At 41.4% G+C, this 72,089-nt stretch overlaps 1 protein-coding gene across 1 annotated transcript; it reads left to right on the forward strand.

Annotated features, from left to right (window-relative positions):
- Window positions 1-5,093: 5,093 nt before the first annotated feature.
- ITIH6 (inter-alpha-trypsin inhibitor heavy chain family member 6) lies at window positions 5,094-37,609 on the forward strand. Its single transcript, XM_070291183.1, is given in 24 exon segments — window positions 5,094-5,195; window positions 7,520-7,602; window positions 7,604-7,687; window positions 14,486-14,552; window positions 14,555-14,598; window positions 14,700-14,742; window positions 15,416-15,530; window positions 17,983-18,175; window positions 20,694-20,704; window positions 23,998-24,113; window positions 28,790-28,961; window positions 29,688-29,752; window positions 29,754-30,201; window positions 30,204-30,866; window positions 30,869-31,152; window positions 31,154-31,238; window positions 31,241-31,328; window positions 31,330-31,510; window positions 32,043-32,115; window positions 34,307-34,397; window positions 35,269-35,310; window positions 35,496-35,598; window positions 36,389-36,467; window positions 37,398-37,609. Coding segments are annotated over 24 exon segments (3,444 nt in total).
- The last annotated feature ends 34,480 nt before the right edge of the window (window positions 37,610-72,089 follow it).

Below are 72,089 nucleotides of genomic sequence, written 5' to 3' on the forward strand. Positions count from 1 at the left end.
CTTGCATCTTCACCATTTGACTAGAGAGATTTCCCACCATCTTCTCTCCTTGTGAACTTTTGAAATCTTTTGATCTTCAGCCTCTGCTCAGAAACTCTGAACAAACCTAGGTCACTGGGTCCCAGATGGGTTTCCAGCATTCACGGATCAGCAGGCAAATACCTGCAATCACATAGATCCTACATATTTACTTGGAACAAAGATGAAAAGCTGAGTTATCACCAGGTAGCTTTGTTCAGGAGATAAGGAAAGGCAAGCTAAAGACTGCTTAATACAGAATGTCAAAGAATGAAACTGCCAAATACTGGAGCAGTCAAGGTTTCAGACCCCTAAAGTTTACGTGGAAAGCCCAGAATATCCTCACCACCAGTCCTCTCCTAACACATTTCCCTTCCCCCAAACTATATAAAATCAGTACCTCTGAATGTTGGAAAATTCTCAAAGCTGGGAGCAAGTGGCAAAGATTTCCTTCCAAGGCTACCTACTACTTCTTTAGTCATCTAAGTTGTACAGCACAGCATAGCAATCAAGTTAATATTGACCATCAGACTTTCTTGCTCTTCACATTTCCTAAGCTGTTCGCATCACTGGGACAGGCTTCCTAACCAACCCTTCTCCTGGACCCCAATCCATATCTCTGTTGGACTCTTTCTGTTCCCAACACACAGAGAGAGCAGCTACCCTCCTTTCCATTTCCAGGCTCATGTGCCCTCTCCTTTGAGCTGCTAGTGAACTCTCATTGTTTTCTCCCTTTTATGTACAGGGCAATTTAATTCAATTTGTATCACTTTAAGCCCTGAGAGCTATTGTTTCCACAACCAAAATGACTACATTTTGTTAAACAAAAGGCAAATTTCCCTTAGACAAGGAAACTAGCTACCCACTTTTGGACTAACCCTTCTCCTCTTTTCTTTGCACACACCTGTGAGGCAGGTTCAGGCCTCACATGCAAACACTGAACACCAACTATATATTAGGCACCTCTACAGAGGTGGCTTTTTCTCTTCAGGGGCTTACATTTCTACTGTATGAGCACTAGCCTCACTTTACAAAGGACAAATCGGGGGTAAGGGAGGTAACTTGCCCATGACAGATCAACTAGTGAATGGAAGAAAAAAAACTTGAACCCAGGTCATTGTGATGCCAAATACCAGAGACTTTACCACTATATGGGATATTAAGTCCCATAATATCCTTTCCAACCCTCTTCATGAACATATGCAAGGCACATTACAATATGATTTTCCTTTCCAGAGGGCAAGTCTAATTGGATATCCACATACCCTTTCTGATATTGTCATAAAGTATCATAGGATATATAATTATTTTGTTGTAAAATCATTATAAACTTTTAGGATCTTATTTTTATTAGAATAATGCACATACAAGGCAAAAATCAAACAGTATGGAAGAAGAATATGCTAAAAATGAATAGTTCCCTGCCTTGACCCTCCTCATCCCACCCCTTCAAAGCAAACTTTTAACAGTTCTTGCACTTAGTTCTGTTGGTGGTTGCCTTACAACTCTAGATAACACCTATATACTTTATCTTTTGGTTTATAAAATTCAGACAATATCCTATTGACTCCCAAGTATGACAATGAGGGCTTTGCTTATGTGCACTGCCTCACTTTTCCCTTGACTCCCGTGCAATGTTTAACATTGATATTCCTCTTTTGTTCCTAGTTGACTTTGTAACTTGAAAAGACTATATACTTAAACTTTATTCCATTTATTTTTGACAGATAATTTTGGCCACCCACTTTTTTTTTTCTTTATTTTACTTTACAATACTGTATTGGTTTTGCCATACATTAACATGAATCTGCCACGGATGTACATGAATTCCCAATCCTGAACCCTCCTCCCACCTCCCTCCCCATACCATCTCTCTGGGTCATCCCAGTGCACCAGCCCCAAGCATCCTGTATCCTTTTTAAGACAAGGATATTAGAATTACCACCCTCCCTCTACCATTCAATGATCCACATTGTCAGTCTCATCTTTCCTTTGCATTGTCTAGGTTATTAACATTTACATTCTACATTCTGTTCTGCATCCACATCCAGGTCTTCCCTGCTTTGTCCCCAGATTGACTATAAAACTTGAAAACCAATAAACAGCATCTACACTATCATGACTATTTTTCAAAACCAAGCTAAGTGGTGAGCCTGGAATACAGTTCCTTCTCTACAAGTCCAACATCACAATATCTGGGCATCTTAAAAGAGAATGTTTCTACTATTAAGTCCAGAAGGAGTCCCTCTCGTATTCCATCAGCTGCTTATAATCATGTTGCATTTCATTTAGCTTTGTAGTTAGCCCATGATTTTCTTGAACAGTTACACACACACACAAACACATACACATAAATTTTCTAATAGCCTTTCTTTTTTCTTTGAATTGTTTGCCTTTGTTGTATTCATTCTTTCAGCAAATATTTATTGAGTATCTACTATGTGCCAGGCACTGTTCTAGAATCTGAAGATACAGCAGTGAAATAGACAGACATCCTTGTCCCCATGGAGTAATATTCTAGTGAGGAAGAAAGAAAATAATCAGCTAAATAAGTGTAATATATAACAAGTTTAAGTTTGATTAGTGCCATGGAGAAAAAAAATCAGGGAAAAAAGGACAGGGAATGCCAGTGAGAGTGGGAGGTTATGGCAATTTTAAATAGGTTGGTCAGGGAAAGATTCACTGAAAAGGTAGCACATGAACAAAAACTTGCATGAAGTGAGAGAGCTAGCCAAGTGGATACTGGTGGAAAGAACATTCCAAATAGAAAGAACAGTCAATGCAAAGGCCCTAGAGCAGGACTGTGCCTAGCATTGCCTGCTGCTTGTCATTTTTTGAAGAATATAAAAGTCAGTGTTGCTAGACAGGTGGAGGAAGGCAAAGAGGGAAGTAACAGAAAATGAGGCCAGATAGGCAATGAGTGCTTACTCTTATAGCAACCCCCCCCCAACCCCTGGTCCATGAAAGGCACAGTGGGATCTACAGGAGTGTTTTGAGCAGAGATGGGAGAATATCTGACTTGAGTTTTTAAAGGTTCCCTCTGTTGTGCAGATATACTGGTGAAGTGGGTGGGGCAGGGGGTGGGGAATGACAAAATAGGAAACTTGAAGACCTGTAAGGAGGCTGTAGCAGTAACTGCTTGGGTTGGATCCACTGTTTCCTGGGTTCATTTTTCTGGGGACCTATTCTGGAGATCCTTCTTCAACTTTGGAAAATTAACTTCTAATATGTTTTTGACAAATTGTCCTTCATTTTTTCTGTTCCCTCTGGCTAAAACTCCTGGTATTCAGATGCTGAACCTGCTGGATTAATCTTCATCTCTTAAACTTTCTCTTGTGCGTTGTGTTTCTTTGTGTCTTTTTGCCCTAAATCCTGGGAAATTTTCTCAATTTTATTTCCCAGTCCTTCTGTTGCTTTTCTTTTAATTTCAGCAACTTATTTCCACTCCTGAGTCTTTCTTTTCTCTGATTGTTCCTGTTCTGTGGCATTTTGTTCTTGTTTTATTTCTGTTTTATCCTCTTGAATTTTGCTGAAGATCATTTCTTTTATGAAATTCTCTTTTCTTTCAAAAATTTCCAAATTTCTCTGGGGTCAGTTGCTCCATTTGATTACTTCAGTCTTTTGCTTTCATACTGCAGGTTCCCTTAATTTGCCTGAGGACCCCTGGTTATCCATCCCAGTTAAGGGAAAAGGACTGGTAGCTAGTTATTATATAAGCAAGACTGTATTCTAGCTAGGGCTCTCTCCCATGAGGGAATTCTGACAGGAAACCTCTTGTGGACTTGGGAGAGGTGGCAATTAACAAGTCATGGATCACCCAAATACAAGAATGAGGAGGCTTTGTTCTGTGGTACCAAAAGCCATAGTAGAAGTCTGAATGTTCCCTATGCAGTTTGTAAAATGTCATTAGAGATTTTGCCTGAAGGTAAGTGCTGGAGCTATATGTTTTCTATGTGAGTGGAAAGGGCAGAGAGATAGGGGTTCTGATTGATGCTGATGTCTTGTGTGCAAATCTTCAAGTAATTTTCTTTCTAGGCTCCACTTCTCACTCTTGCCCTCCACAATTCCTACAGACACAGTCCAGAGCACCTCTGGGTTCCCACAGACAGACTGATGCCAATCAATTCAGCATCTCCACACCCCTCCCCAACCTAGGTCTCTGGAAGGAGTTTCCCATACTTTTGAGCTCAATCAGGCCTCATCCCTCTCTAGTCCTAGAAGCTAATGTTCATTGAACACTTACTGTGTGTCAAGCATTCTGAAAGTACAAACTTAGTTAATCTTCATGACAACTTTATGAAGTAGGTGCTATTATTATTCTCATTATATAGGTAAGGAAACAGAGTACAGAGCAATTAATTAAGTTTCTCAATATTACACTGTCAGTAAGTGGCAGAATCAAGACAAACCCAGATGGTCTGAGTCCAGCAGTTCTATTTTGAACCATTATCTTATTTTCTCAGTCCTGCTCTAGACTGTCTGGGCCTCTGACTATTCTGCACATTGTAAGTTTCATGTCTATGAGAGTCTTAATTTTTATGGGACCATAAGTCCTTCCTGTCTCAAGGCTAAAATCTGTGTCAGAAAGGACCAGGACTGGGGCCTTGCCCCACCAACCCCTTTCTCATATCTGCTGTTGCTGCTGCTGCTAAGTCACGTCAGTCGTGTCTGACTCTGCTGCTACTTTTTAAAGATGATCTGTGCTAAGTGACCTTTCTCTGGCCTCAGTTATTGGGCTCCTGTGGATGTTTATAGGAAAGAAAAACCCCACCCTGAGCCAACCCAGCAAACAGCCCCAGAACTCTAGTATGTTTAGTTTCCATTCATCTTACGGCTAGATGACGGGAATAAGGGAGACATGGAACTGGCCCCTCTCCAGGCAAGATGCCAGCCGCAGCTCTTGGACAATCCTGGCTTATGTGTATTCAATGCCACATTCAGAGCCTTCCTCACCCTCCAGGATAGTCCCTTCCTCTCAAGAGAAAGGATACCTGGAGACTTAAAAGAGCGCAAGTTTGGAGATTGGGCTCAGACCTTCTGGACATGAACAACAGCACCAGGCCAGAGGCATCATCATGTCTAAGTGGAGATGCTTCATCCACATCAGCTTTTTGTTGACCGTTCTCCTGGAACTGATATACTAGGGTCCTTCTGGGCCCTCTTCATCAAGCACAAAGGTTGGTTCTGGGTTGATGGAACAGAGATCTTGGATTTGCAAGGAAATTAACTCCTTGAGGGCAAGAGGGGATGGTTATTTAGCCTGCTTTCTCAGTCCTAGGAATCTAAGGCCAGAGGGAAGAGTTAACTATTTTCTGAGCACATGTCAGTTGCTGCACCAGGGATTTTAGAGTTATTATTTAAATGAGTCCTTACAGCTTCCCTGTGAGCTAATTTCTACTATTATCCCTGTCACATAGAGAGGAAACTGAGGCTCAGTTTCTGAGATTAAGTACAGGAAGTGGTAAAACCTGAATTTGATTCTAGGTCCATCTGGTCACAAATGCCCTCACTTCCCACTGCCCCACATTGAGAATGAACTAGATATGTGGGTAGATGGAGGGATCATAGCTTCAGAAAAGGTGAGGAAGGAGATTGATATGTTACTTGCTGTGTGGATTTGGGTGCTGGGCCCAGTTAACACATCCGTACAATATGAACAAAAATATTATGTAGACCATACAGCCAAGATGAGGATTAAGTAAGATCATGGGTGCCAAATGCTTATCTTGCTTTCAGTGCCTGATTGCACTTATCAGGTGTAACTCTCTTTTTTTCTGTCTGTATCTTTTGGCCATGCCTTGCTACAGGCTTATTTGCAGATTGAACTTCTATGCAGAGTACATCATGCAAAATGCCAGGCTAGATGAAGCACAAGCTGGAATCAAGATTGCTGGAGAAATATCAGCAACCTCAGATATGTAGATGACATCTTAATGGCAGAAAGTGAAGAGGAACAAAAGAACCTCCTGATGAAGGTATACAAGGAGAGTGAAAATGCTGGCTTAAAGTTCAACATTCAAAAAACTAAGATCATGCATCTGGCCCCATCATTTCATAGCAAATAGATGGGGGTGGGGAATGGAAACAGTGAGAGACTTTATTTTCTTGGGCTCCAAAATCACTGTGGACAGCGACTGCAGCTATGATATTAAAAGATGCTTCCTCCTTGGAAGAAAAGTTATGACAAACCTAGACAGCATATTAAAAAGCAGAGACATCACTTTACCAATAAAAGTCCATCTAGTCAAAGCTATGGTTTTTCCAGTAATGTACAGATGTGAGAGTTGGACCATAAAGAAGACTGAGAATCAAAGAATTGATGCTTTCAAACTGTGGTGCTGAAGAAGACTTGAGATTCCCTTGGACAGCAAGGAGATGAAAAGAGTCAATCCTAAAGGAAATCAACCCTGAATGTTCATTAGAAGAACTGATGCTGAAGCTGAAGCTCCAATACTTTAGCCACCCGAGGTGAAGAGCTGACTCATTTGGAAAAGACCCTGATGTTGGGAAAGATTGAAGGTAGGAGGAGAAGGGGGTGACAGAGGATGAGATGGTTGGATGATATCATCAACTCAATGGACATGAGTTTGAGCAATATCTGGGAGATAGTGAAGGACATGGAAGCCTGGTGTGCTGCAGTCCATTGAGTAGCAAAAATTCGGACACAACTGAGTGACTGAACAACAACAATGCAACATGCAGGATACTAGTTTTCTAACCAGGAATAGAACCTGCACCCCTGCAGTGGAAGCACAGAGTCTTAACTACTGGACAGCCAGGGAAGTACTCAGGTACAATTCTTTACACTTGAGTTCCTATAAAGGGAACTGAGAAAGGAACTGTTAGTTTCTCAGTTGTGTCTGACTCTTTGCTACCCTGTAAACAGTAGCTTGCCAAGCTCCTCTGTCCATGGGATTTCCCAGACAAGAATTCTGAAATAGGTTGCCATTTCCTTCTCCAGGGGATCTCCCCAAGCCAGGGATTGAGGGTCTTCTGCATTGCAGGCAGATTCTTTACCATCTGAGCCACCAGGGAAGGCTTTTTAAAAAGGGGAATAGATATGGTGATATAGAGATAGACACATATATCACAGTGTCTTATATGGAGTAGAGCTCAAAGAATGACAGCCACTCTGTTATATTCTAAAGCCTTGCTACTCAAAGTAAAATTCACAGAGAAGGAGCATCAGCATCACATGGGAGTTTGTTACAAAGTCAAAATCTCAGTCTCCACCCTAGACTGGCTAAATCAGAATCTGCATTTTAAAAAGATACAAGAAATTCATGTGCACATTACAGTTGGAGAAGGACTTGTCCCTTGATTTGTGATCTTCTGTGAGTCTTCTGTTCTGAGACTTTGCAAAGCTCAGTCAAATATTAGGCAGATTCACAAAATGAATGAGAGAGTGTGTTTTCTCTCTTCTCTGGGCCTCAGTTTCTAAACCTGTACTTTCAGGCTTGTCCAGGAGCCCTGGGCCAAGGATAGAGTCTACCTAACCCAGCTTCCTGTTTTCCCTCCACTGTTGATGAAAAGCTATTCCATGCATTTTATCATCGTTTCCCACTATGCCCACAGCTTGGTCACCTCTGTTCAGGCCCCATGCCAAGGCCCATGAAGCCATCTTGGACCTGGATCTGCCTCACTTTGCTTTTATCTCCAATCTTACCATGTAAATCTGCTTCCAAAATCACTGTTTTATTCATATGTGCAAACATTTATTCATTCTTTTGTTCATTCTTTCACCAAGCATAGTGATAAAGAGAATACACTCTCGAGTTTGAATCCTGGTTCTGCCAGCTATGGGACTCAGGACAAGTCATGTCATTTATCAGCATCTAATTTTACATATCTGTAAAATGGGGATAAGATTGAACCTACTTGTGAGGATTAAATGAACTAATATATGTGAAAATATATGCTAAAATTAGTGGCAGGCAGATAATATGTCCTTGATAATATTTGTTTGATTATTTTTTAACCAAACACTTCTTGAGGCTGACTTTGTGACTTAAACTGGGCTTGGTATTATGGAAAGAGGAAGATTAATTGCAGTGGTCCTGCTTCCAAAGAGTTCAAAATCTAACGGGGGAAATAAAAATGAAAACAGATAATTTTAATGAAGTATGCTGGGAAGAAAGAGAAGCAAGAATGTGAAATAGTAGGAATGGTGAGGCCAACCAGGAGACAATGGTCAGTTTCCCTGCCCCATACCAATGACAAAAATGACACCTAAACTGAGTTTTGAAGTATGAGCTGTCATCAGGAAAACAGGGTGAGGGCAGGGCTGGGGAATCCAGGCAAAAGGAGCACGGGAACAAATATTTCCTCATTAGGGGACTGGAAGGCCTTGAGTGTCACTGGAGTGTACAGCACAAGCAGTGGTAGAGAGTGGTCAAAAGTGAGACTGGAGAGGTAAGGAAGAACTATGTGGTAGAGGGCAGCTGAGTACCTGGCACTTACTTGATGGTCTCCAAACCATCTTATCTGTTTGTACATCCATTAGAAAAAACTTGATCATGTACTTCCTAAGTATATATTATTTATTAATTTATATCATCTATAAATATACTACTCAGCAAATAGGTTTATCGTGAAGCAAACAAAAATATAAGGAGCTCGGAACAACAACCACATAAGAGCTGCTGAGCACTAGAGCAGTGCAGTGGGCTGGGATTTGAGAAACCATAAGGAGGGAGAAACAACCTGGTGCATACATGTGGGGAGTAAGTAAACATAGAAGGTGCCACCTGATTTCAGCTTGTCTGACCTTGTAGATGACAGTGCCTTCTTTGAGATGGTAAATGTAAGAGGAGGGGCAAATAAGAAGAAGCTTACTGGGGCTTCACTGGCTTATAGAATACCTTAATATGAATTAGAAAATGGCTCCTGGCTTGTAACTCAGATTTAGCAGATGAGTGAGTTCAGCACGGGCAGAGATTTTGCCTTTGCTCAGATCCCTCACGAGAGGTGGGCTTTGTGCTATAAAGAATCTATAAGCCTCTATTAACAGCAGCCCTAGGGCTTGAGCTCTGTCATCAGGAACCTCCTGGCCTTGGTGGACAGATGGCACTCCCCTAAAGAGAGGAAAGGTTGGAGGAGGTAGGCAGTGTGCCCCTGCCTAGGGAGTTTATGGGAAAAGTGCTAAGGTATTAAAGAGGGCTTCCTGGAAGCATGATTTCCAAATAGGTAAGATTGGAAGGAACCAGGATCACTGTACATGGATAATTCAGGAAAATCAAAGGCAAAATGATGGCATGGGTTTGGCATATGAGGACTAACCAGGGAGGTTGCTGATCAAATGATGCAAGAGCTAAGCAGTCAGACAGAATGTGGAGTTTTGCTCTACTAGAAAAAAAAAAATCCAAAATAGTTTTTTTTTTTTTTAAATTAAGCAAAGTAGGCTGGAGGAAATGCTCTTGGACAGACTCCATAGAAAGTATGCTTGCTGGAGGCAGCACACACAAAGAGGTCCAAGTGTGCTGCTGCCTGACTAGCTCCACCCTACACCCCCACAATCCACCAGGAGACCTTAGGGCAATGCCAGCTCAGCCCACCCCCGCATGAGCCTAGCCACAGCAATAGTCTGTTTCAGCTGCCTAGAAACACTTCCTGCCTGAATGGTCTCTTCTGCAGGTTGCAAATGCTCCTCAAGTGTTCCTAGAAACTGCTGCTTTGGGCAAATAAGTTCATTCCATCCCAACCACTTCCTGGTATGTGTGCATTAGTTTATCCATTTGTAAAATAGAAACTGTTGTTCCTGCTTCTTACAGAATTACAGTAATATTTTTTAAGACATTGAACTATCTATCACTCCTCAAAAACCAGGTCTGACCCATCCCCACTTCAAGATTTATCTAGGACTCCCATTCTCCATATGAAGTTGTCAGTGCCATATGAGCTCATTGATTCTGGTGTTCAAAGCTCTCTATTGTCTAGGCCTACCCAACCACTCCAGAGTACTCTCCATAACTCCTTTCCCTACCTCTCTGCTCCATCCAAATCTAACTTTTTTATTCCCTAAAACATGGTCCTTGTGTTTTCTTGCTGTCTGTGGGGAATGCCCATTCCAGAAATAATTGTTGAATGCCTGTTATGTGCCAGGCAGCATTCCAGGCACTTGGGATACAGCAGCAATTAAGACAGACAAAATCCCTGTCCTCAAGGAGCTTACAGCCCAGTAGAGAAAATAGAAAAGGGAAAAATAAACAAAAAAGTATATGTCAGTTTGTGAATGAGAAGTGCTACGAAGAAATAGAAAGTAGAGCAAGGGAGATAAAGAGTAGAAAGATGCTGATTTAGTGATCAAGGAGGTCTCTCTGAGGAAATGACATTTGAACAAAGACATAAAAGAAGAAAGAAAATAAGATTTGTGAATATCTAGAGGAAGAGTGTTCCAAGCAAAGGCTTTTAAACAGGAGTATGCTGAAAAAATTTTCAAGAAACAGCAAGTAGGTCTTTGTGGCTGGAGAAGAATGAATGATGGGAAGAGAAGGAAGAGATAGAGTTAAGGAGGTGACAGTAAGCCAGAAAGCATAGGGCCATAGAGGTCCTGGGAGGACTTTGGCTTTTACTCTGAGTTGAGACAAGAACCACAGAGAGTTTTGAGCAAAGAAGGGACATGGCCTGACTTAGGATTTAATAGGATCTGTCTAACTGCTGTGAAGAGAACAGATAATAAGGCAGCAAGACTTAGAGAGGGAAGCCAGTTAGTATAAATACTGCATTTATCCAAGCAAGAAAGAGATTCCCTGGTGGCTCAGTGAAAAAGAATCCACCTGCACTGCAGGAGACGTGGATTCAATCTCTGGGTCTAGATGATCCCTGGAAGAGGAAATGGCAACCCACTCAAGTATTAGTGACTGAGCACACAGGCAAGTATTCTTGCCTGGGAAATCTTATGGACAGAGGAGCCTGGCAGGCTACAGACCATGGGGTCTCAAAACATTTGGATACGACTTAGCAAATAACAACAACAAAACAAGAAATGTTGGTAGTTTAGACTAGAGTAGTAACTGTGGGAGTAGTGAGAAGTAGATTGTTGTTGTATCTAAAGATAGGGTCAAAATTTCTTGATGGATTAGGAGTAGAGCATGAGAGGAAGAAGGGAGTCAAACATGACTCTAAGATTTTCAGTGGAACAACTCTTTCCTGAGATAAGGAAAACAGGGGAGGAGTGGAATTGGGAGGCAGGGGAGATACAAGGAACTCAGTTTGGGATACCTTAAGCTTTAGGTGCTTAGTGGAAATGCTAGTGAAATGTAAAATAAACAACATATAGGTCTGGATATCAGAAGACATGTCCATACTAGAGATACAGATTTGGGAGTCAACTGTGTACAAATGATATTTAAAGTCATGGAACTAGATAACGTCACCTACAGAGTGACTGTAGAAAGAACAGAGGAGAGGAAGGGGAGGTCTAGAATAGAACCTCCGAGTGTCCCAAAGATTTAGACTCAAGAAGAGAAGGAGCCAATAAAGGGGACTGAAAAGTTATGGCCAGAAATGATCATCTGTCCAAATCTTCCTTGATTTAACCTCCCACCCAACCAAGGCTGTCTCCTCTAGGACCTTTTCTGGAAGACTTGAGCAAAGGTGCTCCCTTCTTTGAACTCCATTATATTTCACTACCTTTCTTAGAGCACCAGGAAAAATGAAGGTGAAACAAGCCTGAGTATCTCATCGGTCTCTGAGCCCCCTAAGGTCAAGGTCAAGCCCCCTAAGGTGAAGATCAAACTTAGATGCCTTTCCAGTAATTTGCATTCTGCTTTAACAATTTTTACTGCCTGTGCTACCACTGTATTATTTACTTAATACAGTTTCTTTAAATAGATACACTTTTTAATATTACTTGTTCAGTTCAATTCAGTCGCTCAGTCATGTCTGACTCTTTGCAACCCCATGAATTGCATCAGGCCAGGCCTCCCTGTCCATCACCAACTCCCAGAGTTCACCTAAACTCATGTCCATTGAGTCAGTGATGCCACCCAGCCATCTCATCCTCTGTCGTCCCCTTCTCCTCCTGCCCCCAATCCCTCCCAGCATTCAGAGTCTTTTCCAATGAGTTAAATCTTCGGATGAGGTAGCCAAAGTATTAGGCTTTTAGCTTTAGCATCAGTCCTTCGAAAGAACACCCAGGACTGATCTCCTTTAGGATGGACTGGTTGGATCTCCTCACAGTCCAAGGGACTCTCAAGAGTCTTCTCCAACACCACAGTTCAAAAGCATCAATTCTTCAGCACTTAGCTTTTTACACAGTCCAACTTTCACATCCATACATGACCACTGGAAAGACCATAGCCTTGACTAGATGGACCTTTGTTAGCAAAGTAATGTCTCTGCTTTTGAATATGCTATCTAGGTTCATCATAACTTTCCCTCCAAGGAGTAAGCATCTTTTAATTTCATGGCTGCAGTCACCATCTGCAGTGATTTTGGAGCCCAAAAAAATTAAGTCTGACACTGTTTCCCATCTATTTCCTGGGAACTGATGGGACCAGATGCCCTGATCTTAGTTTTCTGAATGTTGAGCTTTAGGCCAACTTTTTCACTCTCCTCTTTCACATTCATCAAGAGGTTTTTAAGTTCCTCTTCACTTTCTGCCATAAGGGTGGTGTCATCTGCATATCTGAGGTTATTGATATTTCTCCCGGCAATCTTGATTTCAGCTTGTGCTTCCTCCAGCCCAGCGTTTCTCATGATGTACACTGCATATAAGTTAAATAAGCAGGGTGACAATATACAGCCTTGACATACTCCTTTTCCTATTTGGAACCAGTCTGTTGTTCCATGTCCAGTTCTAACTGTTGCTTCCTGACCTGCATATAGGTTTCTCAAGAGGCAGGTCAGGTGGTCTGGTATTTTTATCTCTTTCAGCATTTTCCACAGTTTATTGTGATCCACACAGTCAAAGGCTTTGGCATAGTCAATAAGGCAGAAATAGATGTTTTTCTGGAACTCTCTTGCTTTTCCCATGATCCAGGGGATGTTGTCAATTTGATCTCTGGTTCCTCTGCCTTTTCTAAAACCAGCTTGAACATCTGGAAGTTGACAGTTCACGTATTGCTGAAGCCTGGCTTGGAGAATTTTGAGCATTACTTTAGTAGCGTGTGAGATGAGTGCCCTTGTGTGGTAGTTTGAGCATTCTTTGGCATTGCCTTTCTTTGGGATTGGAATGACAACTGACCTTTTCCAGTCCTGTGGCCACTGCTGAGTTTTCCAAATTTGCTGAGTTATTGAGTGCAGCACTTTCACAGCATCATCTTTCAGGATTTGAAATAGCTCCACTGGAATCCCATCACCTCCACTAGCTTTGTTCGTAGTGATGCTTCCTAAGGCCCACTTGACTTCACATACCAGGATGTCTGGCTCTAGGTGAGTGATCACACAATTCTGATTATCTTGGTTGTGAAGCTCTTTTTTGTACAGTTCTTCTGTGTATTCTTGCCACCTCTTCTTAATACCTTCTGCTTCTGTTAGGTCCATACCATTTCTGTCCTTTATTGACTCCATCTTTGCATGAAATATTCCCTTGGTATCTCTAATTTTCTTGAAGAGATCTCTAGTCTTTCCCATTCTGTTGTTTTCCTCTATTCCTTTGCATTGATCACTGAGGAAGGCTTTCTTATCTCTCCTTGCTCTTCTTTGGAACTCTGAATTCAGATGCTTATGTCTTTCCTTTTCTCCTTTGCTTTTCACTTTTCTTCTTTTCACAGCTATTTGTAAGGCCTCCCCAGACAGCCATTTTGCTTTTTTTGCATTTCTTTTCCACGGGGATGATCTTGATCCCTGTCTCCTGTACAATGTCACGAACCTCTGTCCATAGTTCATCAGGCACTCTATCTATCAGATCTAGTCCCTTAAATCTATTTCTCACTTCTACTATATAATCATAAGGAATTTGATTTAGGTCATACCTGAATGGTCTAGTGGTTTTCCCTACTTTTGTCAATTTAAGTCTGAATTTGGCAATAAGGAGTTGAGGATCTGAGCCACAGTCAGCTCCCAGTCTTGTTACTTGTTAGGCTTATTCTGAGCAACAATATCTATGATCTCATGTTTTCAACATGCTAGTTATATTTTTCATACACATTATAGTAAATATATGGCAACTAAAATAAAAATGTTAAGTTGTATCCCTCCTAAAATTATTTTATGTGCCAAAACAGCAAAATTCATTCAACACTTTGGAAAACATAAAGTCCTAAAACCATTCCACCACATACCAACTGTGTGGTCTCTATTTCCCCACCTGACAAATGGAGATAATGATAACTGCTTCACCTGGTTTTATCTCCCTGGCCTCTCCTGGCCTCTCCTACTCTGGCTTCATGGTTCTATTTTGCCCTTTTTCTCTCCCCACTCCCCATCTTCCTCCTCTGTCTTCTTTGTATATCTCTCTTTATGTCTCTGACCATCTCTTTTTTCTTCAGTTTCCGTCTGTCCTTCCTCTTTTCTGCTCCGTTAGGACCATCAGCAATAAAGTCTACATTGCAGAAGTTGAAAAGAAGGACCAGGCAAAGAAAATCTATGAAGAGAAGCCCATCAGCAAGGAAAAATAGCTGCTCATGTAGGCATCAGGTAGGGCTCCATTCAGTCTGAAACATGACAAGTTCATCTTAGATGTGTGATCAGGGGCTTACAAATGGTCTCACTTGGCCTCAATCTCTGCCTCTGTAAAGTGGGGACAATGATCTCCACTTCGTAGGATTACATGAAGTTGATGTGAGTTAATGAATATCAAAGCCTATAAGACAGGAAGTATTCAATAAATGGGCATTTATTCCTCATTTCCACCTTCCTCCCGCCAGCAGGATGTGGCTTATTTAAGAATTGGCATCTTCCAGTAAAGTTATGTTCAAGGGAGATTTCTCTAAATCGAATCCTGTTCTCTAACTGAGTTTTATTCTGCTGGCAGAAATGTATTGTCTTCCTTCAGGGTTTCCTCTTAGCCTCCAAAAGAGCTTCATCAAGGACAGAATAGGTTTGGCTACTGAATACTGAGGAATTAATGCCATATAAATAAGTTTAATCTAAAGCATGGGGGAGGGGTGAGTGTGAGGAGTTATTTGAAGAGCAAGAGGTATTGTGTATAAATTAAAACTTCATTTTGTAAAACAAATCATTTGCCTTTTATTGTTTTATTGTAGATTCAGATTTTCAATAACGTAGTTTTGTTATGGGTAAATTGCCTTTAATAAAATTTGTTAGGCAGAATATTTAAAGGGGTGAATGAGGGAGAAAGACAGTTTTAAAAGTAGGTAAATACTCACTGTGGGTGAGGGGCTTAGTTGAACTAGAAGTCTGGTCAGTGCTGCTGGGGCCAGAGAGGGGGGCAGGCAAATCTAGATCATCTAACAGCTCCCCTCACCTTCATGAGATCCATTCTCTGGACCAGTACCAGCTGGTGGTGAGCTTGAGGCCTGGCCAATTGGTGAAAAGGCTGAGTGCAGAGGTTACAGTGCTGGAAAAGACAAGCATTGGATATGTTCATGTGCCATCTCTGAGGAAAACTTGCTGGTGCACCAATACCACACAAGTGTGGGGGAAGCACTATGGATCAACCATAAGAGAGGCCTTTCCTGATAAGGAACCTGCCCCTTTTCCATCTGCTTACCTCTGATACCACTTCTATCCTACCTTTTTTTTTTTTTTCCATTCAAGGAGTAGAGGGCATGTTTGAAGTTGAAGATAGCTTGGTTACAAACTTGGTCTCATCTGAACCAGCTGTGTGAAATCATTAACTGTCATATTTCCCACACTGGTGATTTCCCTCCAAAATTGTAAAAAGTGGGGAAGGGGTTCCTGGCTTGGCTCCATAAAATAATGTATTAATAAGGCTAGGGGATTCAGAACCCACACTTGCTTTCCTCTGGAATTACGACTGAAAATGGCAGGCAATGAGATGACAATGTGAAGGATAGGCTGCCCCAGAGGATATCTCAGGCCCTATAGGTCAGAGAAACATCAAGGCTGCCAGCCTTGCTTCAAACTTCATCTCGAGGCATTTGAAGGCCACACTGGCTACAGCAGAATCACTATATGAGCTGTCCAAATATGGGTTCCTGGGCCTCACCCTCCTGGAATCTGCATGAGTAGGTTGTGGAGGGGCCCAGGAATCTATATAATCCATTTATGAGTGAGCTTGATGTCCAGTCATATTGGAGAACCAGTGATCTGGGCTAGAGGCCTCCTCTGAGGGACAAGTGAACAGGCACAGAGAAATCACCTGTGTTATGTGGCCACTCTCACTAAACTGTTTATCTTCGAAGGTCCTACCTAATTTGACCCTGCTCACCCAGAGAGACAGCATGGAATGTGGAGGTGGGGAGACACAGACACAGACCTGGGTTCAAATCCCAGCTTTGACCTTCTGTGAAGGTGAGGCAGCAGGCAAATCACTCACTGGCTCTCCTTCACTTTTCCCATCTGCACAATGAGCATGCACAATCTACAGCCCAGGACCACTGTGAGAATTTGAGAAAATTCCTCCCCTCAAATCACTGGTACCCAGTAATGAAGACCTGATGATAATTGTAATCCTTAGCATTATCAAGAGGTGATTATCAGAGAAGGCAATGGCACCCCACTCCAGTACCCTTGCCTGGAAAATCCCATAGATGGAGGAACCTGGTAGGCTGCAGTCCATGGGGTTGCTAAGAGTTGGACACCACTGAGCGACTTCACTTTCACTTTTCACTTTCATGCATTGGAGAAGGAAATGCATGGCAACCCACTCCAGTGTTCTTGCCTGGAGAATTCCAGGGACGGGGGAGCCTGGTGGGCTGCTGTCTATGGGGTCGCACAGAGTCGGACACGACTGAAGTGACTTAGCAGCAGCAGCATTATCAAACACTTACGAAGATCCAAGTATGGTTCCAAATGATTTACATAAGTGATCTCACGGAATTTGCACTAACTTTATCTATGAAAGAGGAGGTATTATCCTTCCCATGCTACAGATGAGGAGCCTGAGGTGTAGAGAGTGTGAATAACTTGTCCAGGGGCCCACAGGCAGCAACTGAGTCCTTGGAGCCTGCACTCTTAAACGCTAAGCCATAAATGGCAGCTCCCTCTCCCCACCCCTTCTCCTTAAGGGTTAAAACAGAGGGGAGAGCCAATCCTGTGGAGATCAAACAGAACAAAGACCTCTGAAAGGAAGGAAGCCAAGGGAATGTATGTAAGCAGGCGCCTCAGAGAGTATGGGGGCTCAGTTTGCCCCTAAGCTTCCTGACAGCTGTAGCAGGAAAGGGGGTGGGGAGCAGAATTCCCTAGTTTCCATGTTCTGGGCTGGGGGGGGGTCGGGGGCGGGGGGAAGGAGGCACAGACATTTGGACATTTGTCTAAATGGACATTTGTCTTGGACTGAAATTCCAGAGGAGTTGATCTTGTGGCCAGCTCAGCAAACATCCGGGACCAGAAATTCGTCTGTGATTTCACAAGGCGCTAAAAGGCTTATTCACACATCTGATTCTCTGAGAGTCAAAAGGCAGATGGAGGGGAAAAACACATGAAATTCTATCTAGAAGAGAACCTTGCTAGACTGTAAGTTCCCACAGCAGTAAGGGGTGTTGGGGGAGACCGAGTCCCTGTCTGTGTATCTGTCTCTCTCTGCAACACGCACCACAGTCTCTCCGGGAGGAAATCCAGGCTCATGAGGACATGACACTCCTCCAGAGCCTGGGCTCCAGGATGGATGGCAAATGAGCCAGAATGAAGTCGTGAGTGATAGCCAGACTGCCAGAGCCTGGGAGCTGAGTGGGGGCTGGGTCTGTCAGGCTGGGCTTGCTTGGAAGAGGCAGAGTAGGGGCAGCTGATTGTAGGTTTGGGAGAAGCATGTGGTATTTGGGCAGGTGGGGTGGGGGTGTTGCCAGCAAATGGAGCAGCAGGTGGTGCAGAGCTCACATCTCATCCTCCCCAGATATTGCCCCTTTTGATGTCCCTTTACTTGGCTTTCTGCCTGGTGAACTCTTCATACCACCACCCATGCAGGTGAGGCTGACTCGCCCCCATCCACCAGGATTGAGAGGGGAGAGACCTGTGTCCGAATTACCTTCTGTCCATCACTGCAAGACCAGTCTGCCTTCTCCAGCTCAGGGATCATGGCCAACTTTGTGGTCCAGTATATTGTAGAATTGGAGGACATCATAGGAGACAGGCAAATGAGAGGGCCGGCAGAATGGAAAGTGGGCTCAGGAGTCAGACAGTCCTGGGAAACAAGGCGCTGGCCTCCACGAGGTACTTGTTTGTTTCTCCCTGGGGATCAGCGAGGATTAGTGCACACAGACAAGATGGTGTGTAGCAACACATGACTTCACAGCGGGGAAGCCCGTGTACCCCAAAGGCTTAGAGACCTGGAGCTTGAATTCAATAAATTGAACTGAACTCCAGGTAAACACACTCCTAAGTGAAGCAAGCCATAGCCCACTCCTAACCAGTCCTTTTAGGAAGGGAAATATTGGCCAGTGATTAGACTCTCACAGTTTCTGCAGCTCTGATACTCTCATGTTCTCTTGGGTTTTCTGGATGTCTCTACCTTTCAAAAAGCCTTTTAGCCTCTTTTGAGCCATTTGCCTAAACTGGGAGCCCTTAAATTCTGAGCTCACACACTCACAAAGAACATGCCAAGGTCCCGTCCTCTTCCAGAGGAACAGAGGCTGATCCGGGACGCTTGTCTTGACAACAATCGTGTGGCAGCCTGAGATGTCTGGTCCCAGCCTGCTTGTTCCACAGCACCTCTCACTGCCTCCAGCACACAAACCATCCTCCAGCTGCCCCCACACCATGACACATCACACACCATTGTCCCAAAGCACCCGAACCTGCCAAACATCTGTGTCTGAGTATGTGCTCCAACTATCTGCCACCTTGGGAATGTCTTCTTCCTTTGTCCACTGGTGCATGTCCTCCTCATCCTGAAGACCATGCTTCAGTGCTGCAAGCTGCCCGTGGCTCAGATCATGAATTCCTTCTTGCCTAATTCAGACATAAATTGAAAAAAGTAGGGAAAATCACTAGACCATTCAGGTATGACTTAAATCAAATCCCTTCAGATTATACAGTGGAAGTGACAAACAGATTCAAGGGACTAGATCTGATAGACAGAGTGCCTGAAGAACGATGGGCAGAAGTTCATGACATTTACAGGAGGCAGTGATCAAGGCCATCCCCAAGGAAAAGAAATGTGAAAAGGCAAAGTGGCTGTCTGAGGAAACCTTGAAAATAGCTGAGAAAAGAAGAGAAGCTAAAGGCAAAGGAGAACAGGAAAGATATAAGCATCTGAATGCAGAGTTCCAAAGATGAGAAAGGAGATATAAGAAAGCCTTCCTCAGCGATCAATGCAAAGAAATAGAGGAAAACCACAGAATGGGAAAGACTGGAGATCTCTTCAAGAAAATTAGAGATACCAAGGGAACATTTCATGCAAAGATGGGCTCGATAAAGGACAGAAATGGTACGTACCTAACAGAAGCAGAAGGTATTAAGAAGAGGTGGCAAGAATACAGAGAAGAACTGTACAAAAAAGAGCTTCACGACCCAGATAATCACGATGGTGTGATCACTCACCTAGAGCCAGACATCCTGGAATGTGAAGTCAAGTGGGCCTTAGGAAGCATCACTACGAACAAAGCTAGTGGAGGTGATGGGATTCCAGTGGAGCTATTTCAAATCCTAAAAGATGATGCTGTGAAAGTGCTGCACTCAATATGCAGGCAAATTTGGAAAACGCAACAGCAGCCACAGGACTGGCAAAGGTCAGTTTTCATTCCAATCCCAAAGAAAGGCAATGCCAAAGAATGCGCAAACTACCGCACAATTGCACTCATCTCACACGCTAGCAATATAACACTCAAAATTCTCCAAGCGAGGCTTCAACAGCATGTGAACCGAGAACTTCCAAATGTTCAAGCTGGAAAGGTGTTCAAACTTCCATATGTAAATCTGCCTTTAGAAAAGGCAGAGGAACCGGAGATCAAATTACCAACATCCCCTGGATCATAGAAGAAGCAAGGGACCTCCAGAAAAACGTCTACTTTTGCTTTACTGACTCCTCCAAAACCTTTGACTGTGTGGATCACAACAAACTGTGAAAAATCCTTAAAGAGATGGGAATACGAGACTGCCTTAGCTGCCTCCTGAGAAATCTGAAAGCAGGTCAAGGAGCAACAGTTACAACTATACATGGAACAACAGACTGGTTCCAAATGGGGAAAGGAGTATGCAAAGGCTGTACATTGTCACCCTGTTTCCCTTACTTATATACAGAGTACATCATGTGAAATGCCGGGCTGGATGAAGCACAAGCTGGAATCAAGATTGCCAGGAGAAATATCAATAACCTCAGATACACAGATGACACCACCCTTATGGCAGAAAGTGAAGAGGAACTAAAGAGCCTCTTGATGAAAGTGAAGGAGGAGAGTGAAAAAGCTGGCTTAAAACTCAACATTCAGAAAACTAAGATCATGGAATCCAGTCCCATCATTTCATGGCAAATAGATGGGGAAACAATGGAAACCCTGACAGACTTATTTTCTTGGCCTCCAAAATCACTGCAGATGGTGACTGCAGCCATGAAAGTAAAAGACACTTGCTTCTTGGAAGAAAAGGTATCACCAACCTAAATGGCATATTAAAAAGCAGAGATATTACTTTGCCAACAAAGGTCCGTCTAGTCAAAGCTATGGTTTTTCCAGTAGTCATGTATGGGTGTGAGAGTTGGACCATAAAGAAAGCTGAGTGCTGAAGAATCGATGCTTTTGAACTGTGGTGTTGGAGAAAACCCTTGAGAGTCCCTTCAACTGCAAGGACATCAAATCAGTCAATCATAAAGGAAATCAGTCCTGAATAATATTCGTGCTGAAGCTCCAATACTTTGGCCACCTGATGTGAAGAACTGACTCATTGTAAAATACCCTGATGCTGGGAAAGATTGAAGGCAGGAGGAGAAGGGGATGACAGAGGATGAGATGGTTGAATGGCATCACTGACTTGACAGACATGAGTTTGAGCAAGCTCTAGGAGTTGGTGTTGGAGAGGTAAGCCTGGCACATTGCAGTCCATGGGGTCGCAAAGAGTCGGACATGACTGAGTGGCTGAATGGAACTGATACTCCCATCCAGTGTGTGCTCTGATTCCTGCATCCCCAAAACAAGAACCCTTCAATCCACCTACCTACCATTTTATTTGAGCATGCCTGCCTTTCAAAGCCCAACACCCTCACTCCATGAACAGCTAATCCGTTATGGCCTCTACTGCCTGTGTTGGGAACCCTGAAGTGAATCACACACAGGTCTTATTCACTCTCCAGGTGAAATAGAGACATGCAAGAATGACACAAGATGAGAAGTGCTTTGTCAATGACAGCTTAAGTATGATGGATGGAAGCCATTGTGAGGGGTGAGGAGGTCAGAGAGTGCTCCCTGGAGGAAGTAAAGACGTACTGTGGCCTTAAAGAATTCAAAGACATGTGCCAGGTTGGGAAGCACGCTCTCAGAGGCAAAGGCAATCTAGTAAACTGAGGGTTGCATGATACAAAGAATGGAGGTTGGAAAAATCCAGGGTTGTGAAGGGAACTACAAGACGACTGGCGCTCCTGAAGCGTTGATTTGAGGCTCAAGATATGTTCAGAGGTGAGCCTGAGGGCCATGCGTGCTGCAGGGGCTTGATAAGGAATATAAAGTTTATGTTGAGAGGCTTCAGCCATCCAAGGGAATGGGTCCAGTGGTGAGTGGGTATGAATTTGTGGAGGGGGACGAGTGAAGAGCATTGGACTGGAGAAGGACTTGTGGGGTCAGCAATGGAGATTCATGGGTTGAATCCAAGAGAGCTAGAGAGGTGACCCAAGCAGAACGTCTAGAGTCAGAAGAGCAGATCTAGGATGGCAGTTGCTAAAGCAGAGCTTCCCAGTCTAGCAGCTATTGACCTCCACAACCCTTGGGGTATCCAGCCCCACCAACTGACATTGGGCTGTTCAGGGTTCTCAATGCCCACCACTTCCCCCATCGTGCTACACAAATGTAATCATTTTCTTTGCATGCCACGACTGACAAATATTAGGCAACACTGCTTATGGAACACGAGGAGAACATGGAGCTGAAGAAAGAGACTGAACCCCATGGGCCTGAGAGCCTGTAGGAGAATAAGGAGCTTTCGTCATCTCTGAATCCCAGGGGACAAGATTCTTCTAAGGACCAGAAGTGATTGTCAATTGTGAGCAGCATCAGAGAGGTGCAGTCTGAGGAGAACTGAGGTACACCCAGTGAGTTTTCAAACCAACTAGTCATTGCTGCCTTTGGTGAGAGAAGGATCAGTGGTGAGGGTGGGAGCTAGGCTCCAGTAGGCAGCGGAGTAAACTGGAGGTGAGAAGACCATTACAGCTGTGAGTTGGTTACCTTGGCATGCTACCGGGAAGAAAGGAGCTGGTTTGAAGTTTGGGTGGGGTCGGGATGAATGGAGGCGGTCTTAGTGGATGGAAAAGACAGCAACATGTTTAAATTCTAAAGAAGACCCAGTCGGGTGCATGGGTGGGGTTGGAGAGTAGGAGTCTGGCTGGTGGAAGAGGTCCTGGAGGCTGGGCATGCATGGGGTCAGGGAAGGATTGTTTTGTCTTTCAGTAGAGGGATGAGGCATATAGGCATGTGGACCTTGTGCAAGAGTGGAGTGGGCAGTCCAAGGGACATGGCCTGGTGCCCTTACTGTTCTCCTGTGGAGGGAAGGGAGACGGTTCCTGAGAACAGTGTGGCATGATAGCTGAAGGGAGCGTGAGAGGTAATGCCGCTGGTTTATAAGATGTGAGGTGTGGCACCACCAGTGAACCTGGGTGCATGGAGAGGTAGGGATGTGATTTTCCCAGAAGCTCTCACCCGCACAGGTATGGGAAGAACATGGAAAGAGAGCTGGACTCTGCCTGTTGCTTGGGCAGTTGCAGGATGTTTGACTCAGGCCTTTGCCTGTTGGTTGGGCAGTTGCAGGATGTTTGACTCAGGCCTTGGGGGACTGCTGTAGTGTGCAAGGGAAAAGTGCAGACAGAGCCTAAACTTGTGCTTGTGAATTAATCAAAAGGCTGGCATGGAGGAGAAGAGCAAGATGTCCTCCCACCTTCCTTCCTTCTCTCCACTCCCAGCTCCCGCCCTCCAAGAGGGGAGGAGATAGTGTGTCCAGCTTTGTGATCAGAGAATGCCTGAATGTCTGAGAGGAGAATAAGCTGGTTATCCTGGGGCAGAGCCTGCTGCAGGCTTCTGGGCAGCACAGACCCTCTGCAAGCCTATACTTCCTTAGGCTGAGCTGCCACTGGTCCTGGGGGCCCTCCCAACTTCCCTCTCCCTTTCCCCCAGCTGTCCCAGGCGCCAGGCTCTGCAGAAAGAGAGATGGAGTGGGGGAAGGGGGTCAGCAGCCAATCGCAGACCTGATAGCCCAAGGCATCTGCACCTGGTCTAACCAATCCCTTCTGAACAAACTGCTCACTCAGGCTCTGCTCCCTCCTCCCCTCCCTGCTCTGCCCAGCAACAGCAGAAAGCAGGCTGAAGGAGGAGAGGGAGGCCCTGCAAACTCCCAGCCCCTGGCAGCAATGGAGCTGGGCCTCAGACTCACTCTACAGAGAGAGGTTGAAACAGTACTTACAGTTCCTGGAGCCCAGGCAAACTGTCCCTAGGGGCCCTCAAGACTGTGCAAGCCCAGCTCTCACAGACAGGAACTCACATATTATAGAGATCCTGATCCTTGGAGCCTTTGGCCTCAAGCCAGTCTCATTCTCTCCACACTCAGGGGCAGGCCCTGGGCTGGCAGTCTGATCAGCAGAGATACATAGTTCCGGTGGAGGAGATGGATATTGAGCAAGCAATCCCACAAATGCCTGTTTAATGGCAACAGTGGTAAGGCCTAGGAAGGAAAAGCATAGAGTTTTATGTAGCAAAATAGGAGAGGACTTGATTTAGACCCTTTCACAGTCTTTGTTGATTTCATTTCCATTTTCCTCAGATTTACAATGGCTATTTTATTTATGGTTTGCACCCAGAGGCCTTCCACCTGTTGGTAAAAATGTGGAGTTTGTTTTTGACATGAGTGGCTCTATGTGTGGTACCAAGATGAAGCAGGTAACAGGGACCCTGGGGGTCTTTTGTAGCTTTTGATTTAGAAAGCTCAGAAAGCAGAGTGCTCGAACAGTGGTTCCCTGAGACCGGACTCACTGCCATCCCATCACCCTTTGACCTTATAGACCTAGGCCTACCTTAGTGTCTTGTTTCCTTATCAATTAGGACCACCATAAACATGGAGCCAAGTATGACTAATATGCTTAGGATTCTAATGGGAAAAGTGGACAACATTTAAGAACAGATGGGAAATTTAACCAGAGAGGTATACTCTAAGAAAATTTATAAGAATGCTAGAAATATAAAACACTGTAGCGATAATGAAAAATGCTTTTTATGGCTCATCAGAGGACTGAACATGGCCAAAGAAAGAATCAGTGAACTTGAAGATATGAGAATAGAACTTCCCAAACCGAAAAGCAAAGAGAAGAGAGAATTAAAAAAAAAAAAAAGAAAACCAACAGAATATCCAAGAACTATGTACTTGTACAAAAGTGTAACATGTTTAATGGGAATACCATAAGGAGAAGAAAGAAAGTTGCAGAAGAAATATTTGAAGGAATAACAGGCACAGATTTTCCAAATAACAAATGACATCTATCAAATCAGAGGTCCTGGAAGCTCACAGCACACTAAGCAGGATAAATACTAAAAGATGTGCATGGAGGCATATGCAGAAAATCAAAGACAAAGAGAAAATCCTGAAAAAGCCCACAGAAAATAAAATCTTTCTTACAGAGGAACAAGGATAAGAATTACATTGAATTTCTCTTGAGAAACCATGCAAGATAAAAGAGAGTACAGTGAAATGTTTAAAGTGTCGAAAGAGAAAACCACCCAATTTGACAACAAAATTGCCTTTCCAAAATGAAAAATAAAGACTTTATCAGCCAAACCAATATTGAGATAATTGTCACCAGTAGACCTGTCTTGCACAGCTAAAAGTTAAAAGAAGTTCTTCAGAGAGAAGGGAAATGAGATGGCTCAGATACTTGGATCTATGTAAAGAAAGGAAGATTGTTAGAGAAATAATAAATAAAGATAAAATAATATATTTTATTTTTAAACTAATTGATCTAACAGATAACAATTTACTCAGAATAATTAGAGCAACTATGTATTCAGTGATTATAGCTTATTGATAAGTGAAATTAATGACAGCAGTGCTATAAGGGACAGGAGAAAGGAATTGGACTACTCTGTCACAAGGTACGTGAACTATGCATGAAGTCATAAAATGTTATTTGAATGTAGACTTGGATTAACTGTAAAGGCATATTTTAAACTCTAGGGCAACCACTAATAAATTTTCTTAACATAATGGATATGCTAAGAAATGAGAGAAAACAGGACCATATAAAACACTCAATTAAAATCAAAGTCAGAAAAAAGAATAGGAGACAAAGCAAAAAAGGAAAATGAAGAGAAAGCAATTTTAAAATATAGCAAATATTAATCTAGCTATAACAGTAATCATTTTAATGATGACTTGTCTAATTATACCAGTTAAAAGATAGAAGCTGTCAGTGTCAATTAAAAGAAAACAAAAGAACCAACTATATGTTTTCTAGAAGCCCATTTTGTTTTTTAATTTTTTAATATAAATTCATTTATTTTAATTGGAGGTTAATTACTTTACAATATTGTATTGGTTTTGCCATACATCAACATGAATCCGCCACAGGTATACACGTGTTCCCCATCCTGAACCCCCCTCCCTCCTCCCTCCCCATACCATCCCTCTGGGTCGTCCCAGTGCACCACCCTCAAGCATCCAGTATCATGCATCGAACCTGGCCTGGTGATTCATTTCATATATGATATTATACATGTTTCAATGCCATTCTCCCAAATCATCCTACCCTCTCCCTCTTCTATAGAAGCCCATTTTAAATATAAAGACACAGATAGATTAAAAATAACGGGATAGAACCATATGCTATGCTAACACTAACCCTAAGAAAGCTGAACAGCTATATTAATTTCAGACCAAGTACACTTCAGAGCAAGACAATTGTTAAGATTAAGAAGTGCATTATATTATGGAAACAGATTGAGTCTCCAAGAAGACATAATAATCCTTACTGTGTATCCAATTGAAATTACAGTGTCAAAACATATGTGGCAAAAATTAATAGAACTGCAAGAAGAAATAGAAAACTCATTAATATAGTTGGAGACTTCAATTTCTTTATATTAGAAATGGACATATCCAGCAGACAGAAAACACATAAGGACACTGCTGAACTGAATAGCACCATCAATTAATTGGATCTAACTGACATCTATACAATGATTCATCCAACAATACACATTTGCCCTAAGCTCACATAGAACATTTGCCAAAATAGTCTACATTGTGGGTCATAAAATACACTTTAACAAATTTAAAATAATACAAACCATACAAAGTATGCTCTCAGACTAAATGGAATAAAACTGGAAATCAGCAACAGAAAGACAGCTGGAAAATCTCCAAATAGTAGGAGATTAAGCAACATACTTCTAAAAATATAATCTGTCCCTGGATAGAAGATTCTTAGGAAAATCCATCCTTTATGTGTCAGTCCTCTCAATGGAAATAAGAATAAGATGCTCAGCTTCTGATCCCAGAATGTGTGACCTATCCCATCTTATGGCAGGAAAACTTGTGACGGAGCATTCAAGGCATCTTCTATCAGTTTAAGATGTAGAGAGAAAAGGGAAGCCACAAATGTTCTTCGTGTGGTTTCTAGAATCCACACCTATATAAAAGATTATGCTTTAAATCACTGGATTTAACACCTCCAAAATACACATTTGAGTCCTTGGTCCATCAATGACTAGCCACTTCACTCTCTGAGCCTCAGTGTCATCACTTGTAAAATGAAGATACTGTTTGCACCTTGTTCATTGTGTTGCTGTAAAGATAAAATGAGCTCATGCATCTAAACTACAGTGCCAGGACCATAGCAAGTATCCTATAAATGGAACCTAATACTAGAACCTACATACTATATTCCTTGAGTCTAGCCCTATACTAAATACATCATGGAGAAGGGAGCCAAGGGGAAATAGCGTTCTAAGCCCTGGCCTCAGAGGACACAATATATGTATGGAGGATGAAAATATTCCACATAAGATAATCAGCAAATAGTTTGGGACAGAGAATGTCTGGGTGTGAAAGGCAGGGATCAGAGTAGGCAATCAAGGAAGGGCTGCCCAGAGAAAGAGCAACTGAAGTAACTGTGAAGATACAAATAAATAGAGAGCAAAATTGTGGAGATGAAATGGAATCTAGGTTATCTGGGGGCTGGTGAGAAGACCAGCCTGGAAGAAACAGATGGTAAGGTAGAAGAACAGATTACAGAGAACTGCAACCAAAGCATGCAAAATCATTGACGTGTTAGTCGTCAGTCGTGTCTGACTTTCTGCAACCACTGTAGCCCACCAGGCCTCTCTATCCATGGAATTCTCCAGGCAAGAATAATGGAGTGGATAGTCATTCCCTTCTCCAGGGGATCCAACACTCTTAAACTTTAGGGCAGCCCTGGAATCATCGAATTCTGGGTCATGGGGTTCAGAAACCATAGGAACACATGAATCCTAGTGCTCTGAAAGCACAGAGCTTGAACCTTCTAGACCACCACAGTCCAGCAGAAATTTTTTGATGATGGAAATGTTCTAAAAGTATGTACTTTTAGATGTACTAATTTACTGTCCAATGCAGTAGCTGCTGTCTACATGTAGTTATTGAACCCTTGAAATGTGGCTACTGAAAGTGAAGAAACAGAATTTTGACTTTTTGTTCAATTTTAGTTAATGTACATTTCATCAGTTAAATATACTGCAAAGGTAAACATTAGTTAAATGCTGACAAATATCAGTCTAGTCAAAGCTATGGTTTTTCCAGTAGTCATGTGTGGATGTGAGAGTTGGACCATAAAGAAGGCAGAGAAGAATTGATGCTTTTGAACTGTGGTGTTGGAGAAGACTCTTGAGAGTCCCTTGGACTGCAAAGAGATCAAACCAGTCAATCCTAAGGGAAATTAACCCTGAATATTCACTTGAAAACTGGTGCTGAAGCTCCAATACTTTGGCCACCTGATGCGAAGAGCCAACTCATTAGAAAAGACCCTGATTCTGGGAGAGACTGAGAGCAAAAGGAGAAGGGGATGACAGAGGACAAGATGGTTGGATGGCATCACCGACTCAATGGACATAAGTTTGAGCAATCTCAGGGAAATGGTGATGGACAGGGAAGCCTGGCATGCTGCAGTCCATGGGGTCGCAAAGAGTCTGACATTACTAAGTGACTGAACAACAGCAACATATGTTTACATTTAAATAACTACATGTGGCTAGCAGTTACCATTGGACAGTGCAGTTCTAGGCTTTGAGCCATTAGAGCCTATAGAGCATTTTGACTTAGGTCTTAGGACTTCTAGATTTACAGAGTGCTAGAATCAGAAAATGTTAAAACCGTACAACACTTAGACCTCAGTACTTTGTATAGAAAGTGCCTTTCAGTCTTTTTTTTTTTTTTTTTGAGCCTTGAAAAGATCTTTATTTTTTTTTTCTTCAAATACAATTTTTTTTTTAATTTTTAGTTTTTTATTTTTTAAATTTTAAAATCTTTAATTCTTACATGCAGACCTCGAGTCTTGGTCCATCTCCTTTATTTCATCTATATCCTACAGACTAAAAAGGCAAAGAATGTTATCCTTGGTAACCTGTGGGCCAGTGACTACTTCAACATCATCTCCTTTTCTTACACAGTTAGTGTCTAGAAAGCTGGAGGCTCCATCCAGGCCACCGTCCAGTATGTCCACAGTGCTAAGGACTACCTGGGCCATATGGAAGATGCTGGTTGTAAGTGTTAGACCTACTACCCAAATTGGCAGACTCTGGTGACATGGGAAATTCTCCCATCATTCACCCATCGACTTTACCTCTCATTATGTCTGAAATATCACTTTTAAATTTTACACAAATATCTTCCTTCATCCTTCTGTGCTTCTTTGCCTAACAGAAAGAGCACAGCTAATTCTCCATGTATTTTAGGGCACATTCCTCTTTGGGGCTGAGTTTCCTCCTCCTTAAAGCATATACTCAAAATAATTTGCTAAAACTTTCGTTTTATATTTTATCAATAATCTAGATATTTATTTCTAAGTATTTTGAGTAAGCTTCTGCCCTGATTTTGGCTTTTGATTAATCCTCTCTCAGCCAGCTACTGAAGAATCCCCCTCCTACCACCTCCTGACCATGCAGCCCCTTCTTCCTCTGTAGCATAGATGTGGGGATGCTATCCTTGAGGAGCTGCCAATCTGACTAAAGAATGAGACATCCCCCCAGGAGACAGGCAAAGCAATCTGAGAGAGGGAGTGATAAAAGCCAAGGACATGTGGGACCCACTGTCAGATCTCAGGGAGTTTGTGTGGGAGTGGGGAATTGGGAAGGATAAGCAGCTGAAACAGTCTGAGCAAAGATAAGGAGATGTGACTGAGCCTGGGAGGTTGACAAGGTGCTCAGTGTGTCTGGAATGGAGGTAGAAATTACTAGAAAAAGTGGTCTCACAGTCTGCTCTACAATTAGAGACTGACATCAACATGGCTCTGCTGGCAGCTGCTTCAATGCTAAAGCAAAGCAACCAGGAGCTTTGGAGGATCCCCATTGTTGGGGAGGATCCCTCTCTTCATCTTCCTGACAGATGGGGAGCCCACAACTGGAGTGACAACTTCCAGTGTGATCCTCTCTAACATCCATCAGGCACTGGGCAACAAAGTGGCCCTTTTCAGCTTGGCCTTTGGGAATGATGCTGACTTTCCACTGCTGTGTTGTTTGTCCCTAGAGAACTGAGGAGCAGCCTGGTACATATATGAAGACACCAGTGCAGCCCCTACAGCCAGAAGGCCTCTATGAAGAGATTTCCAGTCTCTGCTGGCAGATGTGCATCTGGACTACCTGGGTGGCTTGACTAGGGCCTCTCCTTGGGCCCTTTTCCCCAACTACTTTGGTGGTTCAGGGCCTGTAGTGGTAGGCCAAGTGCAGCCAGGCAAGAAGGAACTACACATCCACCTGGAAGCCCATGGCCCCAAGGGTCAGCTTCTATGGCCTGCCACAGTGAAGTGGCTGCCATCAGCAGCCAAAAGGTCTTTGGTTTCCCAGAGGAGCCAGCCCCCAGTGTAGCCCACTTCATATGCTGCCTTTGGGCCTACATTACCATTAGAGAGCTACTGGAGGCATGCTTCCACACTTGTGATGCCAGCACTCACCACATGCTGGCTGCCAATGTCCTCAATCTGCCCCTTTAACAAAATTTTGTCACACCTCTGACTTTACTGGTCATGGCACAGCCCAAAGAAGCCAGTGAGAAAGCCAGGAAACAGACTTCTACACAGATGGACCAGGCACTATCATGCCCTTAGTCATGGCCTAGGGGCAGGCACAACCCAACCAACCTAGTGCCCTTTGTTTCTCCCAAATAAAGGCTTGTGAAACCAAAGTTCTACTTATCCTCAACTACTCTTGTCTCTACAAAGAAGATGCCTAGTTCCAAGGAGTTAAGGCCACTGGGTCAGATCCCTAGTACCCCATACACCATTGCATACCCAAAGTCCCAAATTTCAGCATAACAGGATTCTGGAACCTTGGCTCAGCCAAAATTTAGGACAAAACCTGTTGTCCTTGTGCCTGCAAATTTTGGTGCCCTATTGCTCCTGAAGTCCAGCACACTATTACATCAGAACCTTGGTACTGTATTAGCCATGAATTCAAGACACAAGTCCCACCTCTGAATTCTAGCATTCTAGCCCCTCCCCAAACTGGCCCTATGAAACATGCTACTCTGCTGCATTCCAAACCTGGTGCTCCATTATAACCTAAATGAGATGCCTCATCACTCCCACAACCTGGGGTACTTATACCACAATCAAAAAGCCTGTCACAGCCCCGGCCTGAATTCTCCACACATCAGATCCTCAAATACCCACCACACCCCACAGCAAGGGTTCTTGCTCCTAAGACCCCAAACAAGATGCCATATCCTAGACCTGGGATCCCTCTTACCTAAGACCCCTAAAATTCCATCACCTCTTAAACCTAGTGCCCCACCTCACCAACCTTCCCTAGGTTTATCACTTTCCAATCTAGAACACCAACTCCTAATAAACCCAAAATCCCATTACTTTCCAGGCCTGCCAAGCTCAGGCCCCCACCTCCAGAGGCTTTGCATACTCCCAAGCACAGTCTCAAGTCCCACAAGTCCCAGCAGTACCATGACCATTTCTGCCCTTGGAGAATCCCTCACTACTCCCTTTCACCCCACCCTGCCCTCTCTGCTGCCCCCTGGAAGGCTCTGGCATCAGCATGACCTGTTTCCAGAGCCCCAAAGCACCACCTGTGTCTATGAACAAGAGGTCAAGCCACAAGGGAATAGAGACTAGAGAGCACTAAGAACCAGAAGCCCGTGCAGATTTTTATGATTTAAGCCACTTGCTTGCTTGCTTTGAGACTTTAAACAAGATACTTAACTTCTCTGGGCTTCAGCACATAGGCACAGAATTAGAGGCCCTGGGAGAGAAGAGATGTTACTACTGGGAAATGCACAGAATCAAACTGGCCAAGCTGTGGCTTTGACATTTGCTTTGTTGGACAAGAGAATTGCTTATGCTTCACAAGCAAGGTAGGTCTGATTGGTTGTTTTGTGCTCCATAAACAGCCCTGCTTAATGAGAGAAATATAAAAAATGAGGAAGATGATGACAGTTGTCTTTAAATTTTCCAAAGGCTGTGAAATAATGTTACATTTTTTATTTTTAATTGAAGGATAATTGCTTTACAGAATTTTGTTGTTTTCTGTCAAATCTCAACATGAATCAGTCATAGGTATACATATGTCCCCTCCCTCTTGAACCTCTGTCCCATCTCCCTCCCCATCCCACCCCTCTAGGTTGATACAGAGCCCCTGTTTGAGTTCCCTGAGACAGACCGCAAATTCCCATTGCCTATCTATTTTACATATGGTAATGTAAGTTTCCATGTTACTCTCTCCATACATCTCACCCTCTCCTCCCCTCTCCCCATGTCCATAAGTCTGTTCTCTATGTCTGTTTCTCAGTTGCTGTCCTGCAGATAAATTCTTCAGTACCATCTTTCTAGATTCCATATATGTGCATTAGTATATGATATTTATCTTTCTCTTTCTGACTTACTTCACTCTGTATAATAGGCTCTAGGTTCATCCACCTCATTAGAACTGACTCAAATGCATTCCTTTTTATGCCTAAATAACATTCCATTGTGTATATGTAGCACAACTTCTTTATTCATTCATTTGTCAATGGACATCTAGGTTGCTTCCATGTTCTAGCTATTGTAAATAGTGCTGCAATGAACATTGGGGTACAAGTGTCTTTTTCAATTTTGGTTTCCTCAGGGTATATGCCTAGGAGTGGGATTGCTGGGTCATATGGTGGTTTTATTTCTAGTTTTTTACATTTTTTAGCTCTTCCTGTGCCCAGGTACTGATCTACATACTGTACTTGTAGTCTTCATTTAATCTTCACCAAAAACCTCTTATTATCTGGATTTTACTCATGGGAAAACTGAAGCACAGAGAAGTGACACCACATCACACCACTAGTGAGAGGTTTGAACCTACACACTTTGGTCCCATGATGAATATGATTCACTACTTCATTATTCACCTTCCTGAGAGGAGTGACATTTCCTGGGTGACCTTATAGGGCAGGATTAGAACCAGTTGGTGGTGACAATAATTCACAGGGATATAAATTTGGGCATGACATTCTTGACATACCCCTCTCCTTCACTATCTTCCCTCCCAATATCCCATCCATCTTCAATTCCTGACACAGTTATCTCTGTTTGTCAAATGCACCCACTTCTCACTACCCCAGCTGTCACTATCTTAGGGCAGACTATCATTGTGCTTCACCTATAAAACTGTTCCAGACTCATCACTGGTTTTCTTGCTTCTTTTTTTGAGATATTCTCTTGGACATTCTTCCCCAGCAAAGGGATCGTTTAAAAACATATATCACTTCATGTCTCTTCCCTACTTAACTCCCCTCAATGGTTTCCTACCATACTTATCATTTCTTATCGTACTTTTTAGAATAAAGTTCAAAGTTCTCTTAATTTTTTTTAGCTTTTTTAAAATTTAAATTTATTTATTTTAATTGGAGGCTAATTACTTTACAATATTGTATTGGTTTTGCCATACATCAACATGAATCTGCCGCGGGTGTACATGTGTTCCCAATCCTGAACCCCCCTCCCACCTCCCTCCCCATACCATCCCTCTGGGTCATCCCAGTGCAACAGCCCCAAGCATTCTGTATCCTGCATCGAACCTAGACTGGTGATTTGTTTCTTATATGATATTATACATGTTTCAATGCCATTCTTCCAAATCATCCCACCCTCTCCCTCTCCCACAGAGTCCAAAAGACTGTTCTATACATCTGAGCTACAAGTCCCTGCATGACCTGCCCTATACCCCATACCTCTCTGACCTCACCTTCTCCCACTCACCCTCTGAACTCAGGCCACACTGGCCTCCTGTTCCTCCAATAGGCCCTAACCTCTCCCCTGCCTACACTCGGGGACCTCTTCCAAGCTGTTCCCCTTGCTTGAAAATTGCTCTGACCTGCTTTGCCCTGCCCCTGCCTACCACCCTCATTTCTTCCATTGTCACTCAAGCTCCAGATCATGCCTTAAATCTCAACTCAGATGTTCTTTTTACCCCTTACTACTGCTTCACACTATGTTGAGTACCTGCAACTCTCAGTCAATCTATTCTTTTTTTCTTATAGCATTGATCACAATTGGTAATTATAATTTCATTCATGCCTGCCTTCCCAACTAAAATATGAGCTTCACCACGTCAGAAATCATGACTGACTTTTTCACGACCATGTTCCTGATGCTTAAACAGCACTTAAATGAATAAAAAATGATCAAGTGAATGCATGCATAAATGTTATAAGGAAGAATTTTGAACATAACTGAGCTTGAAAAACTAAGATGCCATGGGGAGCATAAGGTCTCAGTCTTGGCAATGTGCAAGGTCAGATTGGGAAGCCAATGAAGATTCTCCTAATCAGAAGGAAGGTATGCCTTTTGGTGGGCTGGAGACATCTTTGCCCTCAGAGTGTGAAGGATTTCTCCTATTTCTTTTACAATTGGCAGGGAATCCACATTGGGACAGCAATTCTGAAGAGATCTTTGGAGGAGATGGAGGCAGCATGAAATCTCAGGAAAGTTCTGCGGTACTAGCAAAAGATGAACAAAGACCTCCCCTGACAAAGACCCCCAAGCTTTCATTTCCATTTATGTTAATAATATATAACAAAGTTCCAGAAATCTACAGTAAGAAAAATGAGGACAATCCAATTGAAAATTGACCTAAAACCAGCACTCAAAAAAGAACAAATTGTTCAACTTCTTAAGTCATAATGAAAATGCAAATTAAAATATTAACATGGGACTTCCCTGGTGGCACAGTGGATAGGAATCTGCCTAACAATGCAAGAGACACCAGTTCAATCCCTGGTTTGGGAAGATCCCACATGCTGAGAGGCAACTAAGCCTGTGTGTCACAACTACTGAACCCACACTCTAGAGCCCACATGCTGCAACTACTAAAGCTCACTCGCTCTAGAGCCCATGCTCTGCAGCAAGAGGAGCCATCACAATGAGAAGCCCGTGAAGCACAAGTAAGAGTAGCCCCCACATGCAGTAACTAGAGAAAGCTTACACACAGCAAGGAAGAGCCCCAGGTGCTTCAACAAAGACCCAGTGCAGCCAAAAATAAAATAAATCAATAAAATTTTAAAATAGCATTTGAACTGACCTAGAAGAATGACTAGAAATTGATTATTACTAATTAAAAGAAGGAGAACATTCCAAGTAGCAGGAGAAACAGAAACAATGGGGTCACTAGCAAGATAAGGTAAGGTACTCATAAGAATATTCAGTTCAGTTAGGCTGGAGCATACAGAGAAGAGTGGAGAGCTAGGCAGGGACTAGATATCAGAAAAAACTTAAGTACTGAGCTCAGGAATTTGGGGTGACTCAGAGGTCAGAGGGGCCCAGAGTTACTAGGAATGTAATAATCAGTCTCCTATCAACACAGTCCTCCTATCTTCTGCAGGCATGTTGCCAAGCATCTTCACTTTCTCATCCTTGGATAAGCCAGCCACCCTTGCTGACTTATTTGAGTATAGGACAGCTTGTGCACTGGGACTGGGGTTGGACTGTCTCTCTGGGGAAATAAACATGGCCTCCTATCTTCCCCTCCTCTCTCTTTCCCTCTCTTCATCTCCCATACCTTCTAAGGCTATAACTACAGAGTTGTGCCTCCTGCCTTGCAATAAATGGGACCCCACTTTGTGATCCACATCCCACACTCAGAAGAGAAGATCTTCTTCACACTGGATGAGCATCCATGGGAACTGCTACAACTCATAGATGACCCAAAGGCAGGGGAGAGCACCAAAGACTCTATCTCATATAACTCCACAGCCAAATATACATGTCAACACCCCCAGACATTTGTGGACTAATACAAACACATAACAGTGCACCTCACTAACACACAAGTACATACTCAGACACATGAAAACACAAATACACTCTAACACAAAGACATTCAAAGATACACACACACATACTAGGGCATACAGTAAACTCACAAAAACACACACCCAGGGACATATATTTTGACACTTTCCACACCTACAAATAGTAACATACAAATATGCATCCAGACACATATTGATGCATAATACATGCCCAGATATACACAATGACACATTTATCAACATACATACACTGATAACCCCAGATTCATCCCAATTCACAAGAATTTAACACACACAGGCACACACACTCTGCTACTCTAGATACATAAAACACCAATGCACACAAATTCCATGATACACAGACAGATGCATACTCACTGACACCCCAAGATACATAATATGTACCAATACATAACCAGACACACACGACATAAACTATTCACCAAGATTTATAACACCAAGATATCCAGCATGAGTCCTAAGTCTATTCAGTCATGTCCAACTCTTTGTGACCCTGTGAACTATAGCCCACCAGGCCCCTCTGTCCATGGGATTCCCAAAGCAAGAATGCTGGAGTGAGTTGCCATTTCCTCCTCCAGGGAATCTTCCCAGGGATTGAACCCCAAGAGAAACTCTGCCACAGTGAAAAGTCAGTTAGCCCCAGCACCTTGACCCTCAAACCACAAAGAAGAATCAGAACCAAGCTCTGCCCTTGGAGAGCTCCTGGTCTAGGAAGAAGACAGACCCAAACATGGATAGTGATCCCAGTGAGTTATCAGTGCTAGACAGAAAGCAGTCCAGGGAGCTGGAGGAATCCAGGGTGAGGCACCTTGCCCAGCCTTGGAGCTCAAGAAAGTTCTCCTGTAGGAGAGAGACCCACACTGAGTATGGAAAGCTGAGCAAATGTGTAGAGGAAAAGAATGGAGATTGGAGGAGATAGAGCTGGAGTAGTCAGACTAGAATGCCTGCATGAAGAATTTGACTTTTCCTAAAGACAATGGGAGTCATGAAAAGGCATAGACAGGAGAAAGTGAAAGTGAAAGTTGCTCAGTTGTGTTGGACTCTGAGACCCCATGGACTGTTGCCCATCTGGCTCCTCTGCCCATAGAATTCTCCAGGCAAGAATACTGAAGTGGGTACCCATTCTCTTCTCCAGGTGATCTTCCTGACCAGGGACTGAGCCTGCATCTCTGCATTGCACACAGATTATTTACCATCTGAACCATCAAGGAAAAAGGAGAAAGATACAGTCAGATCTGAGTATTACAAAGATCCCTCTGGATGTTGCTATAAAGGAGGATTGCAGGAAGCCAGACTGTAGGTCAGGAAACATTAGCAGAACCTGAGGCTGAGACCCCCACCAAAGAACTTTGGGCAGTGATGGTGGATTGAACAGATATTTTTACTTCCTTTGATGCTCCTCACTTCTCTAATCTAACTTGTCATCTCCTTCAAGCCAGACTGTACCCTATCTGTTGCCATCTCATCCACTTTGGCCCCCTACTTTCATGCTACACTCCTGTCCCATCTGACTCCTCCACAAATCACACAATGCTCAGTCTCTTCCCTCCTCCAGGCCTTTGCTGCCTCTCCTCCCTCCTACTTTTCTTTCAACGTTCCCTGATTTAGGATCCTCTCAGAGCTATCAGTGGGACTCAGGACACTGACCTGACTGGTATTCCATCTCTCTCCCACAGGACAGTTCCAGCATGCAGACATCAAGCTGGTGGCAGGGCTTATGGGGCCAAATCTGAGGAGGCACCAGGGCCCAGGTGTGCCTGTGGTCATAGGCAAGAAGCTGCTGAAGGACTCACCAAGACTGTTTCCCCACTGAGCTTCCTGCTGGCTGGTGAAATGCTCTCATGTACGGTGGTTTCTGGGCCAACCCTACATTGCCTATGTCCTGTGATGGTCCCTGAACCCCACAGCCAAGAGACCTGATGACTCAGAGGCCAGGGCACAGGGTTGACCAGGAACAAAGCCCTGAAGACATGAAAACACACAGGGACACACACTAACACAGGCACTAAGTGATACATTCACCAGAACACGTACACAAAGATGTGCAGATCTATGGAACTAGAGGCTTTGAGACTCCTGCCTCCTCACAGTCCTTACTGTCTCCAGTCTCTAACCTTTTTAATCCATACTCCAGAGCAACCTTAGAAGCGACTTCCTTAAAACAAAAACCTGAGGCACCAATACGCCTCACAACCTTCTCTGGCTCCCATGGCTTATTTAAAGCTCTTACAGTTCCCCTAGGGTTTCCCAAGTGACTCAGTGGTAAAGAATCTGCCTGCCAAGGCAGAAAATGCAGAAGATGTGGATTCAGTCCCTGGGTCAGGAAGATCCTCTAGAAGAGGAAATGGCAGCCCACTCCAGTATTCCTCCTGGGAGAATCCCATGGGCAGAGGAGCCTGGTGGGCTACAGTCCATAGGGTCACAAAGACTCAGACATGACTGAGCAACTATGCATGCACACAAACACAGTTTCTCTAACAAACCCACCAATCAGCCCTTGCATGTTCTTTTCCTTCTATGTGGGATTCCCTTCTTTGGCTTCATTCAGGTAAATGTTACACATTCTTCAAGTCTTAGTTGCCACTTCCTCTAGGAAGTCTTCCCTGACCCCTCCATAGATTGAGTTTGGTCCCCTGTGTTCCCACAGCCCACCCCCATTCCATTCAAATTCACCTTTCATACTATGTACTTACTTGTACATACTGTGTGAATACTATTTACTTGTCTGGATCCCTTACTTAGACTGTGAGCTACTTGAGAACAAGGACCTTTTCTAAATCATCTATGTATCCCCAGTTTTTAGCACTTAGTAGGTGCTTAGCAAATATTTGCTGAATGAAGTAATGAATGAACAAAAAAGGATCCCATGACGCAGCAGTAGACATACACATATACTACTCACAACCAAAGTCACAAGATCACACACAGAAACAGCAATGAGGACACAGATGTGAATGGGTAGAGACAGAGACATATGGAAATACAAGGATTTCAAAATAGAGAATAGACATAGGGGCATGTAGACATACAAAGATGGGGCAGGAAGCCAGTGTGACATAAACCCAGAGATACAGATGCTCTCTGACTGAGCTTCTATATCCCCGTTTTGAGGTGCTGTCTCTGTCATAAAGATAGAGGCAGAGAGACAAAAATGAGGTCACCCAGGAACAAGCACACAGTGACTAATATGAAGTCACTGAGACATAACAACATACAAAATGAAAAGATAGAGATTCAGACACAGAGACATAGGGACACAGAGGTAACCAGGGAGACATTGGTCAAGACCCTAGTCTTGGTCTTGACATTGACCAAGACCACAGTCTTAGTCTTGTTTTTGGCCAAGATCACACCAAGGACAGAGAGGTAGAAACACACATATATGATGGCATGCAGACATGGGATGTGGGATGAGAAGAGAACACAGAAACACAAGACCTGAAACCTATAAGGACACAGAAACAGACTCAATGTTACACAGATACAGACTTGGTGATAAAGACCCAAAGACACACACACATGCAGAGGAACACACCAAGAATGGACAGAAGCAGAGATTTATACAATTAGAGATCCAACGACAAAGACATGGGAATGCAGACATCTCAACCATGACAAACACCATTGAAGAGATAAGTTTCAGATCAAGTAACAAACATAAGGACAAGCAAGATAAGCCCAAGAATAATGAGGATATTGTGACACAGTGATAGGGATACAGGAATTCAGAATGAGAAATCTTAGAACAGGTAGATGGGGCTGTGAACCCACAAACACAGTCATATAGATACAGGATAGACATAGGGACAGAAATGTAGACACACTTCTGGAAGGATCAAGATAGGAATAAAGAAACCTAGACATAGAGAAACAAACACACAGAACATAAGCAAATGGGCAAAAACACTGAATCAAGATACACCTGGGGATGCCCAGAAATAGAGACACACAAAAAAGGAACCAAGGCCACAAATGAAAGAATAGGGACAGTGACTCAGACCCAGGGACACAGAGATAGTGGGTAAAAAATAAAAAGACATGGATCCAGACACTAGACACAAATAGAGAGACATGGTGAATCAGATCAAAACAGAAACAAGGACAGAGCAAGACAAAAAGAGGAACCAATACAAAGAAACACCCTGACAAACAGACCCACAGAAACAAGAACACAGTCATGAGAATCTAGATAAAAATACATATGGACTAAGAAAGAATGGTATTGAAGCACAGAACAACTTAAGACACAGCCATAGCAATATCAAGAAACTAATACAGAAACATTGGCAAAAGTTGGAGAAAGTAAATGGAGAAGTAGGGTAAATGCTAAATCATAGACATGGAGAGCCAAGCCCCAGAGATGCACAGACTCAGGGATTCACCAACAAAGGGCACATGGAAGGAGGCATATGCAGATTCATGAGTACAGACACTAGAACAAAGAGGCTCAGAGAGAGACACCCAGAACAGGAATACAGAGGTTCCAGGACACACTTACAGTGGATCACGAAAGTTCAGGGATATGCAAAACTTGGGGATGCAGAAAGATAGGAACACACAGATACTGGAACACACAGAGGCTCATGAATGCCCTGACACAGTGATGCACAAACACTAGATCTTAGATCACATGCAAAGACTCAGGGACATGCAGATTCAAGGAGGAGCAAAGACACAAGGACACAATAAAGACTCAGGAAAATGCAAAGATCCAGGAACATGTAAAGATTCAGGAACACAAAAATTCAATGATGAACAGAAAAGGGGATGCACCAACACTCAAACAGAAAGGCTCATTTGATGCCCAGACACTAATATGCAGAGATCCATGGGCACACCGAGACAGGAAGATATACACCACTAAAGCACAAGATATGCAAAGGTTCAAGATATGCAAAGACTCAAGTACATTGAAGGATAAGGATAAACAGATACTAACATACAGAGATCAGGGACACACAGAGACAACAGATAGAAGCAGGAGAATACTGTCAGAGACTCATAGACACCCAGAGAGGTGAACATACAGACACTGAAATAAAAAGACCGATAGAGTGTATAAGACAGGTGCATAAAGAACGGGAAACAGAAACTCTCAGAATTATAGGGAACCAAGGATATGCAGATAGTGAACTACAATATGCAAAGGAAACCAGACACCAGAACACACAGACATTGAAACACAGAAACCTTGAGAAACTATAATATGTAGACACCGAAACACAGCCAAACACATGCTCATACAGATATTAAGAGGCACATAACCATTGGGAAATATAGCCAACCAATAAAACACAGAGAGACACTGAAATATACTAACACAACACGCAAAGATACTAGGACAGTCATCAGAACACACTAGGATGCTGGCACACAGAAACAATGGGACCAGACACTGCCACACAGGTACTGGTATACACAGACACTGGGATATACAAACAAAAGGATACATAGAACCTGGGACACACACATCCATACAGACACACACACACACACACCACAGTGGGACATAGCACCACTGGGACACAAGGAAACTGAGGCATAGAGACTGAAATATGAAAAAACTGAAACTCAGGATCATACTGAGACTAGAATACAGAAAAATAGAATATAGATAATGAAGCACAGAAACATAAGGACACTTAAAAACACTAAGCCATACAGACACTTTGCCTCACAAACAGTGGAACAAGCAAACACTGGAATATACATACACTGGGGTACACTGACATCAGAACACACAGAAATTGGGACACATCCTGGGACATACGGTTATTGAGGCACATACAGACATGGAGCCACCATAGAACCACCACAAAACTGGATCAAAGAGATGTTGTGACACACAGACACTGGGCTACTGGTACTGAAGTATACAAACACTGAAATTAAGAGACATACACAACATGCAAATAGTCACTGGAGTTCACAAATGATGGGACATATAAAAATTCTGTGCATCTCTGTCAGGGCATTTGTGAGCCTCTGTGTCCAGTGTCTGTGTTTTCCTATCTTTGTGCACAGATATTGGAACATACACAAACATAAAGACACACAGATACTAGAACATACAGTCATTAGGACATAAACAAATATTGGGACACCCAGCCATTAGAGTACAGAGAGGCTGTGAACTATAGGTACTGGGAATTATATATACACTGTGACACACATTCATTTTGACACACAAACTGTTGCACAGTCAGAAGTAGACAGAAACAAGGACTTATAGACATTAAAGTACAGAGACACTGGGATATATAAACATTTAGACACAGCTACTTGGGTGTATAGACAATGGGAGATACAGTCACTAGGGACACTAGTGAAATGCGAAGGACTTAAGACACTGGGAACCAAGGTACATAAACAGAGGAAAAAAAAAACACTGGGACATACAGACACTGAGACACACAAACACTGATACATAGAGATATGTGGTACACAATGGAATACATAAACATCAGGGTCCCCCCAAACTAGGACATACAGACAGCAGAAAACATACAGACACTGGCATACACAGTAGCAAACACTTAAGCCTACAGGTACTGGAAAACACAAATACTAGGACATATAGTGTGATATAGTCACGAGGCACACAAACACTGAGACTCAGACAGACTACAACATGCTAACAAAGGGACAGAGTCACTGAAATATGGGATACACAGACTCAAACACGCAGAAACTGGGATACAGTCACAAAGCACACAAAACACTGAAATTCATAGACACACTGCAACGTGCTTACTCTGGAACACACAATCACTTTGGAACATACAAACACTGGGACAAACAAACACTGACACAGATAATAGAACTTACAATAAATTGGGACTTATGGCACCCCACTCCAGTACTCTTTCCTGGAAAATCCCATGGACGGAGGAGCCTGGTGGGCTGCAGTCCATGGGGTCGCAAAGAGTTGGACACGACTGAGCGACTTCACTTTTACTTTTCATTTCATGCATTGGAGAAGGAAATGGCACCCCACTCCAGTGTTCTTGCCTGGAGAATCCCAGGGATGGCGGAGTCTGTGGGGTTGCACAGTGTCGGACACAAGTGAAGAGACTTAGCAGCAGCAGCAGCAGCAGCAGGATACATACACGCTGGAACTTACAGACTTGGGGATATACTGACACTGGGACAAACAGACAGTCTTTTCACAGATATTGAGATACACAGACACTAGTACAAAAACACTAGGGCACATAGAGTGGGATAGACACTAGACTGAAGCACAAAGAAACACTGAAACTCAGCTATACAACCAACATGCTGACACACAGACACTGGGGGCACATGGACGCTAATGCATTAATTTACAGAGATAAAGAGAAACTGGTATACATAGACATCGTGGTACACAGATACAGACAGAACTTAAGACACATAGAAACTTTGATATACAGTGACTTGGGGATATATAGTCATTGAGACAGACACTGGGAATATAGATGCTGGTGCATAGTCACTAAGAGACAGACACTGGGATATACAGGCGCTGGAACACATGGATATCAGTGCATACACATGAGATACACAGACATTGGGACACATTAACACTAGGACCTTTTCCAGTTCTGTGGCCACTGCTGAGTTTTCCAAATTTGCTGGCATATTGAATGCAGCACTTTCACAGCATCATCTTTCAGGATTTGAAATAGCTCCACTGGAATTCCATCACCTCCACTAGCTTTGTTCATAGTGATGCTTTCTAAGGCCCACTTGACTTCACATTCCAGGATGTCTGGCTCTAGGTGAGTGATCACACCATCGTGATTATCCAGGTCGTGAAGATCTTTTTTGTACAGTTCTGTGTATTCTTGCCACCTCTTCTTAATATCTTCTGCTTCTGATGGGTCCATTCCATTTCTCTCCTTTATCGACCCCATCTTTGCATAAAAAGTTCCCTTGGTATCTCTAATTTTCTTGAAGAGATCTCTGGTCTTTCCCATTCTATTCTTTTCCTCTATTTCTTTATACTGATCGCTGAGGAAGGCTTTCTTATCTCTTCTTGCTATTCTTTGGAACTCTGCATTCAGATGCTTATATCTTTCCTTTCCTCCTTTGCTTTTTGCTTCTCTTCTTTTCACACCTATTTGTAAGGCTTCCCCAGACAGCCATTTGGCTTTTTTGCATTTCTTTTCCATGAGGATGGTCTTGATCCCTGTCTCCTGTACAATGTCATGAATCTCATTCCATAGTTCATCAGGCACTCTATCTATCAGATCTAGGCCCTTAAAACTATTTCTCACTTTCACTGTATAATCATAAGGGATTTGATTTAGGTCATACCTGAATGATCTAGTGGTTTACCCTACTTTCTTCAATTTAAGTCTGAATTTGGTAATAAGGAGTTCATGATATGAGCCACAGTCAGTTCCTGGTCTTGTTTTTGTTGACTGTATAGAGCTTCTCCATCTTTGGCTGCAAAGAATATAATCAATCTGATTTTGGTGTTGACCATCTGGTGATGTCCATGTGTAGAGTCTTGTGTTGTTGGAAGAGGGTGTTTGCTATGACCAGTGTGTTCTCTTGGCCAAAGAATGCTCAAACTACCACACAATTGCACTCATTTTACACGCTAGTAAAGGAATGCTCAAAATTCCCTAAGCCAGGCTTCAGCAGTATGTGAACCATGAACTTCCAGATGTTCAAGCTGGTTTTAGAAAAGGCAAAGGAACCAGAGATCAAATTGCCAAAATCCACTGGATCATCGAAAAAGCAAGAGAGTTCCAGAAAAACCTCTATTTCTGTTTTATTTCCTATGTCAAAGCCTTTGACTGTGTGGATCACAATAAACTGTGGAAAATTCTGAGAGAAATGGGAATACCAGACCACCTGACCTGCCTCTTGAGAAACCCATATGCAGGTCAGGAAGCAACAGTTAGAACTGGACATGGAACAACAGACTGGTTCCAAATGGGAAAGGGAGTACGTCAAGGTTGTATATTGTCACCCTGCTTATTTAACTTATATGCAGAGTACATTATGAGAAACGCTGGACTGGAAGAAGCACAAGCTGGAATCAAGATTGCTGGGAGAAATATCAATAACCTCAGATATGCAGATGACACCTCCCTTATGGCAGAAAGCGAAGAGGAACTAAAAAGCCTCTTGATGAAAGTGAAAGAGGAGAGTGAAAAAGTTGGCTTAAAGCTCAACATTCAGAAAACCAAGATCATGTCATCCGGTCCCATCACTTCATGGGGAATAGATGGGGAAACAGTGGAAATAGTGTCAGACTTTAGTTTTTTGGGGGCTCCAAAATCACTGCAGATGGTGACTGCAGCCATGCAAATAAAAGACGCTTACTCCTTGGAAGAAAAGTTATGACCAACCTAGATAGTATATTCAAAAGCAGAGACATTACTTTGCCGACTAAGGTCCGTCTAGTCAAGGCTATGGTTTTTCCATTAGTCATGTATGGATGTGAGAGTTGGACTGTGAAGAAGGCTGAGCACCCAAGAATTGATGCTTTTGAATTGTGGTGTTGAAGAAGACTCTTGAGAGTCCCTTGGACTGCAAGGAGGTCCAACCAGTCCATTCTGAAGGAGATCAGCCCTGGGATTTCTTTGGAGGGAATGATGCTGAAGCTGAAACTCCAGTACTTTGGCCACCTCATGTGAAGAGTAGACTCATTGGTAAAGACTCTGATGTTGTGAGGGATTGAGGGCAGGGGGAAAAGGGGACGACAGAGGATGAGATGGTTGGATGGCATCACTGACTCAATGGACATGAGTCTGAGTGAACTCCGGGAGTTGTTGATGGACAGGGAGGCCAGGCATTCTGCGATTCATGGGGTCACAAAGAGTCGGACACGACTGAGCGACTGAACTGAACTGAACTGATGTTGTTCTCCTGCCTGATTTTTAAATGATTACAATATTCTAAGTTCTGGAATTGGAACCAATGTCATTTTAGGGGGCTCTGAAGAGCTCTGATACAATAGTCCTTTATGTCAGTGCAGAGAAGAATTTGGTGAGAGCAAAGTGGTAGGTAAGAAGTGATTTATTAGAATAGGATACTTGTGAAGCTTATAAGCAGGTGGGCAAGAACTGTTGTGTCCTGAGCACTTAGTGGGCTACAATTTTATAATCAAAGGACAGGTGGGAAGGGGTAAGACTTCTTTGTCTTTCTTGAGTAGACATCATGTTTTCATCATTAGTTCCTCCGCCGGGTTGAGCAGGGGAGTTTTCTTGTCCCTGTGTGGTCAAGCTAGGTCCACAAATTGTTTTTCAAGTGTGCAGAAAGCACTTTTAGGGATCATTAACTTATTGAGCTCACTGGGCAGGATGTGAGTCTCATGCCACCATTGTTGTATTGTTTAGGGCATGTTTCATGCTTCTGTTGCATGGTTTGTTGCTAAGCAAATGTGCTTGGTTTTATGGTCAAGCAAACCTGCTTTCTCAAGTAACCATTAACTTACAGAGGTCTCCCATATTTTTCTACTTACAATCCCCTGATAGGATTAACTATTTAATCACTTGTTTTGTCCCTTCATTCTGTCCCTATCAGAAAGGCTACATGAATAGTTCTGTGAACCTATTCCCAAGTCAGACAACCATAACTAATGAAAATTATTGTATTAAAGCAGCCATTTAAACTCTCTGGAAATTATCTTAAGACCATGCACAAAATTTGAAAAATAACATTTATTCTAGAAAATCTACAAAATCCCTCACAAGAACAAAACTCCCAGACTCTCAAGTCTGTAGCACTTTAACCACAACTTGATCCCTTCCTCATCCCCCAGCTCAGCTTGACAGAAGCTCCACTCTAGGGGAATGTGGCCAAAACAGTGCTTCCTCTCCTTGTAGCTCCTGATCAAGGGATTATATCTTACTGAAGGGGAAGTCTGTCAGCACTTCTCACTTCAACACTGAGTTGCAAAGGCTAAAAATTCTCAATGAGCCCCTTCCTCCACCCAGCTCCAATTCACAGGAAAAGGCTCTACCCCAGATATAGCACACCAATAATATGGGACCAAAAATGCCCCCATCTCAGCTTTCTCTTTTAGTGCAGATCCCATATCAGGAGAGGCTACCATCTTGGTCAAGTGCTTGGAGCAGTATCTCAGAGCTTTGAACAGGGAAAGAAGCAATCCCTAAGAACTGACTTTTTTGAAGCCCGAGGACATTCTCATAACAATAGATATTGATAATAGTCAATAAACAAGAGACTGATAGCTCTCCATGAGCAACAAGTTAAATCATAGGTCACCTAATTTATCAGAGAAAACAAAAGAAAGAGATAAGAAAAGACCTCTTTGGGTCAGAACAAACCTCAAATTCTGGCCTCAAAAAACCATTTTTGCCTAAATATAATTGAGTCAGACATTAGCAATTTATTCTGCAAGGCATTGTTGCAAACAATAGAGCAATCATCCTGAAATTATTGAAGACTAATAACTGTAATATCAACAGAGGCAGACAACTTAGAAACCAGGTAAAGATATAGTCAAAAAGAATCCTGCTAAAACCTATGTCATCTCAAGGTGATTGTGCACGATCAAGGCTATACTCTCTGAGGAGTGACATTGCACTGTGAAGGAAGAATATTTCACTAAAAGAGTCTAGGCACATCACTAAACAAACAAGTATAAACAAAACAAAATAAAAACAAGCTCAAATAGAGAGGGCAGTGAATTACTACATAGAGTTGCTACAGTACATCACATAATATGACCAGTCTTCAACAAAAGTATGAGACATGCAAAGAAACAGAAAAGCCTGGCCCATATAAGGAGGGAGGGGAACAGAACTTATTTGAGAGGGCCCAGATGTCAGAGTTTAAAACTTCAAAGCAGTCATTATAAATATAAAAAGAACTAAAGGAAATCATGCTTAAAGAAATAAAGTATGCTATGATGACAGTGCCTTATCAAACACAGAATATCGATAATTAGAATTTACTTTTTAAACAATCAGATAGAATTGCAAAAGATTTTTAAAAATTCAATAACTAAAATAAAAAATTCACCATGGGGGATCAATAATAGATCTAAACTGACAATTATTTTTGGCTGCATTGAGTCTTCATTACTGTGCACGGGCTTTCTCTATTTGCAGTGAATGGGGGCTACTCTTTGTTGTCATGCACAAGCTTCTCATTGCAGTAGCTTCTCTTTTTGTGGAGCACAGGCTCTAGGTGTTTGGGCTCAGTAGTTGTAGCATACTGGCTTAGTACTTGCAGCTCACAGGCTCTACAGTATGAGCTCAGTAATTGCGGTTCATGGGTTTAGCCGCCCTGCAGCATGTGGAATTTTCCTGGGCCAGGGATCAAACCCATGTCCCCTGCATTGGCAGGTGGATTATTAACCACTGGACTACCAAGGAATTCCTAATCTGTTATAAAAAAGAAAAAGAGTCAGTGAACTGGAAAACAGATTGATAGAGATTCGATGCAATTTGAAGAAAAAAGAGAAAAAGGAATGATGAAAAATGAACAGAGAAATACAGACATTAGGCACACCACCATATGCATAACGGGAGTACAAGAAGAAGAGAGAGAAAGAAGTGGAAAAAATATTACAGGAAACAGCGACTGAAAATTTCTTCAGTCGCTGAAGAAATATAATATAATTTTATTTATTTATTTTTGGCTGTGCTGGCTTTGTTGCTGTGTGGCCTTTTCTTTTCTCTAGTTGTGGTTAGCAGGGACTGCACTTTAGTTCCAGTACACAGGTTTCTCATTTCCTTGACTCATCCTGTTGTGGAGAATGGGCTGTAGAGCCCAGGTTCAATAGTTGTGGCACACAGAAATAATTGCTCCACAGCAGGTGGTACCTTCCTGGATCAGGGATCAAACACATGTCTCCTGCACTGGAAGGTTTATCACTTGCACTAGAAGTGCAAGTGATATTTATTGTATCCTGCACTGGAAGAATTCTTTATCAATGAGCCACCAAGGAAGCCCCTCAAATTTCATGAGATGGATCTATGAACCAAATAAATTCAACAAAATCTAAGTGGGGTTAACAGAAATTCACACTCAGGCACATCATATTTAAAATGTTGAAATTATATTTAAAATGTTGAAAGACAAAGACTGAAAGAACATTTTAAAGAAATTTTTAAAAACTCATCACATAAAAAATCCAAGTGGGATTAACACAGAGATTTACACCCAGGCATATAATATTAAAAATGTTGAAAGGCAAAGACTGAAAGAACATTTTAAAGAAGCAAGAAAAAAATCTCATCACATACAAGGGAACTCCACTGAGATTAATAGTTGATGTTTCATCAGAAGAAAATGTAACCCCGAAGGCACTGGAATGCATTAAGTATAAAAGAAAACTGTCGACCAAGAACAATTATATCCAGAAAAATTGTTTCAAAAGTAAATACAAAATAAAGACATTCCCAGATAGACAAAAACTGAGACAACTTATTGCTAGCAGACTTTCTTAAAAAAAAAAATACTAAAAGGAAGTTCTTCACGCTGGGAGTACATGATCCCAGACAAGTCATTCACATTCACACACAAAAAGAAAGATCATCAGTAATGGTAATTATGCAATTAAAAAACAGAATAAAGGTATACTTCTTCTGCTTTCTCCTTTTAAGTTAATTTTAAAAGAAATTGTATAAAACCATATCTAGGTAGATTAATTGATAGATGAGAAATAGATCATATATGTGTTTACATATACATATGTAAGCATATATTTATATTGTAGGGCCATACATGTAAAAAATCAATAATATATTTGACAATAAGAGCACAAAAGTGTGGGGAAAAATAAAGCTGTGTTGGCATAAGGAAATAACACCAGAGGATAACTCAAATTCATAAGAATAAATGGTAAATAATGTTAGTGTAGAGGAACAGTCACCAAGATGGAAGAGTCAGAGACTCCAGCCTTCATATCCTCACAAATATCAATAACTAGACAGCTTTCCATGATCAAAAACAGCTCTGATAAATCTGGAATCCACTTAAAAAGCTTCAGCAAACAGTGAGACAAAATACTTGAAAATAACCACACAAACCCAGAAGGAAGAACAACTTCATTTTTGACTGCATCATCCCATCCCCCAAGCCAGCATTACCCAGTGCCAAAAGAACTCTCCAGCTAGAAAGATTTTACCTCCTCTCCCCAGCTAGAAAGGGTGGATGGGTTGGGTGACCAGCTTCCCCAGCCTTTTGGGGCACTGCATGAAAGACCTATTTTAGTTTCACTCCCACCCCCAGAGACAAGCAAAGCTTAGACATATAGTAACGGCTAGGAACAAGGAAGAAAATCAGGGGCTACCAAGTCCAGCCATGCAGTGGGAATGACCATAGTTCCCAGTGACCTGCTCTTCAGAGGACCCTAGCAGATTTTACAGCTGAAGAAATCAATGGTCGAGAGAAGGAAGGTGGTGGAGGAATAGGACAGGGAGACCACTTTCTCCCTCACACATTCATCAAAAGACCATTTAAACGCTGAGTAAATTCCACAAAACAACTTCTGAATACCGGCAGAGGATATCAGGCACCCAGAAAAGCAGCCCAATGTCTTCAGAAAGAAGTAGGAAAAAATATAAAAGACAAAAAAAGAGACAAAAGAGGTAGGGATGGAGCTCCGTCCCAGGAAGGGAGTCTTAAAAAGAGAGAAGTTTCCAAACAACAGGAAACACTCTCACTGCCGAGTCTTTGGTGAGCCTTGAAGCACAGAGGGCAACAAAACAGGGAGGAAAAATAAATAAATAATTAAAACCCACAGATTATGAGCCCAATGATAACACCCCCAGCAGAGAAGCAGCGCAGACACCTTCATCCGCCACTAGCAAACGGGGGCTGGGCAGGGAGGAGTGGGCTGCATTGCTTAGACTAAGGATCGGGCCTGAATGCCCCGAGGGTAATCAGAGTGAACTAACTTGGGCTAGCAAACCAGACTGTGGGATAGCTACCACGCGAAAAGCTCTAACCTAATACACTGCCAGGACCACGCACAGAACAAAGGACTGAACAGAATTAACCGGCTGCATACCATCCCCCTCCAATGACAGGCAGCCAGAGCCAGAAGGGGGCAATTGCAGCCCCAGAGAGACATTATCTACCAAACTGCAAGCAGATTTCTTTGCCAACTAAGAGTTCTTGGAGTTCTAGACAGTCATCATCTGCCTGAGAAGGTGCGCTGGTTGTACAACCAGAAAACTGAGCAGCAGGATGGGAGAGGCCATAAGTCACAGCAACCGCACTCACCAAACACCTCATCACCTGAGCTGCTCAGACCTGGGAAGGGCACAAAACGCAGGCCCAATGGAGTCTGCGCCTCTGAGGACTACCCGAGTGCCTGAACCTGAGTGGCTTAGACCTGGGAGGTGCATGCAGCCCAGGGCCGGCCTCAAACTGTTCCCGGTGGAGCAACCTAGAGCCTGAGCTGTGTGAGCAATCTGGAGGGCACATGCGCCATGAGCGGGAGGCAGGCCCAGTGTGGCTGAGACACTGAGCACACGCCAGTGTTATTTGTTTGCAGCGTCCCTCCCTCCCCACAGCTTGACTGAACAAGTGAGCCTAAAAAAAGTGTCCACCACTGCCCCCCTTGTGTCAGGGCAGAAATCAGACACTGAAGAGAGCAGAAAACAGAAGAAGCTAAAACAGAGGGAACCGCCTTGGAAGTGACAGGTGCAAAAGATTAAAACCCTGTAGTTAGTACCGGCTACATAGGAAGAGGCCTATAGATCTTGAGATATATAAGCCAGACCAAGGAACTATCTGAAAACGAACTGACCCCACACTGCCCACAAACACCAGAAAAAATCCTAGATATATTTTTTTACTATTTTTACGATCATTCTTTTCTTTTTTTCTTTTTTTTTAACTTTTTAAAATTTTTAAGTCCTCTATTACTCCTTTAATTTTCATTTTTATAACCTACTATTACTTTTCAAAAAAAGACCCTATGTTTTAAAGCAAACTTCATATATATTTTTAAATAATTTTTATGACTTTGTTTTTCTTCTTTTCTTTAATATTGTATTATTGAAAATCCAACCTCTACTCTAGATTTTTAATCTTTGCTTTCTGGTATTTGTTATCAATTTTGTACCTTTAAAAACCCAATCTTCACTACCCATTTTTACATGGGAGCGAGATTACTGGCTTGACTGCTCTCTCCTCCTTTGGGCTCTCCTTTTTCTCCACCAGGTCATCTCTGTCTCCTCCCTCCCCCTTCTCTTCTCTACCAAACTCTGTGAATCTCTGTGTGTTCCAGACAGTGGAGAACACTTAGGGAACTGATTACTGTCTGGATCTGTTTCTCTCCTTTTCATTCCCCCCTTTTATCTTCCTGGCCACCTCTGTATCCTTCCTCCCTCTTCTCTTCTCTGTATAACTCCATGAACATCTCTGAGCCATCCAGACTGTGGAGAGCACATAAGAAAGCAATTACTAGCTAGTTTGCTCTCTCCTCTTTTGATTCCACCTCATCTCATTCGGATCACCTCTAACTCCCTCCTCCCTCTTCTCTTCTCCATGTAACTCTGTGAACCTCTCTGGGTGTCCCTCACTGTGGAGAAACTTTTCATCTTTAACCTAGATGTTTTATCAATGGTGCTGTATAGAAGGAGAAGTCTTGAGATTACTGTAAAAATAAGACTGAAAACCAGAAGCAGGAGGTTTAAGTCCAAATCCTGAGAACATCAGAGAACTCCTGACTCAGGGAACATTAATCGATAGGAGCTCATGAATCACCTCCATACCTACACTGAAACCAAGCACCACCCAAGGGCCAACAAGTTCCAGAGCAAGACATACCATGCAAATTCTCCAGCAACACAGGAACACAGCCCTGAGCTTCAATATACAGGCTGCCCAGAGTTACTCCAAAACCATTGAAATCTCATAACTCATTACTGGACACTTCATTGCACTCCAGAGAGAAGAAATCCAGCTCCACCCACCAGAACACCGACACAAGCTTCCCTAACCAAGAAACCTTGACAAGCCACCGATACAATCCCACCCACAGTGAGGAAACTCCACAATAAAGAGAACTCCACAAACTGCCAGAATACAGAAAAGCCACCCCAAACACAGCAATATAAACAAGATGAAGAGACAGAGGAATACCCAGCAGGTAAAGGAACAGAATAAATGCCCACCAAACCAAACAAAAGAGGAAGAGATAGGGAATCTATCTGATAAAGAATTCTGAATAATGATAGTGAAAATGATCCAAAATCTTGAAATAAAAATGGAATCACAGATAAATAGCCTGGAGACAAGGATTGAGAAAATGCAAAAAAAGGTTCAACAAGGACATGGGAGAAATAAAGAGTCGATATATAATGAATAACACAATAAATGATATCAAAAACACTCTGGAGGTAACAAATAGTAGAATAACGAAGGCAGAAGATAGGATTAGTAAAGTAGAAGATAGAATGGTAGAAATAGATGAATCAGAGAAGAAAAAAGAAAAACGAATTAAAAGAAATGAAGACAATCTCAGAGACCTCCAGGACGATATTAAACGCTCCAACATTCGAATTCTAGGAGTCCCAGAAGAAGAAGACAAAAAGAAAGACCATGAGAAAATAGTTGAGGAAATAGTAGTTGAACACTTCCCTAAAATGGGGAAAGAAATAGTCACCCAAGTCCAAGAAACCCAGAGAGTCTCAAGCAGGATATACCCAAGGCGAAACACACCAAGACACATATTAATCAAATTAACAAAGATCAAACACAAAGAACAAATATTAAAAGCAGCAAGGGAAAAACAGCAAATAACACACAAGGGGATTCCCACAAGGATAACAGCTGATGTTTCAATAGAAACTCTTCAGGCCAGGAGGGAATGGCAGGACATACTTAAAGTGATGAAAGAAATTAACCTACAGCCCAGATGACTGTACCCAGCAAGGATCTCATTCAAATATGAAGGAGAAATCGAAAGCTTTACAGACAAGCAAAAGCTGACAGAATTCAGCACCACCAAACCAGCTCTCCAACAAATGCTAAAGGATATTCTCTAGACAGGAAACACAAAAAGGGTGTATAAACTCGAACCCAAAACATAAAGTAAATGGCAATGGAATCATACTTATCACTAATTACCTTAAACGTAAATGGGTTGAATGCCCCAACCAAAAGACAAAGACTGGCTGAATGGATACAAAAACAAGACCCCTATATATGTTGTCTACAAGAGACCCACCTCAAAACAGGGGACACATACAGACGGAAAGTGAAGGGCTGGAAAAAGATTTTCCATGCAAATAGAGACCAAAAGAAAGGAGGAGTAGCAATACTCCTATCCGATAAAATAGACTTTAAAACAAAAGCTGTGAAAAGAGACAAAAAAGGACACTACATAGTGGTCAAAGGATCAATCCAAGAAGAAGATATAACAATTATAAATACATATGCACCCAACATAGGAGTACCGCAGTATGTAAGACAAATACTAACAAGTGTGAAAGGGGAAATTAACAATAACACAATAATAGTGGGAGACGTTAATACCCCACTCACACCTATGGATAGATCAACTACACAGAAAATTAACAAGAAACACAAACTTTAAATGATGTAATAGACCAGTTAGACCTAATTGATATCTATAGGACATTTCACCCCAAAACAATGAATTTCACCTTTTTCTCAAGTGCACACAGAACCTTCTCCAGGATAGATCACATCCTGGGCCATAAATCTAGCCTTGGTAAATTCAAAAAAATCGAAATCATTCCAAGCATCTTTTCTGACCACAATGCAGTAAGATTAGATCTCAATTACAGGAGAAAAACTATTAAAAATTTCAACATACGGAGGCTGAACAGAACGCTTCTGAATAACCAACAAATCACAGAAGAAATCAAAAAAGAAATCAAAATATGCATAGAAATGAATGAAATGAAAACACAACAACCCAAAACCTGTGGGACACTGTAAAGCAGTACTAAGGGGAAAGTTCATAGCAATACAGGCATACCTCATGAAACAAGAAAAAAGTCAAATAAATAACCTAACTCTACAGCTAGAGCAACTAGAAAAGGAAGAAATGGAGAACCCCAGGGTTAGTAGAAGGAAAAAAGTCTTTAAAATTAGGGCAGAAATAAATGCAAAAGAAACAAAAAAGACCATAGCAAAAATCAACAAAGCCAAAAGCTGGTTCTTTGAAAGGATAAATAAAATTGACAAACCATTAGCCAGATTCATCAAGAAACAAAGGGAGAAAAATCAAATCAATAAAATTAGAAATGAAAATGGAGAGATCACAACAGACAACACAGAAATACAAAGGATCATAAGAGACTACTATCAGCAGTTGTATGCCAATAAAATTGACAACTTGGAAGAAACGGAAAAATTCTTAGAAAAGTACAACGTTCCTAAACTGAACCAGGAAGAAATAGAAATCTTAACAGACCCATTACAAGCACGGAAATTGAAATTGTAATCAGAAATCTTCCAGCAAACAAAAGCCCAGGACCAGAAGGCTTCACAGCTGAATTCTACCAAAAATTTAGAGAAGAGCTAACACCTATCCTACTCAAAATCTTCCAGAAAATTGCAGGGGAATGCAAACTTCCAAACTCAATCTATGAGGCCACCATCACCCTAATACCAAAACCTGACAAAGATGTCACAAAAAAAGAAAACTATAGGTCAATATCACTGATGAACATAGATGCAAAAATCCTTCACAAAATTCTAGCAATCAGAATCCAACAACACATTAAAAAGATCATACACCATGACCAAGTGGGCTTTATCCCAGGGATGCAAGGATTCTTCAATATCCACAAATCAATCAATGTAATTCACCACATTAACAAATTGAAAAATAAAAGCCATATGATTATCTCAATAGAGGCAGAGAAAGCCTTTGACAAAATTCAACATCCATCTATGATAAAAAACTCTCCAGAAAGCAGGAATAGAAGGAACATACCTCAACATAATAAAAGCTATATATGACAAACCCACAGCAAACATTATCCTCAATGGTGAAAAATTGAAAGCATTTCCCCTAAAGTAAGGAGCAAGACAAGGGTGCCCACTCTCACCACTACTGTTCAACATAGTTCTGGAAGTTTTGGCCACAGCAATCAGATAAGAAAAAGAAATGAAAGGAATCCAAATTGGAATAGAAGAAGTAAAAATCTCACTATTTACAGATGACATGATTCTCTACACAGAAAACCATAAAGACTCCACCAGAAAATTACTAGAGCTAATCAATGAATATAGTAAAGTTGCAGGATATAAAATCAACACACAGAAATCCCTTGCATTCCTATACACTAATAATGAGAAAATAGAAAGAGAAATTAAGGAAAAAATTCCATTCACCATTGCAACAAAAAGAATAAAATACTTAGAAATATATCTACCTAAAGAAACTAAAGACTTCTATATAGAAAACTATAAAACACTGGTGAAAGAAATCCAAGAGGACACTAATAGATGGAGAAATATACCATGTTCATGGATCAAAAGAATCAATATAGTGAAAATGAGTATACTACCCAAAGCAATCTATAGATTCAATGCAATCCCTATCAAGCTACCAGATGTATTTTTCACAGAGCTAGAACAAATAATTTCACAATTTGTATGGAAATACCCAAAACCTTGAATAGTCAAAGCAATCTTGAGAAAGAAGAATGGAACTGGAGGAATCAACCTGCCTGACTTCAGGCTGTACTACAAAGCCACAGTCATCAGGACAGTATGGTACTAGCACAAAGACAGAAATATAGGTCAATGGAACAAAATAGAAAGCCCAGAGATAAATCCACACACCTATGGACACCTTATCTTTGACAAAGGAGGCAAGAATATACAATGGAGTAAAGACAATCTCTTTAACAATTGGTGCTGGGAGAACTGGTCAACCACTTGTAAAAGAATGAAACTAGAACACTTTCTAACACCATACACAAAAATAAACTCAAAATGGATTAAAGATCTAAACATAAGACCAGAAACCATATAACTCCTAGAGGAGAACATAGGCAAAACACTCTCCGACATAAATCACAGCAGGATCCTCTATGACCCACTTCCCAGAATACTGGAAATAAAAGCTAAAATAAACAAATGTGACCTAATTAAAATTAAAAGCTTCTGCACAACAAAGGAATCTATAAGCAAGGTGAAAAGACAGCCTTCGGAATGGGAGAAAATAACAGCAAATGAAGCAACTGACAAAGAATTAATCTCAAAAATATACGAGCGACTCCTGCAGCTCAATTCCAGAAAAATAAACGACCCAATCAAAAAATGGGCCAAAAATCTAAATAGACATTTCTCCAAAGACATACAGATGGCTAACAAACACATGAAAAGATGCTCAGCATCACTCATTATCAGAGGAATGCAAATCAAAACCACAATGAAGTACCATTTCACTCCAGTCAGAATGGCTGCTTTCCAAAAGTCTACAAGCAATAAATGCTGGAAAAGGTGTGGAGAAAAGGGAATCATCTTCCACTGTTGGTGGGAATGCAAACTAGTATAGCCACTATGGAGAACAGTGTGGAAATTCCTTAAAAAACTGGAAATAAAACTGCCATATGACCCAGCAATCCCCCTGCTGGGCATACACACTGAGGAAACCAGAATTGAAAGAGACACTTGTACCCCAATGTTCATCACAGCACTGTTTATAATAGCCACGACATGGAAGCAACCTAGATGTCCATCAGCAGACGAGTGGATAAGAAAGCTGTGGTACATACACACAATGGAGTATTACTCAGCCATTTAAAAGAATACATTTGAATCAGTTCTAATGAGGTGGATGAAACTGGAGCCAATTGTACAAAGCGAAGTAAGCCAGAAAGAAAAACACCAATACAGTATACTAACGCATATATATGGAATTTAGAATGATGGTAACAATAACCCTGTATGCGAGACAGCAAAAGAGACACAGATGTATAGAACAGTCTTTTGGACTCTGTGGGAGAGGGAGAGGGTGGGATGATTTGGGAGAATGGCATATAAGAAACGAATCGCCAGTCTAGGTTCAATGCAGGATACAGGATGCTTGGGGCTGGTGCACTGGGATGACCCAGAGAGATGATATGGGGAGGGAGGTGGGAGGGGGTGTCAGGATTGGGAACACATGTACACCTGTGGCAGATTCATGTTGATGTATGGCAAAACCAATACAATATTGTAATTAGCCTCCAAATAAAATAAATAAATTTTTTATAAAAAGAGTAATCAATGGTCAACACAGCCTCCACAGACCCCCTGTAGATTTCACCATTTTTCCTTCAAAAAGCATTTGTGTTGGCAAATGCCAACTGTCTGCGTCCATCCATGCTCCCTTCCTGCATGCCTATGCCATAGCCCAGAAACTACAACGACAAGTCCTGGCCTGTTTAGTTGTGTGAGTGCAAAATGCCAGCCTAGCTCATGCAATCGACACTCACCACCATATGCGCACTCAAGCCTAGTCCATACAGCTGTGCTTTTGCTCGCCATTGGTGTGATGCCCATCACTAGCTTCCATTTCCATGGACACACCAATTGCAAGATCCTCCAGCCATGGAAGTGCATGTCAATAGCCAATGCCCCTAGAGCTGTTATGGGTGTAGAGATACTGTATCTTCACCTAAAGATAGCCCCTCTAGCTGTGCACTTGCACATCCCCAGCACAACTTCCATAATTGGCTTTCATTGCCATGCACAAGCCCCTGGGGAGGCTGTGCAAGCACTAGGGTGAACACCAACAAGAAGAGTCTCCACAGCTGCTCATAGACCCAGAGCTGACCCTATCACTGGCCTGGACCACTGAGCTCAACTGGAGTTAGCCTCTCCAACTCTATATCTACATGTCACTGCCTGACCAGTCTCCACTGTCATTCACATGCCTGTGGGAAGACTGTGCAGCCACAGGAATGGATGCCTCAGCCAGGTACTTGTAGGCTCAGATCCAGCCCTGTTTCCTGTCACTGGCCTACATCACTGGGCTCGCCTACAGCTAGCCCCTCCAGCTTTGCACTTGCATGCCCCCAGCCTGACACCCAATACCAGCTTCCACTGTCATGTGCCTGTACTGAGAACTGGCATTCACATTATTGCATGCTGACAGCCAGGGCCCCTGTGGCTGCCAGTGTGCCTGCAGTTGGCCCTGGCTCTTGCTGATGCCCTAACCTGCTGACCACTATGTGTATGGTTGCAATAAGTGCTTGCCACTATAGCAGGCACCTTCATTGGGCCCCTGAAGCTGAGTATGCACACACCACCAATTCCAGCCACCACCACTGCCTGCTCTGTTTCCTAGATGCTGGACCTGGATGTGCCACTGAGGAACCCAATAGCCCATGCAGACCCTGGATTCCACAGCACTTGCCAAGTACCACATGGTTGTTGGGTGCTATGGACACCAGTAGCCTGAGCTGAAGCGATATCATACATACCCAAACCTGGAGCCACCACACGCTTGATGATCTGCACCACTAAAGCCAAGGTCACACCATATTCTAGCATGCCCCCTTAACACACACACAGGTGAAAGTCTTCCCTTAACAAAGTCCATAAAGTCCAAAGAAATGACTACTTCTTCAAATGCACAGACACCTACAAAACACTACAGGAAACATTAAAATCAGAGAAACATGATTTCACCAAAGAAAATAATAAACTTCTAGTAACTCATCTCAAAGAAATGGAGATATAGGAATTTCCCAACAAAGAATTTAAAGTAATTGTTCTAAGCATGCTCAAACACCTACAAGAAAACATAAATGAACGATTTAATGAAATAAAGAAAAACAATACAAGAACAAAATGAGAAGTTCAATAAACAGATATAAACCATAAAAAAGAACAAAACAAATTTTGTAGCTGATAAATACAATGACTGAAGTGAATAATTCAATAGAGAGTTTCAATAGCAGACTGGACCAAGCAGAAGAAAGAATCAGTGATCTTGGAAGCACATTTGACATTGTCAGAGGAGCAAAGAGAAAAAAAGAATGAAAAGAAATAAAGGCAAGCCTTCAGAATTAATAGGATACTATTAAAAGAAACAATCTACACATTACTGGAGTCCCAGAAGGAAAAGCAGAAAGGAATATAAAGTTTATTTAAAGAAATAATGTCAGAGAACTTTGCTAACCTGGTGAGAGATTTGGACATCCACATTCATGAAGATAATAGTCACCCCAAAATTTCAATCTAAAATTATTGTCTCCAAAACACATTAGAACTGTCTCAAAGACAAAGAGAGAATTTTAAATCAGCAAGAAAGCATTTTTTTTTTCTTTCATGCAATGGAACCAGTAGACTTCTAAGCAGAAACTTTGCAGGGCAGGGGATAATGGGTTGATATATTCAAAGTGCTGGGGCAAAAACTACTAACCAAGAATACTTACCCAGAAAAGTTGTTCATCAGACGTAAATGCAAGACAAAGACTTTGCCAAACAACAAACTTGAAGGAGTTTATTCCCACTAAACCTGCCTTACAAGAACTGCTTGCTGAAAGGACTTTTTCAAGATGAAATGAAAGGACACTAACTAGTAATATGAAAATATACAATATACTGATAAAGTTAAATTTGTAGTCAAATTCAGAATACTCTAATACTGTAACATGGCGGGATGTTAACCACTTAACTTTAAAATAAATTTTAAAGAATAAAAGTATTTTTAAAAAACTACAATGAGGTATCACCTCACACCAGCCAGAATGGCTAATATCAAAAAACCCAGAAACAATATAAATGCTGGAGAGTGTGTGGAGAGAAAAGAACCCTCTCGAACTGTTGATGGGAATGTAAATTGGTACAGCCATTATGGAGAACAGTATGGAAGTTTCTTAAAAAACTTAAAAAAAAAAAAAAGAGCCATATGGCCCTGCAATCCTACTTCTGGCCACATATCCAGAGAAAAATATGACCCAAAAGGATATGCACCCCAGTGTTCACTGAAACACTGTTTATAATGTCCAAGACATAGAAGCAACCTAAATGTCCATCCACAGAGGAATGGATAAAGAAGATGTATGGTAGAAGAAGCTCTATGGTAGATACATGTAAGATAAAGAGAAAGGAATCAAAACTATTCTGCACTGAAAAATATCAATGTAATGAAAAGGTGACCTAGAGAATAGGAGAAAATATTTGTAAACTATATATCTGATAAGGGGTTAATATCCAAAATATGTAAAGAACACTTAAACTCAATAGCAAAAAAAAAAAAAAAGAATAACCCAATTCTTAAAAAGAGCAAAGGACCTGAATACATATTTTTGCAAAAATATATGATAAGCCAAAAGATACATGAAAATATGTTCACGTGATGACTGTTAGAATGGCCATCATAAAAAAGACAAGCCATAACAAGTGCTGTCATGGATGTGAAGAAAAGGTAACTCGTGTACTGTTGGTAAGATTGTAAATTGATACAGCCACTATAGAAAACAGTATAGAGAAGTCTCAAAAATTAAAAAGAGAGCTACAATCCATCAATTCTACTTCTGAGACTATATTTAAAAAAAAACACTAACTCAAAAAGATATCTGTATCCCTATGTTCATAGCATCATTGTTTACAGTAGGCAAGACATGGAAATAACCTAAGTGTCCATCAGTGATAAATGTATAAAAACATTGTGAGATACATTTTTTCAGCCATAAAAAAGGACTAAACCCTACCATTTGTAACCATGTTGGATAGACCTTGAAAGCATTGTGCTGAGTTGAATAAATCAGACAAAAACAAATAGTATATGATCTCACTTATATGTGGAATCTAAAACAAACTCATAGAAAAAGGGGTTAGATTTGTAGCTCACAGAGGTGAAGAGTAAGGGAGAGGAAATTGGGGAAGGTAGTCAAAGGTACAAACTTCTAGCTGTAAGATAAATAAGTACTAGGAATGAATTGTACAACATGATGGCTAAAACAGATATACCTGTATGATATACAGAAAAGTTGTTAAGATAGTTAACCCTCACTTTGCTGTACAGCAGAAACTAACACAACATAAATCCACTATACATCAATTTTAAAAAAGAGAGCTAATCCTAAGAATTCTCATCACAACAAGATTTTTTTACTTTTTCTTTTCTTCTTTCTTTTCCTTTTTATCTATATAAGAAGGTGGATGGTAGCTGAATCTGCTGTGCTAATCATTTCACAATATATGTAAATTAAACCATCATTCTGTAAACATTAAACCATTTATCAATAAAACTGGAAATTAATATGAATGATAATATGAATACAAATGAATAAAAGGATCATATTAGATATTTTTTAAAAATCCAAGTATAAACTATATACAGGAGACATATTTTAGATGCAAGGATACAAATAAGTTGAAAGTAAAAAGATGGAGAAAGATCTTCTGCAAATATCAATAAGAAAACTGGAGTGGTTATACTAATATTAGACAAAACAGACTCAAACACCCCCCAAATTACTAGAGATAGAGATATTCTATAACGAATATAGGGTGAATCTAGAAGGAAATATATAACAATAATAAATATACATGCATTTAACAGCAAAATACATGAAGCAAAAATGGACAGAAATAAAGGTAAAAATAGACAACTAAATAAGAGTTGTAGATTTCAATACCCCATTATCAATAACAAACATAGTTCTAGGGCAGGAATAGAGATGCAGATGTATAGAATGGACTCGTGGACACAGAGAGGGGAAGGGATGGTGAATTGGGAGATTAGGTGTGACATAAATACACTACCATGTATAAAACAGATAGCTAGTGAGAACCAACAGTCATACGGTATAGCACAGGGAGTTCTGCTTGGCGCTTTGTGATGACCTAGATGGATGAGAACAGTGGGGTTCAAGAGAGAGGGGACATATTTACACATACAGCTGATTTACTTTATTATACAGCATAATACACATTGTAAATCAATTATACTACAATAAAAAAATAATGAATCGAACAACCAAGCATTAGACCAACAGGAAATAGATGACAACACATTAACTAAATTGACCTAGCACAATAATAAATTAAATAGATTGATAACACTTCCTCAAAACTCTTCAGAATACAAATTCTTATCAAGTACTCATCAAACATTTTCTAAGATAATTCACAAGATAGGCCATAAATAATCTCAGTAAATTTAAAGAATTGAAATCATACAAAATATGTTTTTCAACCACAATGAAATGTAGTTAGAAATCAATAACAAAAAGAAATTTGGGGAATTCAAAAATATGTGAGATGTTAAAAGCATACCAAATGTATCAAAACATCAAAAGAGAAATTAGAAATACTTTGAGATAAATGAACATGAGAACAAACTATTAAAAAAAAACATGATTTTCAGCTTTAAAAGTGCAAAAAGGGTACTTCACAATTATATACCAAAAAAAGACAAATCTCTAATAAATAAACTGCTACTTTAATAAATTAGAAAAGGAAAGCAAGCTAAACACAAACAAAGTAGGGAAAAGGAAATTAAAAAATAGTGGAAATAAATGAAAAAGAATAGAAAACAACAGTGAAAATAAAATCTAAAGGTAATCCTTTGAAAAGATGAACAAACTTGACAGATTTCTAGCTGAACTGAACAAGAAAAAATAGAGAAAGAAGATTCTAATTAATAATAGATGAAATAAGGGGCTCTGCTATTGACACAGAAAACTAAAAATTACTATAAACAAATACTATGAGCAATCTTCCAACAAACAAAAGTCCAGGACAAGATGACTTTACAGGTTCAATTCACTTCAGTTCAGTCACTCAGTCGTGTCTGACTCTTTGTGACCACATGAATCGCAGCATGCCAGGCTTCCCTCTCCATCACCAACTCCCGGAGTTCACTCAGACTCATGACCATCAAGTCAGTGATGCCAATCCCTCCCAGCATCAGAGTCTTTTCCAATGAGTCTACTCTTCACATGAGGTGGCCAAAGTATTGGAGTTTCAGCTTTAGCATCATTCCTTCCAAAGAAATCCCAGGGCTGATCTCCTTCAGAATGGACTGGTTGGATCTCCTTGCAGTCTAAGGGACTCTCAAGACTCTTCTCCAACACCACAGTTCAAAAGCATCAATTCTTTGGCGCTCAGCCTTCTTCACAGTCCAACTCTCACATCCATACATGACCACAGGAAAAACCATAGCCTAGACTAGACGGACCTTAGTCGGCAAAGTAATGTCTCTGCTTTTGAATATGGTATCTAGATTGGTCATAACTTTTCTTCCAAGGAGTAAGCGTCTTTTAATTTCATGGCTGCAATCACCATCTGCAGTGAATTTGGAGCCCAGAAAAATAAAGTCTGCCACTATTTCCACTGTTTCCCCATCTATTTCCCATGAAGTGATGGGACTGGATGCCACGATCTTCGTTTTCTGAATGTTGAGCTTTAGGCCAACTTTTTCACTCTCCACTTTCACTTTCATCAAGAGGCTTTTTAGTTCCTCTGCACTTTCTGCCATAAGGGTGGTGTCATCTGCATATCTGAGGTTATTGATATTTCTCCTGGCAATCTTGATTCCAGCTTGTGTTTCTTCCAGTCCAGCATTTCTCATGATGTACTCTGCATATAAGTTAAATAAGCAGGGTGACAATATACAGCCTTGATGTACTCCTTTTCCTATTTGGAACCAGTCTGTTATTTGGCTGCAGAGAATATAATCAATCTGATTTCAGTGTTGACCATCTGGTGATGTCCATGTGTAGTCTTCTCTTGTGTTGTTGGAAGAGGGTGTTTGCTATGACCAGTGCATTTTCTTGACAAAACTCTATTAGTCTTTGCCCTGCTTCATTCCGCATTACAAGGCCAAATTCGCCTGTTACTCCAGGTGTTTCTTGACTTCCTACTTTTGCATTCCAGTCCCCTATAATGAAAAGGACATCTTTTTGGGGTGTTAGTTCTAAAAGGTCTTGTAGGTCTTCATAAAACCGTTCAACTTAAGCTTCTTCAGCGTTACTGGTTGGGGCATAGACTTGGATAACTGTGATATTGAATGGTTTGCAATTCTCTTAAACATTTAAAGAAGAGTGACACCTTATCCTTCTCAAACTTTTCCAACTCTTTGCAGAGAAAGGAACATTCCCAAGATCATTTTATAATGCTAACATTACCATGATACCAAAATCAGACAAAGATATCACAAAAAATAAAATTACATGCCTATATCAGTACTGAATATAGACACAAAAATCCTTCTAAAAATACTACCAAACAGAATCCAACAAAACATTAAAAATATCATACATCATGATCAAGTGGGGTTTATCCCAAGAATGCAAGGATTCTGCAATGTATGCAAATCAATCATGCTATACATTATATTAACCAATTGAATAATAAAAAACATACAATCATCTCAACAGATGTTGAAAATAATTTTAAACAAAATTCAACACACATTTATGATAAAAACTATACAAAGGGGGGACATAAAGGGACCATATCTCAACATAATAAAAGCCAAACATGACAAACCCACAGCAAACATCATTCTCAAGTCTGAAAATATGAAATCATTTCCTCAGGAACAAGACAAGAATATCCACTTTCTCCACTATTGCAAAACACAGTTTTAGAAGTCCTAGCCATGGCAATTAGAGAAGAAAAAGAAATTAAAGGAATCTAAATCGGAAAAGAAGTAAAACTATCATTGTTTGCAGATGATATGATACTACACATACAAAATCCTGAAAATGCCACCAGAAAACTAGAGTTCACCAATGAATTTGGTAAAGCTGCAGGATACAAAACTAATACACCGAAATCATGTGCATTCCTATACCTTAACAATGAAGTTTCAGGAATAAAAATTAAAGAAGCAATCCCATTTACCACTGCAACAGAAAGAATAAAATACTTAAGAATAAATCTACCTAAAGAGGGAAAAGACCTATACTCAGAAAACTATAAGACACTGATGAAAGAAATTAAAGATGACACAAACAGATGCAGAGATATATCATGTTCTGGTATTATAAAAATCAGCAGAGTAAAAATGACTACACTAACAAAGCCATCTATAGATTCAATGCAATGCCTATCAAACTATCAATAACAATTTTCAGAGTTAGAACAAAAAAATACATTTTGTATGGAAAAACAGCACCTGACTGGCCTCTTGAGAAACCTTCATTTTCTGCCATAATGGTGGTGTCATCTGCATATCTGAAGTTATTGATATTTCTCCCAGCAATCTCGATTCCAACTTGTGCTTCTTCCAGCCCAGCATTTCTCATGATGTACTCTGCATGTAAGCTAAATAAACAGGGTGACAATATACAGCCTTGACATACTCCTTTTCCTATTTGGAACCAGTCTGTTGTTCCATGTCCAGTTTTTTTTTTTCCTGTTCTTTTTTTTTTTTAATTTTAAAATCTTTAATCCTTACATGCGTTCCCAAATATGAACCCCCCCTCCCACCTCCCTCCCCATAACATCTCTCTGGGTCATCCCCATGCACCAGCCCCAAGCATACTGTATCCTGCGTCAGACATAGACTAGCGATTCGATTCTTACATGATAGTATACATGTTAGAATGCCATTCTCCCAAATCATCCCACCCTCTCCCTCTCCCTCTGAGTCCAAAAGTCCGTTATACACATCTGTGTCTTTTTTGCTGTCTTGCATACAGGGTCGTCATTGCCATCTTTCTTCTTTCTGGCTTACTTCACTCTGTATAATCGGCTCCAGTTTCATCCATCTCATCAGAACTGATTCAAATGAATTCTTTTTAACGGCTGAGTAATACTCCATTGTGTGTATGTACCACAGCTTTCTTATCCATTCATCTGCTGATGGACATCTAGGTTGTTTCCATGTCCTGGCTATTATAAACAGTGCTGCGATGAACATTGGGGTCCATGCCCAGTTTTAACTGTTACTTACTTACTGGCATATAGGTTCCTCAGGAGGCAGGTCAGGTGGTCTGGTATTCCCATCTCTTTCAGAATTTTCCACAGTTTATTGTGATCCACACAGTCAAATGTTTTGGCATAGTCAATAAAGCAGAAATAGATATTTTTCTGGAACTCTCTTGCTTTTTCAATCATCCAGCAGATGTTGGCAATTTGATCTCTGGTTCCTCTGCCTTTTCTAAAACCAGCTTGGTAGTTTGAGCATTGTTTGGTGTTGCCTTTCTTTGGGATTATAATGAAAACTAACCTTTTCCAGTCCTGTGGCCACTGCTGAGTTTTCCAAATTTGCTGGCATATTGAATGCAGCACTTTCATAGCATCATCTTTCAGGATTTGAAATAGCTCAATGGGAATTCCATCACCTCCACTAGCTATGTTCATAGTGATGCTTGCCAAGGCCCACTTGACTTCACATGCCAGGATGTCTGGTGAGTGATCACACCATCGTGATTGTCTTGGTTGTAAAGCTCTTTTTTGTACAGTTTTCTGTGTATTCTTGCCACCTCTTCTTAATATCTTCTGCTTCTGTTAGGTCCATACCATTTCTGTCCTTTATCAACCCCATCTTTGCATGAAATGTTCCCTTGGTATTTCTAGTTTTCTTGAAGAGATCTCTAGTCTTTCCCATTCTGGTTTTTTCCCTCTATTTCTTTGCATTGATCATTGAGGAAGGCTTTCTTATCTCTCCTTGCTATTCTTTGGAACTCTGCATTCAAATGGGAATATCTTTCCTTTTCTCCTTTGATTTTTGCATCTCTTCTTTTCACAGCTATTTGTAAGGCCTCCCCAGACAGCCATTTTGCTTTCTTGCATTTCTTTTCCATTGGGATGGTCTTGATCTCTGTCTCCTGTACAATGTCATGAACTTCCATCCATAGTTCATCAGGCACTCTGTCTATCAGATCTAGTCCCTTAAATCTATTTCTTACTTCCACTGTATAATCATAAGGGATTTGATTTAGATCATGCCTGAATGGTCTAGTGGTTTTTCCTACTTTCTTCAAGTCTAAATTTGGAAATACGGAGTTCATGATCTGAGCCACAGTCAACTCCCGGTCTTGTTTTTGCTGACTGTATAGAGCTTCTCCATCTTTGACTGCAAAGAATATAATCAGTCTGATTTCAGTGTTGACCATCTGGCGATGTCCATGTGTAGAGTCTTCTCTTGTGTTGTTGGAAGAGGGTGTTTGCTATGACCAGTTCATTCTCTTGGCAAAACTATATTAGTCTTTGCCCCACTTCATTCCATACTCCAAGGCCAAATGTGCCTGTTACTCCAGGTGTTACTTGACTTCCTACTTTTGCATTGCAGTCCCCTATAGTAAAAAGACATCTTTTGGGGGTGTTAGTTCTAAAAGGTCTTGTAGGTCATAGAACTGTTCAACTTCAGTTTCTTCACCATTACTGGTTGGGGCATAGGCTTGGATTACCGTGATATTGAATGGTCTACCTTGGAAAAGAACTACTTCAATCTCAAGTACTTCATTTTGGACTCTTGTGACCATGATGGCTACTCCATTTCTTCTAAGGGATTCCTGCCCACAGTAGTAGATGTAAGGGTCATTTGAGTTAAATTCACCCATTCCAGTTTTTTTAGTTCACTGATTCCTAGAATGTTGATGTTCACTCTTGCCATCTCCTGTTTGACCACTTCCAATTTGCCTTGATTCATGGACCTAACATTTCAGGTTCTTATGCAATATTCCTCTTTACAGCATTTGACCTTGCTTCTACCACCAGTCACATCCACAACTGGATATTGTTTTTGCTTTGGCTCCATCACTTCATTCTTTCTAGAGTTATTTCTCCACTGATATCCAGTAGCATATTGGGCACCTACTGATCTGGGGAGTTCCTCTTTCAGTATCCTATCATTTTGCCTTTTCATACTGTTCATGGGGTTCTCAAGGCAAGAATACTGAAGTGGTTTGTCATTCCTTTCTCCAGTGGACCACATGCTGTCAGACCTCTCCACCATGACCCATCTGTCTTGCGTGGCCCCACATGGCATGGCTTAGTTTCACTGAGTTAGACAAGGCTGTGGTCCGTGTGATCAGATTGGCAAGTTTTGCGAGAGGTGTTGCGAGAGGGCATCAGAGGGCAGACACACTGAAACCATAATCACAGTTATACATATACATGCATCAATTCTTTTTCAAATTCTTTTCATATTTAGGTTGTTACATAATATTGTGTGTGCTTGTACTCAGTCACTCAATTGTGTCTGATTCTTTGTGAGCTCATGGACTGTGGCCCACGAGGCTCCTCTGTTTATGGAATTTTCTAGGCAAGAATACAGGAGTGGATTTCCATTTCCTACTCCAAGGGATTTTCGAGACCCAGGGACTGAACGTGCATCTCTTGCATTTCCTGGGAAGGCAAATTCTTTACCACTGTGCCACCTGGGAAGCTCCATTACATAATATTAAGCAGTTAATATTAAGTTCCTGTGCTATATAGTGAGTCTTTTTTGGCTATCCATTTTAAATATAGCAATGTATAAATATAAATGCCAAACTCCCTAACTACTCCTTCACCCACCCTTGAATGCTGGTAACCATAAGTCCGTTCTCTAAGTCTGTGAGTCTGTTTTGTAAATAAGGTCATTTGTATCATTTCTTTTTACATTCCACATATAAGCAACACCATACAATATTTTTCTTTCTCTGTCAGACTTGCTTCACTCAGTGTGACAATCTCTAAGTCCATCCTGTTGCTACAAATGGCATTGTTTCATTCTTTTTAATGGCTGATTAATATCTCCTGGATCACAATAAACTGTGAAAATTCTGAAAGAGATGGGAATACCAGAGCACCTGACATGCCTCTTGTGAAATCTGTATGCAGGTCAAGAGGCAACAGTTAGAACTGGACATGGAACAACAGACTGATTCCAAATAGGGGAAGGAGTACGTCAAGGCTGTATATTGTCACTCTGCTTATTTAAGTTATATGCAGAGTACTTCATGAGAAATGCTGGGCTGGATGAAGCACAAGCTGGAATCAAGATTGCTGGGAGAAATATCGATAACCTCAGATATGCAGATGACACCACCCTTATGGCAGAAAGTGAAGAGGAACTAAAAAGCCTCTTGATGAGAGTGAAAGAGGAGAGTGAAAAAGTTGGCTTAAAGCTCAACATTCAGAAAGCGAAGATCATGGCATCGGGTCCCATCACTTCATGGGAAATAGATGGTGAAACAGTGGAAACCATGTCAGGCTTTATTTTGGGGGGGCTCCAAAATCACTGCAAATGGTGATTGCAGCCATGAATTTAAAAGACACTTACTCCTTGAAAGGAAAGTTATGACCAACCTAGACAGCATATTAAAAAGCAGAGACATTACTTTGCCAACAAAGGTCTGTCTAGTCAAGGCTATGATTTTTCCAGTGGCCCTGTATGGATGTGAGAGTTGGGCTATAGAGAGAGCTGAGCGCCAAATAATTGATGCTTTTGAACTGTGGTGTTGGAGAAGACTCTTGAGAGTCCCTTGGACTGCAAGGAGATCCAACCAGTCCATTCTAAAGAAGATCAGCCCTAGGTATTCATTGGAAGGACTGATATTGAAACTGAAACTCCAATACTTTGGCTACCAGATGTGAAGAGCTGACTCATTTGAAAAGACCATGATGCTGGGAAAGATTGAGGGCAGGAGGAGAAGGAATGACAGAGGATGAGATGGTTGGATGGCATCACTGACTCAATGGACATGACTTTGGGTGTACTCCAGGAGTTGGTGATAGACGGGGAGGCCTGGTGTGCTGTGGCCCATGGGGTTGCAAAAAGTCGGACACGACTGAGCGACTGAACTGACTGACTGACTAATATCTCCTTATATACATGTACTACTTCTTTATCCATTCCTCTGGCAAAGAACATTTACATTGGTTCAATGTCTTGGCTACTATAAATAGTGCTGTAATGAACGTAAGATTGTATTTATACTTTTGGACCATGTGTTTCTCCAGATATATGCCAAGGAGTGGTCTTGCAGGGTCATATGGTATGACACTATTTTTAGTGTCCTAAGGAACCCCCATACTGTTCTCCATAGTGGCTGCACCAATTTATATTCCCCACCAACAGTATAGGAGGGTTCCCTTCTCTCCACACCCTCTCCAGCATTTATTGTTTGTGGATTTTTTTATGATAACCATTCTGGCTGTTGTGAGATAATATCTCATTTTAAATTTGATTGAGTGTCTCTAGTAATTAGTGGTGTTGAACATCTTCTCATGTGCCATCTGATGTCTTTTTTGGAGATGTGTTTATTTAGATCTTCTGCCCATTATTTGATTTCATGCATTTGCATGCTTAGTAGCTTTCTCACATCTGACTTTTTGTGACCTTATGAACTATAGCCCACCAGGCTCCTCTGTCTGTGCGATTTTTTTCAGACAAGAATAGTAGAGTGGGATGCCATTTCCTTGTCCAGGGGATCATCCCTACCCAGGTCCAAACCCACATTTCCTGTGTATCCTGCATTGGCAGGCAGATTCTTTACCCACTGAGACTTCAGAGGAGCCTTTTTTTTTTAATTGGATCGTTTCTTTTGATGATATTAAGCCACATGAGCTGTTTGTACATTTTGGAGAACTAATCTCTTGTTGGTCACATCATTTGCAAATATTTGTTTTCCAATCTGTGGATTGTATTTTCATTTTGTTTATGATTTCCTTTGCTCTGCAAAAACATTTGAGTTTAATTAGGTTTCATTTTTAATTTTTTCTTTTTATTTCTATTATTCTGGGAAATGGGTCAAAAATCTTGCTGAGGTTTATCTCAGAGAGTGTTCTGCCTATTTTTCTCCAAATGTTTTATAATGTCCAGTCTCACTAGGTTTTTATTCCATTTGGAGCTTATTTTGTGTATGGTATTAAAGAATGTTCTAATTACATTTTTTAAATGTAGCTGCCAAGTTTTCCAAGCACCATTTATTGAAGAGATTTTCTTTCCCCCATTATTTAGTCTTGCCTTCTTTGTCATAGGTTAATTGACCATAGAGGCATGCATTTATTTCTGGGCCTTCTATCCTGTTCCATTGATCTATATTTCTACTTCAGTGCCAATAACATATTGTTTTGATGACTGTAGCTTTGTGGTATAGTCTTTTTCAAGATTGCTTTGGCAATTTGGGATCTTTTGTGATTCCATACAAATTTTAAGATTTTTTTGTTCTAGTTCTGTGAAAAAAGGCATTCATAAATCGATAGGGATTTCATTGAATCTGTAGATTGCATTAGGTAGTATAGTCATTTTTGACAATTGATTCGTCCAATCCAATAACATGTGACATCTTTCCATGTGTTTCTATCATATTTGATGTCTTTCATCAGTTCCTTATAGTTCTCCAAGTACAGGTCTTTTGTCTCCTTAGGTAGGTTTTTTCCTAGGCAATTTATCATCTTTGATGGTGATGGTAAATGGAGTTGTTTCTTGAATTTCTCTTTCTGATCTTTCATTGTTAGTGTATAGGAATGCAAGTGATTTCTGTTTTAATTTTGTATCTTGCAAATTTACC

This window comes from Ovis canadensis, chromosome X (assembly GCF_042477335.2).
Source record: "Ovis canadensis isolate MfBH-ARS-UI-01 breed Bighorn chromosome X, ARS-UI_OviCan_v2, whole genome shotgun sequence".
NCBI lineage: Eukaryota > Metazoa > Chordata > Mammalia > Artiodactyla > Bovidae > Ovis > Ovis canadensis.